This window comes from Arvicanthis niloticus, chromosome 20, assembly GCF_011762505.2.
Source record: "Arvicanthis niloticus isolate mArvNil1 chromosome 20, mArvNil1.pat.X, whole genome shotgun sequence".
NCBI lineage: Eukaryota > Metazoa > Chordata > Mammalia > Rodentia > Muridae > Arvicanthis > Arvicanthis niloticus.
The window spans coordinates 40,734,127-40,804,486 of record NC_047677.1 but is presented as its reverse complement, the minus strand read 5'-3'; the positions used below and the strand labels follow the sequence as shown (position 1 = coordinate 40,804,486).

Genomic DNA, 70,360 nt, shown 5'->3' with positions numbered 1-70,360 from the left:
AACATAGTGAGGTAGTCCTGTGACAGACCTGACCCTGTTTTGGGAAGGATTGTGGAAGGACTTTGGAACTTCGGGCTAGAAGAACCATTGAGTGTTGAGAGCTCAGTTCTTTAGGAGCGTGGAAGAGAAGAATGTCGAGAGCCATGCAGAGGATGGAGGCCTGGCTTGTGACGTTCCAGAGGGACATTCAAGTCAGTCACAGCTGCTTGCTATTTTGAATTAAGATTCTGTCATTCTGGTCAGCTGGGGCTGAAGAGACAGCTCCGGTTATAATTAACGAGAAACTGGCACCACTGAAGTGAAATCTCTGTGTTCCAGGAACAATGGATGTTAGTTAGCCGGAGCTAAGAAATTAGTGGTGACTAAGTGAAGACCAGCTCAACGTGAAATCTTTTGCGAAGTGTTTCCTGAGAGCATGGGGAAGCTGTGTTCCAGAGATAGCCAAGGTTGTACTGGTGGCTGACCTTGTGCTGTGTTAAGAGTCACCCAGGTGGTACTGGTTTTGAAGGCAAGAAGGGGTCATGAAGAGCAGCTGAGGCTTGGCATGCTGGGAGGCCAGGAGAGACCAGGGGTGAAGATGTAGACACAGTGGCTGTTGAAGGCCCAGGACTGAAGGGGTCATGCAAAGAACTAGAGGGTCGGTACCATGAAGACAGCCTATGAGAGGACGTTGATGAAAGTGCTGCCAGGTTGAAGCAATCAAATCCAGTGTATTGGAGATGTCAGGACCATGGGGTGAGCACCAAGAACAGCAGCAGCAGCAGTGGAGTGGAGCCAGCCAGAGCCTAGAAGACAAGCTGTGTGCTGCAGAAGGTAGAGCCAAACCCATTGGAGGAGCCCAGAAACTAGTGAGTGAATCCCAGATATTGGGCATTGAGTTATTTACATTTTTACAGTTTGGTTTTACTTTGTTCAGATTGTGACTGTGCCCTGTTTCTTACCTCTTGAGGAAGGTATTTGATTTAAATTAGATTTTTACAGGCACCCATACTGAACGACCTTGAACTTTTAAAAGAGATTTAAGATTTAAAGAGAGGTTGGACATTTTAAAGAGATTGAAATTTTAGCGTGCATGAATTTTTAAAGGCTGTGGAACTTTTGAGGTTATTTATGTTTTTTAATGTGAGATCTTGGGGATGAATAAAAAAAAGTTTGGCTTAATAGTGTTTGTGTCAGGTTGACAAGGGGTCCCTTGTGCTGGATGGTTTTGTGTCAAATTGACACACAAATTAGAGGCATCTAAAAGGAGAGAGCCTTAATTTAGAAAATGCTTCCATAAAATTCGGCTGTAAGGCATTTTCTTAATTAGTTATTGATGGGAGAGGGCCCAGCCCATTATGGATGGTGCCATCCCTGGGCTGGTGGTCTATAGAAAGCAGGCTGGGGGTTGGAGACGTGGCTCAGCGGTTAAGAGCACTGGCTGCTCTTCCAGAGGTCCTGAGTTCAATTCCCAGTAACCACATGGTAGCTCACAACCATCTGTAATGGGCTCGGATGCCCTCTTCTGGTGTGTCCAAAGACAGCTATAGTGTACTCATAAACAAACAAACAGACAAACAACAAATAAAAAGAGAGAAAGAAAGCAGGCTGAACAAGCCATGGGAAGCAAGGCAGTAAGTAGCACTCCTTCATGGCTTCTGCACTGGTCCCTGACTCCATGACCCTGCTTTGTTTTGAGTTCCTGTCCTGACTTCCTTCAGTGATGAACGGTGATGTGGAAGTGTAAGCTGAATAAAGCCTTTCCTCCCTTTTGGTCCTGGTGTTTCATCACAGCAATAGAAACCCTAACTAAGACAGTCATTGGTTGATATCTCTGGGAGGCCTGCTCTCTTCTGAAGGGAAATGAAGGAGGAGTGGATGTGAAGGAGAGGAAATGGTGTGGGGTGGAGCTGGGAGGAGTGGAGGGAGGGAAACTGTGGTTGGGATGTATTGCATGAGAGAAGAATTTTTAAGAACATGTGTAGTCAGCCAGGCAGTGGTGGCCCATGCCTTTAATCCCAGCACGTGGGAGGCAGAGGGATGCAGATTTCTGAGTTCGAGGCCAGCCTGGTCTACAGAGTGAGTTCCAGGACAGCCAGGACACAGAGAAACCCTGTCTCAAGAACATGTATAGTCAATGACCATAGTGTTCCTTATAAAAGATAGAGCTAGGAAAAACTAAAAATATGATATTTATTAAATAAATTATGATGCATATATTAGGTGACAGTTACTGAAATAGTTAAAGATTCTACTGATGTAGATGGCTATAAAAGATTACTGTTATAAAACATCAATATGCACTCTCATTTTTATAAAATCTTATATGATTGTATGTCGCAGAAATATTTAATCCCAACCTGGGGTTTCTACACAGCCTTTGACCATTTAGTTCACAGATAAAAGACACACATACAACCTTTATATTTACAATAAGCCTTAATCAGCACAAGAGCTGGGAAGGTATCTATTCTCTATGCTATTATGTCTGTTTCCCAACCAATAATCCTATTATATAATTTGTCATCTTTTGTCTGTGCTGCTCTTAACTCCAGTTATCCAACCCACATGACCATTATTTTATAACTCACCTAACCCCATGGGAGCTTCCTCCTCTTCTCACCTTCTCCTCTCCCTCATGGTTCTCTACAACCCCATATCTGCCTGGATGCTGCCATGTTCCTGCCTTGATGATAATGGACTGAACCTGTAAGCCAGCCCCAATTCGATGTTGTCCTTTATAAGAGTTGCCTTGGTCATGGCGTCTGCTCACAGCAGTAAAACCCTAACTAATACAGACAACAAATCCTACTGTGCTGAGATTGCTCACAGTGTTTCCTCTGAGAACCAAAAGTCGTCGTAGAAAGTGCAGCACAGCTGGCCATCAGAGCCACCAATCCCAACGCCGGGCGACACAGGAAGAAAATGAATGGATGGCTTGCGTGCATGTTCTGTGTTTAAACAAAACCACAAAATCTGAAAGAAAAAAAAAAAACCAATGTTCTAATAGAACACCTAGAAGAAAATTACATCCAGTTATGTGCTGGGTCTTTCTGCTTCAGCTGCTCAGAGGACTTCGTCTCCTCTAGGCTGACATAGCCCATGGGGATTTGGAGGCTACATGCTCGCTCATTTCTACAGCTCTGTTCTCTAAAATCCTTTCTGGCTGCCTTACAAATCCTTCCTGCTAGCAGTGTGGAACCATGCCCACATATATTACATATATATTACATAATTGTATAATATCTTTTAAAAATAATTTTAAAACTTTATTGGTTGTTTTATTTGTTGACACTTCAAATATTAACCCCCTTCCCAGTTTCCCCACAAACTCCCTCTCCCCTGGTTCTATGAGGGTACTCTCCCACCCACCCACCCACCCATCCTGCCTCCTTGCCCTGGCATTCCCCTACCCTGGTTCATTGAGCCTCCACAGGACCAAGGGCCTCTGTGCCCATTGAGGCCCAACAAGGCCATCCTCTGCTACATATGCAGCTGGAGCCATGGGTCCCTCCATGTGTACTCTTTGGTTAGTGGTTTAGTCCCTGGGAGCTTTGGGGGTCTAGTGGGTTGATATTGTTGTTCTTCCTATGGGGTTGCAAACCCCTTCAGCTCCTTCAGTCCTTGCCCTAACTCCTCCATGAGGGTCCCTGCTCTCAGTCCGATGTTTAGCTGCAAGCATCCTCATCTGTATTGGTCAGGCTCTGGCAGAGCCTCTCAGGGGACAGCTATACCAGGCTCCTGTCAGCAAGCGCTTCTTGGTAGCAGCAATAGTGTCTGGGTTTGGTGTGTGCAGATGGGATGGATCCCTAGGTGGGGCAGTCTCTGGATGGCCTTTCCTTCCATCTGTGCGCCACTCTTTGTCCCTGCTTTCCTTTCAACAGGAGCAATTCTGGGTTAATATTTTTGAGATGGGTGGGTGGCCCCATTCCTCAACCAGGGGCCATGCATATCCACTGGATATGGTCTCTACAGGTTCTGTCTTCCCTTTGTCGGGTATTTCAGCTAATGTCATCCCCGTTGGGTCCTGGGAACCTCTTGGATCCCTGGCATCTGGGACTTTCTAGTGACTACCCCCAGTTCTCCCTCCCCTACTGCTATTCTCCTCCTTTCAAATTCCTGACCCTCTGTATGTCTCCCCCATCTCTTTCCATATCTGAACCGCCCCCTTTTCCCTCCCACTCCGCTCTCCCTCTCAGATTCCTCTCTCCCAGTATTTTCTTCTTCCTTCTGAATAGGACTGTAGCATCCACACTTTGGTGTGGTCTTTCTTCTTGGGTTTTATATGGTCTGCGAGTCATATCCTGGGTGTTTTGAGCTTCTTTTTGGCTAATATCCACTTATCAGTGAGTGCATACTATGTGTGGTTTTTTTTTTTTTTGTGACTGGGTTAGCTCACTCAGGATGATATTTTCAAGGTCCATCCATTTGCCTGAGAATTTCATAAAGTCATTGTTTTTAATAGCTGAGTAGTACTCAGTTGTGTAACTGTGCCACATTTTCTGTATCCATTCCTCTGCTGAGGGACATCGGGTTTATTTCCAGCTTCTGCCTGTTATAAATAAGGCTGCCATGAACATAGTGGAACATGTGTCCTTGTTATATGTTGGAGCATCTTTTAGGTATATGTCCGGGAGTGGTATAGCTGGGTCCTCAGGTAGAACTATTTACAGTTTTCTGAGGAACCACCAGACTGATTTCCAGAGTGGTTGTACCAGCTTGCAATCCCACCAGCAATGGAGGAGTGTTCTTCTTTCTCCACATCCTAGACAGCATCTACTGTCACCTGAGTTTTTGATCTTAGCCATTCTGACTGGTGTGAGGCGGAATCTCAGGGTCGATTTGATTTGCATTTCCCTGATGACTAAGGATGTTGAACATTTCTTTAAGTGTTTCTTAGCCATTCGAAATTCCTCGGTTGAGAATTCTCTGGTTAGCTCTGTAGCCCATTTTTAAATACGGTTAGTTGGTTTTCTGGATTCTAACTTCTTGAGTTTTTTGTGTATTTTGAATGTTAGCCCTCTATCGGATGGTAAAGATCTTTTCCCAATCTGTGGGTTGATGTTTTGTCTTATTGACAGTGTCCTTCACCCAGCAGAAGCATTGCAATTTTATGAGGTTCCATTTGTTCCAGGTAAATTTAAGAATTGCTCTTTTTACCTCTGTGAATAATTTTTATGGAGATTGTCAAGAAACCAAAGGTGTGTGGGTTCATTTCTGGGTCTTCAATTCTATTCCATTGATCTACCTGACTGTCTCTGTACCAATACCATGGTGTTTTTGTTTTGTTTGTTTGTTTTGTTTTGTTTGTTTGTTTGTTTGTTTGTTTGTCTGTAATACAGCTTAAGATCAGGGATGGTGATTCCCCCAGAAGTTCTTTTATTGTTGAGAATGGTTTTTGGTATCCTGTTTTTTTTTTTGTTGTTTGTTTGTTTGTTTGTTTGTTTTTGTTTTTGTTATTCCAGGTAAATTTAAGAATTGCTCTTTTTACCTCTGTGAATAATTTTGATGGAGATTGCATTGAATCTGTAGATTGCTTTTGGTAAGATGAAAATTTTTACTATTTTAATCCTGCTGACCCATGAGTATGAGAGATCTTTTCATCTTCTGAGGTCTTCTTCAATTTCTTTCTTCAGAGGCTTGAAAGTTCTTGTCACATAGATCTTTCACCTACTTGGTTATCATCACACCAAGATATTTCATATCATTTGTGACTATTGTAAATGGTGTTGTTTCCCCAATTTCTTTCTCAGCCTGTTTATCCTTTGAGTAGAGGAAGGCTACTGATTTGTTTGAGTTAATTTTCTATCCAGCCATTTTGCTGAAGTTGTTTATCAGCTGTAGGAGTTCTCTTGTGGATTTTTTTGTGTGTGTCACTTATGTATACTATCATGTCATCAGCAAATAGTGATATCTTGACTTCCTCCTTTCCAATTTGTATCCCTTTGATCTCCTTTTGTTGCCTAATTGCTCTGGCTAGAACTTCAAGTACTATATTGAATAGATAGGGGGAGAGTGGGCAGCCTTGTCTTGTCCCTGATTTTAGTGGGATTACTTCAAGTTTCTTTCCATTTAGTTTGATGTTGGCTATTGGCTTGCTATATATTGCTTTTATTATGTTTCCGTATAGACCTTGAATTCCTGATCTCTCCAATACTTTTAGCATGAAGAGGTGTTGTATTTTATCAAAGGCTTTTTCAGCATCTAATGAGATGCTCATGTGGTTTTTTTTTTTTTTTTTTGAGTTTGTTTATATAGTGGATTACGTAGATGGATTTTCATATATTGAACCATCCCTGCATCCCTAGGATGAAGCTTACTTGATCATGGTGGATGATCATTTTGATGTGTTCTTGGATTTAGTTTGCAAGAATTAATGTTGAGTAATCTTGCATCAATATTCTGTGGGAAGTTGTTCTGGAGTTCTCTTTTTTTGTTGGGTCTTTGTGTAGTTTAGGTTATCAGCCTAACTGTGGCTTCATTGAATATATTGGGTAGTGTTCCTTCTGTTTCTATTTTATAAAATAGTTTGAGAAGTATTGGCATTAGGTCTTCTTTGAAGGTGTGGCAGAATTCTGCACTAAAACCATTTGGTCCTGGGGATTCTTTTGGTTGGGAGATTTTTAATGACTGCTTTTATTTCCTTAGGGGTTATAGGACTGTTTTGATGGTTTATCTGATCCTGATTTAATTTTGGTACCTGGAATATGTCTAGAAAATCATCCATTTCATCTAGATTTTCCAGTTTGGTTGAGTATAGGCTTTTGTAGTAGGATCTGAGGATTTTTAAAATTTCTTCAGTTTCTGTTTTTATGTCTCCATTTTCACTTCTGATTTTGTTAATTTGTGTACTGTCTCTGTACTTTCTGGTTAGTCTGGCTAAGGGTTTATCTATCTTGTTGATTTTCTCAAAAAAAAAAAAAAAAAAAAAAAGCTCCTGGTTTTGTTGCTTCTTTGTACAGTTCTCTTTGTTTCTACTTGGTTGATTTCAGGACTGAGTTTGATTATTTCCTTCCATCTACTTCTCTTGGGTGTATTTGCTTCTTTTTGTTCTAGAGCTTTCAGATGTGCTGTTAAGCTGCTAGTGTATGCTCTCTCCAGTTTCATTATGGAGGCGCTCAGAGCTAGGAGTTTTCCTCTTAGCACTGCTTTCATTGTGTCCCATAAGTTTGAGTATGTAATGCCTTCATTTTCATTAAATTGTAAAATTTGTTTAATTTTTTTCTTTATTTCTTCCTTGACCAAGTTATCATAGAGTTATTATTGGTTCAGCTTCCATGAGTATGTGGACTTCCTGTTGTTTTTGTTGTTGTTGAAGTCCAGCCTTAGTCCATGGTGATACGATAGGATGCATGGGATTATATCAATCTTCTTGTATTGGTTGAGGCTTGTTTTGTGTCCAATTATATGGTCAGTTTTGGAGAAGGTACCATGAGGTGCTGAGAAGAATATATATTCTTTTGTTTTAGGGTGAAATGTTCTGTAGATATCTGTTAAGTCCATTTGGTTCATAACTTTTGTTAGTTTTACCGTGTCTCTGTTTAGTTTCTGTTTCAATGACCTGTCCATTGGTAAGAGTGGGGCATTAAAGTCTCCCACTATTATTGTGTGAGGTTCAATGTGAGCTTTGAGCTTCAGTAATGTTTCTTTTACAAATGTGGGTACCCTTGCATTTGGGGCATAGATGTTCAGACTTGAGGGTTCCTCTTGGTGGATTTTTCCTTTGATGAGTATACAGTGTCCTTCTTCATCTTTTTTGAAAAATTTTGGTTCAAAGTTTATTTTATTGGATATTAGAATTGCTACTCCAGCTTGTTTCTTGGGACCATTTGCCTGGAAAATTCTTTTCCAGCCTTTTATTTTGAGGTAGTTTCTGTCTTTGCCACTGAGGTGCGTTTCCTGTATGCAGAAAATGCTGGGTCCTGTTTATGTATCCAGTCTGTTAGTCTATGTCCTTCTATTAGGAAATTGAGTCCACTGATGTTAAGAGATATTAAGGAATAGTGATTGTTGCTTTTTGTTATTTTTGTTGTCAGAGGTGGAATTATGCTTGTTTGGTTCTTTTGTTTTGGGTTTGTTGTGAGATTAATTTCTTGATTTTCCTTGGGTATAGTTTCCATCCTTGTGTTGGAGTTTTCCTTCTATTATCCTCTGTAGGGCTGGATTGGTGGAAAGATATTGTTTAAATTTCATTTTTTTTTCATGGAATATCTTGGTTTCTCCCTCTATTGGAAGTAATTGAAAGTTTTGCTGGGTATAGTAGCCTGGGCTGGCATTGTTTTTCCCTTAGGGTCTGTATGACATCTTCCCAAGATCTTCTGGCTTTTAGAGTTTCTGTTGAGGAGTCTGGTGAAATTTTTTTGGTTTTTCGAGACAGGGTTTCTCTGTGTAGTTCTGGCTGTCCTGGAACTCACTCTGTAGACCAGGCTGGACTCGAACTCAGAAATCTGCCTGCCTCTGCCTCCCAAGTGCTGGGATTAAAGGCGTGTACCACCACGGCCCGGCTAAGTCTGGTGTAATTCTGATGGCTCTCTCTTTATATGTTACTTGGCCTTCTTGCCTTACTGCCTTCAATATTCTTTCTTTGTTCTGTGCATTTGGTGTTTTAATTATTATGTGACAGGAGGAATTTCTTTTCTGGTCCCATCTGTTTGGTGTTCTGTAGGCTTCTTGTATGTTTATTGGCATCTCTTTCTTTAGGTTAGGGTTTATCTCTTCTCAGGTTTGGTCTTCTCATTGTATGCTGAATTTCTTCAATGTTTTGAGTTAGGAGCTTTTTGCTTTTCCTATTCTCTTTGACTGTTGGGTCAATGTCTTCTATGGTATCGTCTGCACCTGAGATCCACTTTTCTATCTCTTGTATTCTGTTGGTGATGCTTGCATCTATGACTCCTGATCTCTTTCCTAGGTTTTCTATCTCCAGGGTAAAGAAATCTTTGTGATTTCTTTATTGTTTCCATTTTCATTTTTAGATCCTGGATGGTTTTGTTCAATTCCTTCTTCTGTTTGGTTGTGTGTCCCTGTATTTCTTTAAGGAATTTATGTGTTTCCTCTTTAAGGGCTTCTACCTGTTTACCTGTGTTCTATATTTTTTTAAAGAGAGTTATTTATATCCGTCTTAAGGTCCTCTATCATCATCCTGAGATGTGATTTTAAATCAGAATCTTGATTTTCCAGTGTATTGGGGGTATCCAGGGCTTGCTGTGGTGGGAGAACTGGGTTCTAATGATGCCAAATAGCCTTGGTTTATGTTGCTTATGTTTTTGCACTTGCTTCTCACCATCTGGTTATCTTTTGTGTTAGTTGGTCTTGCTGTCTCTGACTGTAGCTTGTTCCTCCTGTGAGCCTGTGAGCCTGTGGTCTTAGGTGTGTCAGCATTCCTGGGAGACCAGCTCTCTCTGGGAAGGATTTGGGTATGGAGAGCTCAGGGTCAGCTCCGGGGTCCAGATGGAAACTGGAAGGATCCTGTCCCAGGCTGCTCGGAGGTTCCTGTGTCCTGTGGGCTCCAGCCAGGTCCCACTTGGGCCGGGTGTTGGAGCAGTAGTGGTGGTCTCATCTATGATCTTAGGTGTGTCAGCACTCCTGGGAGACCAGCTCTCTCCAGGAGGGATTGGGGTGCTGAGAGCTATGGCATAGGGTTAGCTTTGGGCACTGGTGGAAACCAGAAGAATCCTGTCGTAGGCTGCTCCACCCATAATATCTTTTCTACACATTTTCTTCTGCTCAAGGAACTAGTGAGCCCATGAAAGGCTTTTATACTTTTATCAACTACAAGTATTTGCCCAAAATGATCTGTTTGCATGTTTCATACATGTTCACATGTATACACTCAATATCACCATATATATGTATGTATATATATATATTATTTAGAGGTATATCTTTGTGTGTAAGGGACTGTGTAAAGGTATGTACATAATGTGTCACACCCTCTGAACCTGCAGTTGTAAGCAACCGTAGGCAGTGCTGGGAATGAGACTCAGATCATCTGCAAGACCAGCAAGATTCTAGCTGCTGAGCTGTCTTCCGAACTCGGCAGCTTCGGCCATGTGCCTCTGGCTTTAGAGTCAAGAGGAAAAGGAAACTACTGGGGCAATTGATGCTGGTTAGCTGGAGCTAAGGAATTAGCAGTGATTAAAAAAAGACCAGCATCACTTAGGTGAAATCTTTTGGGAAGTGTTTTCTGAGAGCACAAAGAAGCTGTGTTGCAGAGATAGCCAAGGTTGGACTTGATAATATGTAAGAGTCACCCAGGTGGTGCTGGTTTTGAAGGCATGAAGGGGCCATGAAGAGCAGCTGAGGCTTGGCACTGTGAAAGGCCATGGAAGGCCATTGGTGAAGGTGCAGCCCCAACTGCAATTGATGGCCCAGGACTGAAGGGGTTATGCAAAAAAATTGAGACTTGGCACCATGAAGAGAGCTTATGAGAGGCTATTGGTGAAGCCTAGTTGCACCAGAAGACCTCAGTGTGTGGGGCAGTGGGCTGTGAGAAGCAGCTGGGTGCTTGGTCGAGCATGAGCTTGGAACCCCAGAACCTTACTGGACGGCAGGGGTTCAGCTCTGCTCCCAGGCCCTGGTTTTTTTCATTTTGCTTCAGCCCTCCAACAACCCCTCCCACAGAGAGGTCTATGACCATCAGTCATGAGGAACAGCACCTCAGGCTCTCCCACATGCAGATGAGGTATCTCCAAGCTCTCAGACCAAGCCAATAGGCATTATCTGCTGCCAGACCCTAACCCACCCTGAAACTGTATATAAGGGCTCTATTTAGGGGAAGTAAAGTGCTCAAGAATCATCCTGGTGTCCGAGAGTTTCTGTCACAAGAGCTGTAACACTTGGGGAGAGATCTGCTCTCCTGGAACCTTCCTGGGACACCAAGCTACCTCCTTGCCAACTAGCCGGCTTCTTATTGGCTCAGCGTAAAGAAACAGGTACAGCACCTGGGAGAGATTGGTCAGTGACAGCAGTGAGCGAGACAGTGGCAGCGAGCAAGTGAGCAGAGGCAGGCAATCTCCCCTTCTGCTGGCACCCTGTGTTCTTTGGCCCCACCTCCCACATTAGGCCTGGCTGGTGACCTACAGGCAGTGGAGACTCAGGCTGAGACAGTAGCGAACCCTCCCTGCTCTCACCCTGTCACCAGCTGGGAGATCGTCGAGGGACACCCTCCGGAACAAGGGACCTACATCAGTGTATTGGAGATGCGAGTACCATGAGATAACCATCATTATCATCCTTATTTCATCTAGAAACTTACATATTTACCTACAATTCTCTATTCTCTCCACTACAGATGTCTTGCTGATAGCTTACTGATGGACAATTTTTTTGACCTTCTCAAAAGCCAGTCTTCACTATTCTTTTTATATCAGAACACTGATAGAAAATAATCTGGTGTTGGTTGTTTGCTTTGTAGGAATAAAATCAATTTTGTGTTTATTTTTTGCTTTAAAAAATTTTTTTTATCGAAACAATATAAACAGTGGCATTCACATACCTTAACTGTACAGTTCAGTGTGAATCTTTACAAAGGCATGCTCTCCCATGGCCTGCAGCCCCATCAACATTTACAGCACACTTCCTGCCCCAATATTCACATTGCTTTTTTCAGTTAGTGTCCCCAAGGACAGGCCTCTGATCACTGACATTATAGGTTATTTTTGACCCATCTATAACATCACTGAAACAGATGTATAGTTTCCCCCCTTTACATAAGGCTTGTAATCCATCCATATTACTTTGTTTTATCACCCTGTATGCATATGCCACACCCGGTTTATTCAACCACTTACTGAAAACTATTTATTGTTGAGGCCTGAGCTGCCCCACTTTGGGCAGCCAAAAATGTTGCGGCCCTCTCCACTCCACACTTGGCGGCCACTGTATCCCGGCCCAAGCTGCCACTCCGGTCCGAGGGTCAGGGTTCAGCAAGAGAGTGAGTGAGGATGGACTCAAAGAATGGAGACCAGACAGAGTGTGATTCAATCCCGTTTATTCTTCAGTCTCTCTTCCTAGTCCAAGTACCATGTCTTGAGTTCCTAGTTCCCAGTTGTACTCCTGTTGTTCTCTTCCGAGTATCTAATGTCTACTCCTAGTGTCTGAATCTGTTACTCCAAATTATTCTGAACTCTCCTGTCTGCCTCTTGCCTTTTATCTGTCTCACTTCTAAGCCATGCCTTTAGGTCACGCCTTTAAGTCATGCCCTTAGGTCTTGTCTCTAAATCTGATCTCTAAATCATACCTTTAAGTCACACACCTTTAATCTCACACACCCAAGGTATCTAAACCAAGATTATCAGAGTGTGCTCAGCTGTTGTACGCTGATGTAAAACAAGTCTCATGTCAGGGTATATGGCTCAAGATGGCTGCAAAGCTGATAGCTGCTTTCTGCTAAAAGTCGGCTCCCAACAATTTATTATTTCCATTCTGTTTTCTTCATAGGCTAATTTGAGTGTTGCTGCTGTGCCTCACAGCCTCTAAGAACGACTCCAATAGTCTGTTCTTTTTCCTTTATGTCCAAGTGTAGTCCCTTCTCCCAATGTGGGTTGGACTAAGTAAGTTGATTTCAAAGGGACGGCAATGGCTGGTATCTTAGGACATCACAAACAGTGTAGGTGTCATCATCTTTCTACATAGATCCCCATGGATGGTTGTATTTCTAGAGGATACAGACATAATTGAGTCAAAGTCGCTGAGGCCCTGGAGGCCTAGCCTCTGCCCTAGTGTGCCTGAGAAGCAAGGCATAAAGTCAAAAGCCATTACCTCATGGGCTTAAGACCAACTAGGGACCAGTGACTCCCTTCTTCTTGTCCTGTGTCCCTTTTGAAATGAGAGTATCTATCCCATGCTCACTCTACCATTGTGCTTTGGAAGTAGCGTGTCTGGTTTTCCAGGATGACAGCAGGGGGTTGTTTTTAGAATGGATTATGCTGTGAGTCTCATTCATATCTGATTTAGATAAGCTTTTTTTTTTTTTTTTTTTTTTTTTTTTTTTTTTTTTAAACTTCTGAGTCATTCTGCAAACAAACTGAGACCTTTGGTGTCACCAGAGTGTGAAATCGATACAATTTGAACGTAAAGGGAATGGGGTAGAATTCTGTAGTTGAATAGATCCTCCAATCCTCCAGCATTCATGTGTTAAACACCCAATTCCCAGTGTCAGGGCCAAGAGGAGGGGCCGCTACAAAGTAACCAGCACTTGAGGGCTCTCCCCTCAGGAATGAATTAGCATTGTTGCAAGAGTAGGTTCCTAATAGAGAGACAAATTTGGATTTCTTTCTTCCCCTTCAGCTCTCGACAGCCATGGAATGACGTAGCAAAATTTCCCCTCCAGATTCTGTCTCCTAAATATTGTCGCTTCTGAAGAACAACAAAACCAAAACAAAACAAACAAAAAACCTCCCAAATCCCCACTCTCTAGAATTCCTGACATTTTGTGTTTGTTGCAGCAGCACAGAATACTCTAGAGCAGCGTGCTTTCCAGTGGGACAAAGGAGAGATGTTGGTGACCGGGTGCAGGTGTTTCATTGTAAGATGGATACATTATGGAGATTTAATAATACACAGCTGTTGTGCCTATGGATAATAAGGATGCACTGTGTGTTTTAGACATGCTAAGAAGAGATTGAACAGTTTTTTTTTTTTTTCGTGTGTAGTACATAAGAGTGACTGTGCTAGGTTATGGATGTGCTGGTTGACTTGGTTGTGGTAATGCTTCCACCACACATATAGGAAATCAACACATCATACTTCTTAAATCTCTAAAATCTCAGTTGATAATTATATTTCCTAAAAGTAGAAGCCAAGGATTTTGGGCCCTTTGCCTAAATCACAATACTTACAGGAAGTCACTTTGGTGTCTTATAAATTATAAGCTCTATTTTATTTACATGGAGGGAGGACCCCTCCAAAAAAATCAAGTTTGACGTTACCTTATTAGATAAAATTACCAATCGCTAATGTTCCTTTTGTAAGATGATAAAGTAAAAAATGAAAACTCATAAAACGATCCTTTGCTTAACCAATATTGCCGTGGGTGAGCTCGAGTTCAGGCAAAATAGCCATAGAAAAAAACCGCCACTGCCAAGAGGACAATGGCATTGACATTCACGACTGTCCGCCAGAAGGGCTTCTCGGTTGTGTCTGTCAGCTTCTCCTTCAGTGCTTCTTCCTCCTCTTTAGTCAGCTTGGGTTCAGCTCTTTGCAAACCACAGCATAGGTCACAAGCCTTCTTGAGACATCCACGAGGTTTCTCGGTTTGGTCTGGAACCAAGAAAGATAAGCTAGCATCAAAGATGGGTAGAACGCCTCATCCACGCTATGTGGATGTCTGTAAACGATGATTACAATTTTTATAAGAGCTGGAAGGATCATGTAAAAATATTTATACATTTGACTATATAAGATCTGAAAAAAAAAAATCCCCCCAAAGGTAAATGAAAATAAGAGACGAAGTTGGGGTAATGTGGGGAGGCATTTGCATACAATACTGCCGAGCCTTTACTAGCCTCAGTACACAATGGGTTTCTGAACTTGAAAGAATAAGACCATTTAGAGATCCATTTAAACATACTGTAGAATTGATAGACAACTTAAAAGAAGAAAAATTGATCTTAAATCCACTTTTAAAAAACCTAAAACTTTATTGCAATACCAGTTTTCACAATTGGTGGCAAGGATTCCAATAATCTGCCTCATGAGAATATCCTAAGGAGTCTTTGTGATAATATCCTAGAATCTTGGTGTATGCAAAGAAAGCTGATGCCTCTCTCCTGCTATGGGACTATTAGAAAGAATAGTAAGAAATGAGGCTAGAGAGGAGTTGAGGTTAGATACTTAATCACAAGATAGAGCCGTTAACAAGTAACTGAACATCATCTCAGCACCTAATAACAGAAAGATGCTTGTGTATCTGAGTAGATGGACATAGTAACAGAAAGATGCCTGTGTATCTGAATGGATGGACATCTGAATGGATGGACATAGTAACAGAAAGATGCTTGTGTATCTGAGTAGATGGACATAGTAACAGAAAGACCTGTGTATCTGAATGGATGGACATCTGAATGGATGGACATAGTAACAGAAAGATGCCTGTGTATCTGAATGGATGGATAGACTTTATATCTAGCAAGTTATCTTCATTATTGGACTGGTGGAGAGTTTAATGTTCTTCTTCTTCTTCTTCTTCTTCTTCTTCTTCTTCTTCTTTTTTTTTTTTTTATAAAAATGACAACTTCTTGAGAACTGGATAATTGTTGGAACCAGATTTAATGCAGGTGCCATCCCTTGTCAAAGAAGCTTATCTCTGCAGTACATGATGTCATTACAGGAAACCACAACCTGATACACGGTAGAGGGCAAGCCAAGCTTCTCTGTCTATGGCTCAGGGAACATCTTAGAAGAGGGGTTATAGTGATCATAAGAGCCAGAATACCAGGAAGTCTGCTGTGAAATGTTCTTTCACAGAAATAGCTGCATCTTAGGGTTTCTATTGCTGCAATGAAACCCCATGACCAGATAGCAAGTTGGGGTGAGGTGGGTGGGTAGGATTTATATGCCTTACACTTGAGGGTACCAGTCCATCATTGAAGGAAGTCAGGACAGGAGCTCAAAACAAGGCAGGAACCTGGAGGCAGGAGCTGATGCAGAGGCCACGGAGGGATGCTGCTTCCTGGCTTGCACCTCTTGGCTTGCTTAGCCTGACTTCTTACAGAACCCAGGACCACCAGCCCAGGGGTGGCACCATTTACAACGAACTGGGCTCTCCCCCATTAATCACTAAGAAAATGTGCTACAGGTTTGCCTTCAGCCCTATTTTATGGAGGTGTTTTCTCAAGTGAGGCTCCCTCCTCCCTGATGATTCTAGTTTGTGTCTAGGTTAACATAAAAGTAGCCAGCACAGGCTATATAAACAAGACAAGTGCAACAACAATATCAATAGATTTGTTAACACGGAAGGGAAAAATTCTCATCATGTCACATTGCTAGATAAAAAACTACAGGCAACTAATGACTGGCAAAGGAGAATTAGCCTCTTCTAGGGATGAACTCCCTAAATGGTTATGCAATACAAAGTTGTCAGCCCTGAAACCATACATGCACAACAGAAACAGACTTAGCGGGCTGTATTTTTGTGTATATTTGTGAATACACCTAGATATTTATGTAACAATATTAATTAATGAAAAAGAGGCTAGAATTTATGAGAGGAATTGGAGGGAGAGGGATTGGGAGGAGCTACAGGGAGGAATTACAAGAGGGAAGTGAAGTAATTCTATTTTAATTAATAGTGTATATACAAATCCACACTAAGCCATGAAAACCAATATGGAAGGGAGATGTTTGTTACCTTCTTCAGTTCTATCGTCAGCTCCATTCTCCTCCTTGTCTTCTGCATCTAAATCGATTCTTTCTTCCTTACTGTTCCGAAGAGTCCAGCACAGGCGGTACAGCTGAGCAGAGGCCACAGAGAGCATTAGCAAAAGGCACACACGTTTGCAAACACTGAATAATACTCTCGTTTTTTTATAATTTTTTTTTTTTTAAAAGCAGGCTGCGTGGTATAGTATTACAGATTGTAATGGGAGGTCCACCTGCCATATCACACTCTCCAAAATGCGTGAAACCATTTTTAAAAAACATTTCTGTTTTTAATTCCTTTGGGTAACATTTAAAAACTCAAGATTTCTCAAAACTCTTACTTTCAGAAAAGCATATCAACCTAGTAAATGACACTATGGCTTTACTCATTGTCCCTACTGTGTAACTGTCAATAGTGATATCATTATCTCATTGTCCCTACTGTGTAACTGTCAGTAGTGATGTCATTGTTATCTCATTGTCCCTACTGTGTAACTGTCAGTAGTGATGTCATTGTTATCTCATTGTCCCTGCTGTGTAACTGTCAGTAGTGATGTTATTGTTATCTCATTGTCCCTACTGTGTAACTGTCAGTAGTGATGTCATTGTTATCTCATTGTCCCTACTGTGTAACTGTTAATAGTAACGTCATTGTTATTTCTAATCTGGCTAGAGATTGCCTTTTGCATCTGTCTGTCTATCCTATCTATCTATCTATCTATCTATCTATCTATCTATCTATCTAATCTATCTTTCTATCATATCTATCAATGTATGACATCTATTATCTATCATATTTATCATGTATCTATCTATCATATATCATTTTATCTATCAATCTATCACATCTATTTATCATATTTAGCATTTATCATAGCTACCATCTTTCTATCATCCACCTATATCTATCTATCTATCATGTATCTCTTTACCATTTATCATATGTACTATCTATCATCTATTATATCTATCATCTGTATCTATGTCTCTATCATCATCTATATCTATCATCTATCTCTCTATTATTTATTTATCATATGTATCTATCTCTCTATTATCTATCTATCTATCCATCTGTCCATCTGTCTGTCTGTCTATCTACCTATTTATCTATTGATTTTACATAGGGCCTCATGTAGCCAGGTTGACCTTGTACTCGCTGTGCAGTTTTTGATGCCCTTGATCTTCTGATCTTCTTGCCTCCATCCCCCAGCTGCTGGTGCACCATCATTCCTAGCTTAAAAAGTTTTACCCGACACATAATAATTATACATATTTATATGCCACAGAGCACTAACTTGGCACATACATGCAACATGTAATCAGCAAATCAAGGGAATAAGCATTTCCTTTAGTGAGTGGGTTGGAAGCCTGCAAATCCCTTTTCCTCCATTTCCTTATGAGACACATGACAAACTGTTGTGAAGAATCGCCAGCTCACTGTTCTGCAGAATGCAGGAAGCCATTTCTCTGATCGTCTGTGTTGGAAACTGTTATCCCACCTTCCTCCCTCCCTGTTCCCTTTCCTAATCTGTGGTGACTGGGGATTTCCATTTGTCATTTGACATACCATAAGTTCTATTTCTGGATCTGTTGTGTTTAGGCAGCTATCCGTGTTCAGTCCTTGAATTCCAAATGTAATCACACATTCCTTTCTTATCTTGCCTCACCATTGTTATTTTAAAATTTTAAGTTTTATAGAATTTTGGCAATCATTTATATGATCAAGATTCCCCTGATTTTTTTATTGAGTAACACTTTTGAAAATATAAGGAATATGTGTTGTCATGTATTCTTTTTTTTTTTTTTTTTTTTACCATACATGCAAGAAGTATCCATTGGATACAATGGATAAATAAGACACACCCCAAGGCTATTTGGAGAAAATTGATCCAAATGTCCATAGGTTCATAACCCATCACATTCTCCAAGTTACACTTCACTATCATATTATATTAATATGATATGAGCATTAACTATTATTATATTATTATTAACATATTATTTTATGCAGCACTACTGAAATTTGCTATTGGCTCTTATTCGTAGGCACATGCTTTTACATCAGTGCTGGGACACCTTGCCAGAGTGCCAGAGGCTTCAGCCATGTTTTTTGCATTTCTCTCTTTTTTGAGACAAGCTTTCATTACGTATCTCTGGCTTGTGTGGAAGATGCTATGTAGACCAGGTTGGCCTTGAACTCACAGAGCCCCGTCTGCCTCTGCCTCCTGAGGGCTGGGATTAAGGCAACATCATGCCCTCTCCTTTTTCAGTAAAGCTATCTCCTTGAGACTTCTTGAATCCTGTTCTAATTTGGGCTACCACACACTTGCCTCAAAGCTTCTGTCCCAGGATATATCAGTATTGCTTTAGTAGGTGTGGTCCACAACACTGCACATGACTACCTATGACTTACCTGTCATATTTACACACCTGCTTTCAGAGTTCAACTCTTCATAGACATAAAACAAAATATAAATTAAATAGTCTCACTGGAACTCTAGACAAAAGTTTTATAAAGAAAAATCAATAATAAATCATGGTTATTTATGTTAGCAGAAAGGAATTCAATCTTATTTTTATTGGTTTGGGAACTGTGACATTTCCTCGTGCTCACTCAGTCAATATTCAATACTCAGTGTAAACATTTAGTTATGAGTTCTGATGGCATGTCATTGGTAAAGTAATTTTGCAACCCTAGGCATGGAGTTTCGGCTCTGCACGTCATTTTCTGGCCCCTCCTTAAAAAAGGCAAACAAGATTGAGTGATGGATAGAAAATATGTAAAAGGTTATATAATGCATGGATATGTTACTAATAAACAATGTTAGTATGTAAATGTATTATATGTACATATTACATACTGCAGCTAATAAGTAATATGTAAACATAACCTGTAATGTATAATGTATAAAATATAATATACATTTACATACTAATATTGTTTATTACATATAGATGACAAAATAATAAACATTTGCTTGGCTTTCATATTATCTGCTACTGTGCCAGAAACAATGGTGTTGAAAATTTCAGTTGTGTATCTGTATGTTTTTGTCTGCATGTGGAGATGTGTGTGCATGTACACAAACACACACACACACACACCTATTTGAATTATGTACCACAAGTGATATTATAAAATCCCATATTTTTTCTGTATGCTCTTTTCCCACTGAATTCTCCAAGCAAGTAATAAACTGCCTTCAGGTGCCTGCATACTATTTTTCAGCACTATTATTACAGACTTATTTAATTAGTGATGGCAATTTCGGTTTCACTCCAATATTCCCAGTTTTCCAGTTGATAACGTCTGCACAGAAAATGCTGATACATATATTTTTTCCTAGCTGTACAAGTGTCTTCATACCAGTTCCTAAAATTGAGATCAGCGGCTCATAAATTATGAGAATTAGCGACTATTAAATACCTCAAGACTGCACACCTGCCAGGCACAAATTCCCATGCATTTACCAATAATTTTTGGATGCTGAAATTTTACTAAATCTTTATTGTTTTATATTAGTAATATTAAGCACTTTTTATCAGCCTGAAATACAAAGATGTACCTCATTGTTCTGTTTTTTTCTTTTCTTGATTGCTATTACCCTGTGGTCTTTAAAAAAAAAAAAACATATTTATATTGGCCTTCACAATGGAACTGAATTTCTACTCAACCCCAGAGAGGTCCAGCAGAGATGACAGGTCTATCCATAACAATGGCGCAAATATGCTGTTCAACTGTATCATTTTGAAATAGTATGTGCTTTGTTTTCTTACTATATTTGTGTGGTGTGTATATGTGTTTGCTATATCTGTGTGATGTGTATGTGTTTACTATCTATATCTGTTCGATGTGTTGTTTTTTCTTTTTTTCTTTTTTTTACTATTTCTGTGCAATGTGTGTTTGTGTGTGCATTCATAGGCACACAAGGCAGTTAAGAGGACGATTTTGTGGAGTCAGTGCCCTCCTTCCACTTTTCTGTTGGTCCAAGGGATTGAACTCAAGGTGCCAGGCTTGCTCAGCAAGCCCCTTTACCCATGCAGGCATCTCACTGGCCTTAAAAATATACACTCATTTCTTAGCCTCTTATTAATATACTGTTGTGTCACACACACACACACACACACACACACGATTGAACTGTTTAGTTGGACAACTGATCATCTCTTAGGTTCTTAAGTCTAATAGTTCAACAATGCCATTAGCCTAGCAGTAGCCAACGTTGCCCTTATGTGAGTTTTAAAAGCAAATGATTCCTGGTTAGTGTGTCACTTACATGCACATCGGGAATGGGTTTTGTTAAGTAGGAAACTCCCAGGATAACCAATATAGACACGAAGAAAAGGATGATGGCGTAGTACAGATAGTGCACTCCACAGATGACCTGGGGACAGCTGCTGGGAGCCAGGCAACTCCCCGTCCCGTAAGAAAACTCTGCGATCATACGGATAAGGCCCATCACCAGTCCAACCATCAGACCCCAGAAGGCTCCCTGGTAAAAACAAAAGGAGAACACAAGAGTGTTTAGGAAATATGAGACGCTCATTCAAATAAGTCGCAGTTAACTACTGCTGTTTTCTCAGCTGAGGGCCAACAAACAGGGAAAATGTCAAACCCAAGCTGTCAGTGGGAGGCACCACTATCGCCCTGAAATATCGTTACACTGTTGCATGTCCACAGTGAGAGGCACCACCTGTGGCCCTGAAATATTGTTACATTGTTGCATGTCCTACAGGGCTCTACTGTCATTGGTGGTCCAAGCTGAAAAGTTTCCTGACTTTTATGTGGAGAATAAAAACTTGTGCTTTGTTTTGTAGAACAAGTTGGACTGTGAATCACGTTATGCAATTTGAAGAGCTGGGAATCACTAAACACTAAGGACTATTAACTTGCCAGAGAATGGCATTTATATAATAAATACCTAGAAACACATTTAAGGGATCCAACCTACAAAGTAAAAAGATTAACCATCCGCACCACAATAGCAACGAACATACTTTAATTTTGGACTATTTCAAAAAGTATCTAATCTCCGTAACAACTATTAGAAATAGGTTCTATTATCATCTTCACTGGACAGAGTGGATTTACTTTAGATCACAATATTAGGGTCTTGATGGGATACTGACAGTTTGTCTCCTGAACTGGTGTTCACCAGCACTGTGCTGTGCATGTGGCATTTTATAATACATGTGACGTCTGTCCTCTTAACGGGGACCACAAGGTCAAGTATCTTCCCACTTTATAGTAAGGATCAGACATTATAATGATCACAGTAGAAACTGAGATGGGCCTGGAGCATACACACGGAACAGCAAGAAAGTATCTTGTGATGCCAGTGACTGGCAGGGAAAAACTTCCCTGTTTTTCACATACTTGTTCATTGACTCTTTTACAGAAGATGGCAACCAGGAATACAGCTGCAATGGGGGGCCCGAGGTAGCTCGAAATTGCTTCTGTATAATGGATCAGCTGTCCACCTTGAGATACTTCTACTATGGGGACCCACAAGATGCTGGTGACAATTAGCACAGAGACAAACAGCCTGTAAAAAAAAAAAAAAGAATTTAGACAGTAGACAACAGCACCATCGGCATATCTGTTGAGTTCTTGAAATTATCCTCATGCCGTTCATTCGTTTTCAAAACAAAACTGTTTCTTGACCTGCTATAAACCAGTGCTAAGGGTTCATGCTAATTACCTATTAGTTCAATGCCAACAATACTTATCTACACCCGTCATAAAGGCTTCATCTGAGATTAATGGTTCTTCATAAAGACAGTCAAATGTCAGTTGTTGCTTAATAATTCCTTGGTACAATGCATACATCGCAGAAATGCTGTATTAGTTTTCTTAATCAGTAGTTATTTGTATAGTAAAGTAGAATCCAGTTTTTATCTTTTTTCTGGGCTAGTGAAAACAAAATGAGTTTCTGTTCGTGAGGATTGAAACAGCCTCTCTCTTTTCCCAGAGAGAGAGAGAGAGAGAGAGAGAGAGAGCTCTGGGGAGAGCAAGTGGGAAAATTTAGCAAAGCTGCCACACACCTGATATACAGGATGGTCTCACTGTTCTTGCCCCACAGAGCCATCCCTGCCCCCACTTCCGGATTTCCCTCAAGTGCCATGCCCACAGGAGACTTTGCTTAGGTGCCACACCCACGGGAAGAGATCCTAACACTTTTCACAAGGTCACATCCACCTTTTCGTTCTGGCTAACTTCTATCTCTTTTGGCTTTCTATGTTTCTCTTTACTGGAAGAAGATTTCTTTCATACAATGTGTTCTGATTACCATCTCACCCACTGTTGCTGTTTTTAATCTACCTTCTCAACAAGAGCCACTGCTTGCTTACACGAAGCAAGTATTTTTGTTGTGTGTGTAGCTTTCCACGTTTGCATCTTGGGAGACAGACATTCGATAAGACAGAAGAAACAGGTAGTACTTTGCCATTTGACACTTAAAAGAGAATTGTGTCCAAGATCATGTCTTGACTGGTGGGATCGGTGTATCTTGAATACCAGCCCAGGAAGACAAAACAAACAAAAAGAAAACAAAACAACGATGCTTTTCTATTCTCTTCTCCTATGGCCTTTACCTAGTTAAGATCTGGACCAAGTGAGGCCCATCAAGGTTTCCATCTCTAAGTGTTTGATTTAGTAAAGCTTCTGTAAAGCAAAGAAAAATGTGTAAATAGTGTTGACTTCCTCTTGATATCACCTTCCAAAGAAAACAGGCAGTGCCCTTCAAGAGTGGTCTGTATAAACACTGCCCTCATCAGTAGTCTCTGAGAGTGTGCTCCTATCCAAAACCACAGTGACAAAGCCACAGGGAGAGGAGAAGAAAAGGAGCCTGGTTTCTCTTCTAAGTAGCCAGAAGCGGTGGAATGACCGTGAGGTGATGCTTCACAGGTAAGTGACAGCTTGTTTTCATTATTGAAAATATACTCTATATCGCTTAAAATTTATAACGAGAAAAGGAAAGCAATTGATCTAATGTCTTACCACCATAGCCACACTTAGAATTAATCCTACCAATCTATTTTTTCCTAAGTCATAATCAGTTTTTTTTTTCCTTTAAGACTCACTCTCCCCCACATTCCACACAACCATAAATCTGAGAAGGCCAAGAATGAAAAGTTATTGCATGGTAATATAATTGACATCAGTAGAAGATCACGTGTGCTGAGAGAGTTGAACCATCGCAATATGGCCACAAACAGTAGAGCCGATATGTAATGAGACATCAAAATAGTGGACCGCCATACAGCACAGAGCAAACTGTACTCAAAAACACGGCTGAAGCTCACCAAAATAATGTGATTCAGGGAAGCCGTATATCAAGATACGTATATGGATATATTATACTTCTGATCATCTGAAGCAGGATGACTCAACTAGTAGCATTGAAGGTTACAGTGGTTAACTTTGCAAAGACAGGAACAGTGATAGAAATGGGGTGATCATAGTTGCCACTTGTAATGTGTGCACAAACTACATGTGTGTTCCTTTGGAGATGCATCGCTGGACTGTATAATTACCTTCTCCGTGTCTTCTGTATATGTGTCATACATTAATTTTAACTCACATTACAAAATGCTATGACAATGTTGGGTCTACTTGAAAATAATGAAGAGGAAGGGCTGGAGAGATGGCTCAGCAGTTAAGAGCACCGACTGCTCTTCCAGAGGTCCTGAGTTCAATTCCCAGCAACCACATGGTGGCTCACAACCATCTGTAGTGGAATCTTCTGTCCTCTTCTGGTGTGTCTGAAGATAGCAACAGTGTACTCATTCATAAATAATTCTTTAAAAAAAAAAAAACAAAATGAAAAAGGGGGTGTCTTTCTGTCCTCCTGATTATTTTACCCCCTTCATTTGTCTTTAGGGTTCCCAGACCACTTAGGGAGTCCTTGATTGACATAGCTCTCTAAGCAACTTCTTGAGCTAGTCCCTTACCTGAGTCTGCCCCTTTCTAATATGTAATCCTTAATGGGTGTGAAGTTGGTCATCTCATTTGCGGCAGTAGTGTCATTTATCATCCTTGCCTGTGATATACACGGAGACACCGAGAGATGAAGTCCCAAGTGTAGGTGGTAATCTGTGAAGATGTGATTGGAAGGGGTTGTGGGAAGAGAAGGTCAGAACAACACACACACACACACACACACACACACACACACACCACACACAAACATGAACCACCTGAAACACTTAAAATATGAAAACAAAACAAAACAAAACCAACTATTACATTTAAATGATCTCAATTTTTGGATGTGTAAAAAGATGTCGAGTTAAACTGTTCCCAGTGTCACCTCTTCTGCTGTAGCTTGGTGGTTATTTTCACTGAAGGAAAAAATATGCAAAGCCTAGTTCATCTCTCCATCTTCCCCTCTTCAGAGGGGTTCTAGAGAGAGACCAGGTTCTCTCACCGTCCGGCTATCAGGAGCTCTCTCTCCGTTGCCTTCTTCCTTATCTTGGTGTACAGGTCCATGGTGAAGAGGGTGCTGGCACTGTTGAAGACAGAGGTCAGGGAACTCATGAGAGAAGCCAACATGACCGACAGCATCAGGCCTCGAAGTCCTGGGGTCAGAGGGAGCAAGCTTTGATTAGAGTGGATGTCTATCCTATGAGTGCCAGGCTAAAAATACAGAGTTACTACAAGACAGTGGATTTCTCCGGAACATTGACTGTTTGAGCAGATGTCAGTAATAACACATATAATACAAATGCAGGTGGAGCTTCCTGTGTAACTCCTGGTGATTTCAAAATCACACAGTGGGGAAGTTAGTCCCAAATATAAATGCAGACGATAGCTTCTGGAACCTAGTTTTAGAATAGAATGAACTGTGCCATGCTCTCTTTCCTTGCGGTGGTCTCGTGACCACACAAAAATTCAGTGGAAAAATCTAGTTAGTGGTTCTGCTGTTTTCGGAGAGGAAAAACCAAGAGTTTTCTAATCCTTATAGGAAACTGACGCTCTCGTTCCCTCTAGCGTTACATCTGCTAGAAGAGAGGACGTGGGAATGTGGTGTCCTATCTGTGGTCTACCTTCCCTTCATTCTGAGAATGTTCCTGTGTGTCAGGATGAAGTGTTAACGGACATTTTCAACTGTTCACACCCGAGCTCTCTACAGTTCTCTCGGCCTCCATTCCCCATAGTCACTCCCCAGCATCTTAATAATTGACTCACTTCCCGCCTGCAATGTGTCTTATATCTCAGGGAACGAAATGTGAATTCTAAATGGTAGGGGGATGTATATTTGCTACTCTGTCAGTGTTCCCAGGCACCCAAGCTAGTATCTGGGACATAATGTACTCAGTGAGTGCATGCATATTTAATAGCTTGATATCAAACATCTGAGTGTCCCTTGGCCCACAATTAACCTCTACTCCTCTGGATATGTACGTTTGTGGTTAAACGGTTAAACGGTGCTTTTTATTAGAAAGAGACAATGTAAACATTCCTGATTTTCTTCAAAAAAGTCTTGAGCCTACAGAGTCAAGATGCTTCTGACAGAAAACACTTGGTCCATCTCTGGAATGTCTAGGCTCATGGCAATAGGTGAAAGGTGCCCAAGAAATGTCTGTCAAGAGCTGAATTAATGGATGTAAAGTAATAATTGCTGAGGGTTATATCACAACCGTTCGTTTCTATGCTTATCAACAGACCAAGCGTCTGAGGCTGTGTGAGCCTCGGCCTTTACTTACCCATGGGCATCAGCTTCAGTACCAGCATCGGGTAGGCATAGTTTGTGCAGCCAACATCAACGCCGCACTGCTTCACACACTCAGAAGGCACAACGCAGGCCACCATATCTGGGGAAATATTCCAGAGGTGAGGTCAGTGAGCAAGACTCAAGCAGGCACAGTTTGCCACCGCTGGCGAAAGAGGTAAGCTCACGGGTGGGAGGAAAGACACTTGTCTGGAAATAGAGATACCTTTTTGAACTTTATGTCAAAGGTCTGGTACCTCTTCATCCAGCATATGACATTGTCATTGTCTTATTTTCATAGATCCCGATGGACTGACTCATCAAGGCAGGACTGTCCCTTCGATATGATGCAGATGGGGCCATTTACAGATGATCACCCTCTGGCATTACGTGGACATGCACTGCCGGGTGAGCATCTGAGGATCTTCACTCTCTCTTTTCCAGTACCCTTGTCTCACCCCCAGCTCTGTAGTGTACCACATGCCACGGTCTCTCTTCCCCTTTGCTGCCCTCATCTCTAGTGACTCTTGGAGTCTTCCTCAATATTCCATTCCCCTGACTCAGCCACCAAATCTGAAGGCCAGTGAATCAGATAGACAACCTCCACTCTCCCTCTTCTGCTCCAAATCTAACCCCCCTCCCATCCCCATCTCTGTAGTAGACCAACTGTTCCAGCCTCACCTCCCACTCGCTCCACCCTCATTCTCAGGGGACTAGATAGACACTGGTGACATGCTCTGATTCCCTCCCTCTGGTAGACCTTCTCTGCCCCCCCCCCCCCGCCCCGTCCCCAGTAGTACTTTCCCATTCTCTGTCATTTCCCGAAAACATAGAAATCCATTTTATCCAGAACCCCAGTGGCCACACCTGTCAGGATCTTAGAGGCACTCCCTATTGTTTGGTTTTGTTTCACACTGGGACAAGGGGCTAAAGTGCATATTTTACATACCAAAGCAGATCTGGTTTCTAGGTTCTCCCAGCATCTTTCAGTCCCTACCTGGAATACCCTACCCCCAGCCTAGGGACTGGGCTGCTCTTCCATAAGAGGCTTTTCCCTATATAATCCAGACACCCTCTTTTTCTTCTTCTTCTTCTTCTTCTTCTTCTTCTTCTTCTTCTTCTTCTTCTTCTTCTTCTTCTTCTTCTTCTTCTTCTTCTTCCCCTTTCCCTTCCCCTTCTCTTCCTCTTCCTCCTCCTCCTTTTCCTTCTTCCTCCCCTCCTCCTTCTCTTCCCCCTTCTCTTCCTCTTTCTTCTTCTCCCCCTCCTCCCCTTCCTCTTCCTCCTTTTCTCTCCTCTGTGCCTCTGTGCATGCACCCCTTCTCTCTTTCTCTCTCCCTCCTCTATACCCCTTTCCAATGGTGACTTCCCTGGCCTTAGTCCTTGGGGCCAGGGAACTCTCCCAAGTGTGCAACTTCCCAATAAATAAATAAATAAATAAATAAATAAATAAATAAATAAATCTGGGTTAAATTAGCTCATTGGGGAAATAACCTATTACCTATCAGGTAAACCACAGCCATCCCATTTTTTTCTAAGAAGCTGAGAGGGAAACAGAAACCAGGGAACAAAACACCCACTAAACAAATACAAGAACAGATACTAACAGATGTTAATATCTGTTAATTCAATCAATAATTACAATCATCTCAAACTCAGATGTCTAGATAGCAGTGTAAAATCACGGTAAAAGCCAGGGCAATATGTCTCCACTAGAGACCAGAAACTCTTCTACAGTAGGCGCTGAAAAGTGATAAACCTGAAGCACAAGAGAGGGGCTTCAAAATAGCCTTTATGAATATGTTAACAGCCCTTTAAAAGGATATGAATAAGTCTCTTAATGAAATCAGCACACACACACACACACACACACACACACACACACACACACACTGGAAGGAAACAGTTCAAGGCATCATAGTGGAAATAAGATTAATATCCCCACAGGAAAGCCTCACCAACAGAATACAAGTGATGGAAGAGAGAGGTTGAGCCACTGAAGACAAGATAGAAGAAATGGATGGGTTGGAAAGGGAAAATATTAAATCTTTAAAAAGAAACTCAGGCACGAAACATCCTGGAAATCTGCAAAACTATGTGCGCTGGCTGGTTTTATGTCAACTTGACATAAGCTAGAGTCATCAGAGAGGAAGGAGCCTCAGTTGAGGAAATGCCTCCATGAGATCCAGCTGTAAGGCATTTTCTCAATTAGTGATCAATGGGGGAGGGCCCAGCCCATGGTGGGTGGCTCCATTCCTGGGCTGATGGTCCTGGGTTCTATAAGAAAGCAAGCTGAACAAGCCATGAAGAGCAAGCCAGTAAGCAGCACTCCTCCATGACCTCTGAATCAGCTCCCGCCTCCAGGTTCCTGCCCTGTTTGAGTTCCTGTCCTGACTTCCTATGATGATGAACTGTGATGTAGAAACATAAGCTTAATAAACTCTTTCCTCCCAAGTTGCTTTGGTCATGGCGTTTCACATAACAATAGTAACTCTAACTAACACTATGAAAAGACCAAATCTATTAATAATAGAAATAGAGAAAGGGAAAATCACCCAGGACAAAAGCATAGAAAATAATTTTCAACAAAATCATAGAAGAAAATTTCCCAACCTAAAGAAGGAGATGCTATCAAGATACAAGAAGAATGCAGAGCACCAAATAGACTGGACCAGAAAAGTAATTCTCTGGGACACACAATAATCAAAACACTAAATATACAGAATAAGGAAACAATATTAAAAGCTGCAAGGGAAAAAGACCAAATAACATATAAAGGCAGAACTAAACACCTGACTTTTCAATGGAGACTCTAAAAGCCAGAAGGGTCTAGACAAATCATCTACAAACTCTAAGAGATCACAGATGCCAGCCCGGACTATTATACCTAGCAAAACTTTCAATGACAATAGATGGAGAAAGAAAGAACATTTCACAATGAAACCAAATTTAGATAGGTCGAATCTATCTAAAAATCTAGATCCACAAGAAGGTACTAGAAGGAAAACTTCAACCTGAAGGGGCTAAGTGCACCTAAGAAAACACAAGGAATAAACAATATTAGACCAGCCAATCAAGAGTGGGACACACCCACACCATCACATCCAAATAATGGGAACCAGTTATCATTGATAACTCTCAACATCAATAGTCTCAATTCCCCAAATGAAACAACACAGACTAACAGAATGGATTTAAAAACAGCATCCATTTTTCAGCTACATCCAAGAAACACACCACGACATCAAGGATAGACACACCCTCAGGGTAAAAGGACGTAAAAGTATACTCCAAGCAAATGGACACAAGAAGCAGTCTGGTGTAGCCATTTTAATATCTGATGAAACAGATTTCAAGCAAAATTAATCAGAGGAGATTGGTGGTGGTTGGGGGGGGGTAGGTACTACATACTCACGAAAGGAAAACTCTAAGAGAAAATCACAATTCTTACCATATATGGACTGAGTACTTGGGCACCCAAGTATGTATGTGTGTATGCACACACTACAAAATATAATAATTATATAATATATATAATATATGCTACATATAGTATCTGTAATATATAATGATACAATGTGTGTGTGTGTGTGTGTGTGTGTGTGTGTGTGTGTACTACAACTTAAATTACATATTGGTCCTCACACATTGATAGTGGGTGACTTCAATACCCCACTCTCACCAATAGACAGTCATTCAAACAAAAAGCTAAACAGAGAATGCTGGAGCTAAACAATATTGTTGGGGTCCACACTAGCCCCACGTTGGGGCGGCCAAAAACGTCGCAGCCCAGGCAAAATGTTGAGGCCCGGGCCAACCCACGTTTGGGCAGCCACTGTATCCCGGCCCAAGCTGCTGCTCCGGTCTGCGGGTCGGGGTTCAGCAAGAGCGAGGGTGAGGGCAGACTCTACCTAATGTCTGATGTGTCTGATTCTCTGATCTCAGTCTGATTCTGATCTGTTCTGCCTCTGCCCTTTATATGTCTTACTTCTAAGCCATGCCTCTAAGTTACACCTTTAATCATGCCCTTAGGTCTTGTCTCTAACTCTGATCTCTATACTTCTAAATCATACTCTTAAGTCACACAGCTTTAATCTCACGCACCTTTAATCTCAAGGTATCTAAACCAAGATTATCGGAGTGTGCTCAGCTGTTGTAGGCTATTGTAATCCAAGTCTCATGTCAGGGTATATGGCTCAAGATGGCTGCAAAGCTGATAGCCGCTTTCTGCTAAAAGTCGGCCTCCAACACAATATCATAAATCAATTGGACTCAACAGATATTTACAGAACATTTCACTAAACACAAAGGAACACACCTTCTTCCTTCTTCAGCAGCTCATGGAACTTTCTGCAAAATTGGCCTCATATTCAGACACAAAGCAAGCCTCAACAAACACAAGAAAACTGAAATAACCCTTTGCATCCTATCTGAGCATCAGAGATTAAAGCTGGGTACCAATAACACCAGAGACAACAGAAAGCTTCTGAACCTGCAGAAACTGAACAACCACTCACTGCTAAATGAAAAATGGGGAAGACAAATTAAGAAATAAGTTCAAACCTTTGAGGAATAGAATAACATGAAAACACAACATAACCACACCCATGGGACACAGTGAAGAGGATTCTTAGGAGCAAGTTTACTAAATGCCTACATTAAAAATTTGGAGAGATCTTAGTAAATAAACTACACACTTGAAAGCTCTAGGATGGAAAGAAGAAATAACACCCTAAAAGAGTGGACTGCTGTTGGATACCTTGAGATTAAAGGTGTGTGAGATTAAAGGTGTGTGACTTAAGAGTATGACTTAGAAGTATAGAGATCAGAGTTAGAGACAAGACCTAAGGGCATGATTAAAGGTGTAACTTAGAGGCATGGCTTAGAAGTGAGACATATAAAAGGCAGAGACAGAACAGATCAGAATCAGACTGAGATCAGACGAATCAGACACATCAGACATTAGGTAGAGTCTGCCCTCACCCTCGCTCTTGCTGAACCCCGACCCGCAGACCGGAGCAGCAGCTTGGGCCGGGATACAGTGGCCGCCCAAATGTGGGTTGGCCCGGGCCTCAACATTTTGCCTGGGCTGCGATGTTTTTGGCCACCCCAACGTGGGGCTAGTGTGGACCCCAACAGACTGCAAGAAATAATCAAACACAGGGCTAAAATCTATAAAATAGAAATGAAGATCACAAAGAGTTTTTAGCCAACTCAGTGAAACAAAGAGTTGGTTGTTTGAGAAAATCAGTAAGATTGACAACTCCTTAGCCAAATTAAAAGGACACAGAGAGAGTAAATTAAAGATGTAAATTAACAAGTTTAGAAATGGAAAGAGGACATAACAATAAACAGTGAGGAAATCCAGACAATCATAAGGACATACTTTTAAAAAACCCTGTATTTCATTGAATTGGAAGATATAAAAGAAATGGATAATTTGTTTAATATATAGCAACCACCAAAGTTAGATTATGCTCTGATAAGCAGTTTAAGTGGATGTCAGACTCTTAGTGCAGTAGAAAGAGTAATTAAGTTTCTCAAGTTTAAATAAAAGTCCAGGACCAGATGGTTTTAGCATAGAGTTCTACCAGAGCTTCAAAGAATACAAATACTCCTCAAACTGTTCCATAAAATAGAAACAGAAGGACTATCACCCAATTCTTTTATGAGGCTACATTCACCCTGATTCCCAAACTACATTAAGACCCAAAAAGAAAGGTAAGTCCAGACCAATTTCCCTTATGAACACAAATGTAAAAATTCTCAATGGAATATTTGCAAGCCAGATACAAGAACACACAAAATTATCATCCACCAGAATAAAGCAGGCGTCATCCCTGAGTTGCAGAGATGGTTTAACATGTATAAATTAACAAATAAATATTAATCCATCAGACAAAACCACATACTATCTCATTAGATGCAGAAAAGATTTTTTTTGGGCAAAATCCAGCATCCCTGTATGATAAAAACAAAATCATTAAAGAGAGCAGAGAGACAAATGACAAATGTCAACTTAACAACAGCAGTTTACAGCAGGCCCATAACCTGTATAAATTTAAATGGAGATAAAGCATTTCCATTAAAATCAGGAGCAAGACAAGATTATGATATTCTATCCATACCTAGTCAACATAATACTTGAAGTTTTAGTTAGAGAAATAAGGCAAAGAAAGGTGCTTAACAGGCTTTAAATCAGAAAGGAAGAAGTCAAAGTATCATTATTTGCAGGTGGTATGATAAGCATATACTTAAGTGACCCTAAAAATTCCACCAGGAGACTCCATTAACAGCTAAACACTTTCAGCAGAGTAGCCGAGTACAAAATTAACTCACAAAAAAATCAGCAGCCTTCCCACTTACAAGGGATAAATGAACCGAGAAAGAAGTCAAGGGGAAAAAAAAACCTTCCACAGTAGACTCAAAATATAGAAAATATCTTGGGATAACTCTAACCAAGCCAATGAAAGATGTGCATGATAAAAAAAAAAACCTTTAAGATGCTGAAGAAATTAATTTAAGAAGCTATCAGAAGATGCAAAGATCTTCCATGTGCATCTTCTCGGAAGTATTTTTTCTGAGAGCACAAAGAAGCTGTATTCCAGAAATAGACAGGGTTGTACCTTGTTCTGCATGCAGGACTTGGTATTGAATAAGAGGTACCTAGGTAGACTGGTCTTAAAAAGCATGAAGGGATCAGGGACAGCAGAGGAGGCTTGACACTGTGAGAGGCCAGGAAAGGCCATTGATGAAGGTGCAGCCCTCAGTGGCTCTTGAAGTTGAGGCTTGACGCCAGTAAGAGAGAGCCTATTAGAGGCTATTTGTGAAAGTGCAGCCCCAGAAGACCCCAGCATGTTAGAGATGTCAGTTCCATGGAATGACCACCAAAAACAGTAGCAGCAGTAGACTCAACCAGAACTCAGAGTGCTACCACAGGGCAGAGCTGGAGATAGGACCCAAACTCTTTGGAGGAACCCAGAAGATCATGTGTAGCTCCCAGACACTGGAACAAGAAGCTGTAAAGTTGAAGTTGCCTTGGAGACTCCAATCTGTTAAGAGAGGCCATAGCTGTGGGTTACCCACAGAGAAGAGCTGCTACCAGGGAAGGGAAACAGCCCAAGAGAAAGAAGTGTGTTGCAGGCAAACAGTGCTGAAAGGAGATGGACCTAAGACATGGAGATGCAGAGTTTGGAGTTTACCCTGCTGGTTTTTGGTTTTGTTTCGTTCCTGTATTGCCTCACTATGGTATTTTGGAATGGTAATGTATATCCTTTGATATTGGAGGTATTTGATTTGCATTTTTTTAAAAAAAGATTTATTTAGTTTATGTATGAGTACACTGTCACTCTCTTCAGACACACCAGAAGAGGGCATCAGATCCCATTACAGATGGTTGTGAGCCACCATGTGGTTGCTGGGAATTGAACTCAGGACCTCTGGAAGAGCAGTCAATGCTCTTAACCACTGAGCCATCTCTCCAGCCCTGATTTGCATTTTTTTAAATAGGGAATTATAGATAAGAGATCGCATGAGTCTCAGGAGAGACTCTGAACTTCCGACTTTTAAACATTGTTGAGACTGTGATAGACTATGGAGACTTTCGAAGTTGGACTAAATGCATTTTGTATTGTGTTATGGCTACAAGCCTACAGTGTCCAGGGAGTGGAATGTGGTGGTTTGAATAGATTTGGCCCCCATAGACTCACGTGCTTGAAAGCTTGACCTACAGGGAGTGGCACTATTGGGAGGTGTGGCCTTGTTCGAGTAGGTGTGGCCTTACGGGAGGAAGTGCGTCACTGTTGTGGTGGGCTTTGATGAGTCTGATGCTCTTGCGTCTTCCAGAGTGGATTGAGAGTCTCCTGGCTGCCTTCGGATAGAACTCTTGGCTCCTCCAGCACCATGCCTGCCTGCACACTGCCATGATTCTCACCATGCTGATAATGGACTAAACCTCTGAAACCACAAGTCAGCCCTAAATTAAATGCTTGCCTTTAAAAGAGTTGCTATGGTCATGGTGTCTCTTTGTAGCAAGGAAACCCTAACTAAAACATATATCTTCCCATACACAACATTAGCAACGCACCAATTTATCTCTGACAAATTCTACCACTTCCCACAGTGCCCTTCTGCTGCACGCCCATAGAAGCTGTTTTCTCAACCTGAATTTCTCCTTCTATTTCTATCTAGAACAAGTTTCCTATTTTAGTAAGGCTTTGCTATATTTTTAAAAATACTTGGAATTGGAGACTGGCTGTTCTTGCAGAGGACTTGGGTTTGGGTCCCAGTATCCTCATGGCAGCTCATCACCATGTATAACTCAAGTTCTGGAGGACCCGATGCCACCTTCTGGCCTCCTTGGGTACTGCATGCATGTGATATCGTGACATACATGTAGGCAAAACACCCACACACGGAAAATAAATCTAAATTTGAAAGAAATTCCTTAGTAGACTTATACGAATTCAAGGATAAAATGGAGATTAGGTGTGCTCCTTGCCTGGGTACAGAATTCGGCTGATCATCCCCGGCATCACCATGAAGAATATGGGCAGAAACTTCAGGTAGCCGCACACGATGCAGGCAGCCTTCACGTGGGACATATTCTTGCCACATAAGCAGCGCTGTACGATGACCTGCCAGGGAAACGCAATAGAGTAGTGAGGCAACCAGGAAACGATGCCCAATCTGTCTTCTGAGGTTTAAAACAGCAGTAAGATGGCGTCGGCGGAAGCTAATGGGCTCCGGAGGCTAGCGACGATTTGAAGAACTATTTAAACCGTATACTTTTTTGTTTGTTTTGTTTTTTGAGACAGGGTTTCTCTGTGTAGTCCTGGCTGTCCTGGAATTTACTCTCTAGACCAGGCTGGCCTTGAACTCAGAAATCCGCCTGCCTCTGCCTCCCAAGTGCTGGGATTAAAGGCGTGCGCCACCGCTGCCCGGCTAAATTTATAGTGTACTATGATGAGGCTACATTCCCCAAGCAGGGCTATCCCTCTTATGATATTCTAAATATGACTAATGTTTTAAGAGTCTTAGTATATGCCAGTCAACACATATTAGCCATAGTTAAGATATTTTTAGAAGCTGCTGCAGAGATAGAAACATGGACAGGGTGGCATGTGTCGACAATCCCAGTGTTCTTCTAGCTAAAGATGGACAGAGATGGGAAAACCCTTGGAAACTTGCTGGCCAGCTAGCCTGGCATATGATGCAGGGAGCAAGCACCTTTGTTTTCAGAATGTTCTGAGACTACCTCGCCCTGAGTTATATTTAGTAATGGTGTTCCTCAAAGACGAATTCACGTGATTTAAAATTCCTAGCTAAACTATGCAAATCTATTGAGAATTATGTAGAGAAGCAGAATCTGTAAGATAACTCCAGAGTGTTTTATATACTTCTCTTCCCTCCCCCAGTTTTTCAGTGTCGGGGGTTCAAATCCAAGGTGTTATATACACTAGGCAGGTGTTCTATTGATCTGTATCCCAAGCGTTTCATAAAATCCAGACTTCTTGATAATTTTCTTCTATATAATTGCCAAAAATAAGGATGCTTTTCTTCAGATTAGTTGCCCTTAGTTACAGATTCTCTCGCTATGATAAAGCAATACAATCAAAAGCAAATTGGAAAGGAGATTATTTATTTCACTTTACAGTTTATAAGTTCATCACTGAGGGAAGCCAGGGAAGGAATTCAGAAACCTGGAGCCAAGAACTGGAGCAGAGGCCATGAAGAAATGCCGGTTACTGGCTCGATCCTCATGGCTTGCCCCACCTGCTTTGTTAGCTCACCCAAGACCATCAGCCCAGAGGCGGCACCGCCCACAATGAACTGGAATTTTCCCGCATCAATCCCCAACCAAGAAAATGTACCACAGGCTGTAGAAGGAATCTCTTGTGTACTGTATGGATACATCACCTGTCAATAAAATCCTATGGCCTATAAGAAAGGGCAGACGAGAAGGTGGGACATCCTGGAGGGAGAAGGGATTCTGGGATAGAGCCGGGTGTGGGAGGCTTTGCCTGGAGACATGAAGGAAGATGGACACATGAAAGCTGAGGAGAGGTAACCAGCCACATGCTAGGATTTAAACTAGAATAAATGAGATATTAAGTTATAAGTTAGTTGGAGAACATGTGACGCTTATGGCCAAAATATTTGTAAATATCTTTGACTCTCAGAGTCATTAATCTAGGAATTCAGGGCTGGGAGGAAAACTTCATTTTACAACAGGTTTTTCCACAAGCCAGCTTGGTGGGGGTGTTTTCTAACTGAGATTCTCTCTTCTAATATAATTCTAGCTTGTGTCAAATTGACGTAAGACTATCGAGCAAAACTGACCCCTTCGCAACTTGACACACAAACACATCACTGTTAAACTATATAACCCTTCTCTTCTTGTTTATCCCCAAGATCTCATATTAATATTAATATCACAATAGAAAACATTCCAATTTATAAAAGTTCCCATAGCTTTTAAATTTTTAAAATATTTTCAAAGTGTGGTTTCTTTAAAAAAAAAAAAAACAAAACAATCCTAAAGTCTCCTTTTCCCCCCTTTTATTTATTTTACTGAAAATATGTAAGTAGTTCTTATCAGACCTGGGAATAATCACAGTCACAATCAGACCAAAGCAAAACTAAGCGTCTAAAGTGATAAGTTCAGTGCTTGATGCCTGAGACCCATTTGTCACCCTCTGAGTGACAAATGGCTTTGGTAGCAGCTCTTCACTGGACCTGCTTTCGGAAGCACACAAGCTTGTCTCCCAGACAGGTCCCACCCTCTTCCTGCATCTGTCCTTGGTGGTCATCTCATGATCCCGGCATCTCCAAAGTGCTGGAGTCTCCAATGAAACTGAGCTGCACTCACACCAGTATCATGTTCTGGTCTCTCTTGGGGCTCAGACTTCATATCCGTTCTCTCTGTCTTCCTGTGACTCTCTCAAGCCTGAGGCTTCTACTGTAACTAAGCCTGCGCTTTTACCAATAGCTTCACCTAGACTCTCATATAGCCAAGCCTCAGCTGTTCTCCATGGATTTTTTTTTTTTTTTATGACTCCAAAACCAGGACTATCTGGAAAACTGTTACAAATTTTACTAAGTATGGCTGCCAGCACTAAGTACATCCTTGATTGCCTCTGGACCACAGCTTCTGTATGTTGACCCTAGGGAAAGACTTCCTGGAAGATTTCACCTCGTTGATGCTGGTCACTTCTTAATCACAGATAATTTCTCAGCTCCTGTTGGCCAGCGGCCATTGCTCGAATAAAGCAAAGGTTTTATTTCAATGATTCTAAGTTTAAAATATTTAACCGAAGTCCTTAAGGGACTCTCAAACTTCCCTTTGAAATGTCATAAGGCAAGCCTCCGGTGTGTGTCTTTCCCCCCCACATTCTTACGTTCTATGCTCCCACAGACTAGCCCACTAAGCTCTGAGCACTCAATGTGTTTTCTAACCCAAAGTTCAAATACCACCATACTTCTCCCCCAAACACATGGTTAGGTCTGTCATAGCAATACCCCGTGACCCTGTACCAATGTCTGTCTCAGTTAGGGTTTCTATGGCCGTGATAAAATATCCATGATCAAAAGCAACTCGGGGAGGAAAGGGTTTATTTTATCTTATAGCTTTTAAGTCTGTCACTGAAGGAATCCAGGGCAGAAACTCAGAGCAGACACCTGGAAGCAGGAACTGAAGCAGAAGCCATGGAGGAATTCTGCTGACTGGCTTGCTCAGCCTGGTTTTGTTTGTTTGTTTGGTTTTTGGTTTTTAAACTAGACAGAACAAAGCGTGGATTCTCAGAGCATTCACTTCTAGTGATGTCTAAGGTCATTCCTATGCTTATGGTTCATGGGCCAAGAAAGGTTATAAATAGAAAATAATTGGTTGAAGGAACCTGCTGTGTCTGCTTCTGAGGGATATGATGCAGGGTAGGGTGTGGCACAAGGCAGCTGGTCTTCATAAGTCTCGCAAAGACGTTTGGATTTGAAAATGATGTTTGTGTGCAGAAACTAGATGCTAGTGTTTTTCTGTGAGATGAAAGGATCAACAGAAGCTCTCTCTCTCTCTCTCTCTCTCTCTCTCTCTCTCTCTCTCTCTCTCTCTCTGTCTCCCCTCTCTCTTGTGCATACACACTTGCACACACGTATTCACTTACCTGGTTTATGCACCAGTACCACAAAGCTGTAATGGGCATCCCAAATGCAGTTCCTGGCCATGGAATGTCTCCAGTGACAGGGTCTCGGAAGATGTGGAAGGAGTCTGGCTGAGGAGTGTAGCACCTGGGGCTGATCGTCAGGTTGTCCCCCTCGACTATAGAGGGGATGGCATTCATGTACTTCTCTGTAAAGTTCTCATAGCCTCCGACTTCAACAAATGCTGCAAAAGCATCAGAGAAATAAAATATCTCCTGCATGTCACAGGCAGCTGCTGTCTATGATCATCCTCTGAAATTAATTTAATTTGATATGGTTAATGATATCTAGATTGTGTTGAGGTCACCATTACCAGTGTGGGCTTGTTGTTGTTTGTTTTTGGTTGCTTTTTATTTTTCTGGTTTTTGCTTCATATGCTTTAAGCAATGTGAGTAGATACATGCATGTTCAGGATTGTTTTAGTGCAGCTTACTGGATGGAGCCTAGAGACTTCAGAACTGGGGAGAGACATTTATTCTTACCTTGCCTTTTTTGTTACATTTATGAATTACCTAGGCAGAGTATCACTTTAAGATAGTCTATGCATGAAGGTTACAAATCACCATGCTTACTAAGCCAGTTAAGAGAATAGCATACCCTTTACTTAGCTTGCTGACAAAGAGTGGAATAGTATCTCAGAAAAGCTCTTGGGAGCTAAAGCAGGGCAGGGTAGGGCTTTTAAAGTCAAAAGGCTGTAATCACATCACACCACATGCCAGCTAAGGCTTTTTTTTTTTGGTTTAGTTTTGTGTTTGTTTGTTTGTTTGTTTACAAAGTACCTTTTCATGGCAAGAAAGGAACCCCCCCCCCCCCCTTAATCTGTTAAAACATCATACAACATACAATATCCTGTCTTGGGAGGAACCTTTAGTGTACAAGTGTACATCAAGAATCTCTCCCAACATGGAAGAAGGAATCCCCCTACCATTATTATTATTATTATTGACAGGAGATACCATTTATTTACATGCCAGATGAGTCTCCAGTGGGGAGAAGGTGGGGTCAAAATAACCTGACCTTGCCTAAGCCATCTCAGTGTAGAGGAGTGTTGAAGAAAATTAAGATTTGCACACTGTGAATTCATTAGAGCTGCCTGCCAACAAGATATGAGAATGGGACAGTGGGACTCACAAAGAAAACATCAGGCCATGTTTGTGCATGCTACAAGTGTACTGAATAAAGTGTTTTTTTTTTCTCTCTCATAATATACATTCCAACACAGCCTCCCTACCCCCAGATCTACTGGTCTTCTGTTTCCCTGTAGAAAAAAGCAGGCCTCCCAGGATATCAATTAAACAGGGCATAACAAGATGCAAAAAGACTAGGTATACACCCTCTTATCAACTCAGAAGGAAGAAAAGGGTCTCAAGAGCAGGCAAAAAAGTCAGAGATTTCCCCCTTTGAATCAAGTGTCTAAAAAATAGATACAACTACTTAGTAGCTATCTGAAATTTTCTAATACTTAGTTCTCCAGTGAAAGTTCTAGATACATCAAAACAGTTTCTTTTATTTTTGTAATATTTGGTTTTTTTGAAATTGAAACATTGTTTCCCCTCTTTTTTTTCCATCTCCAATCCTTCCCCAGTACCCCCTCAGTTTCTCTCTTCTCTCAAATCCATAGCTTGTAGGTCACAGAGTTGGCCCCCAGAATAGCCCACTGTGCTGACAATGGCCTAAGACCAGGGCCTGGGCTCAACCCAGTCTGCTTCCAACTGGATAAACATAAGGATTCCATACCATATAAACAGAAGCCTAAACTCAGCCTTCTGCAGAAAATTTGATAATTCGGGTTTTTGTTGCTGAGAAAAGTCACCATTTCCTCTTGATCCTAACAGTCAACTGACAGAGGCCCTGGGGGGGGGGGGGCAGTGCACATGGTTCCCTATTAACCATAACAGCACCTATCAGCTCAAAGATTCTTATCCTGCCATATAAAATCCACTTGCTTTCCTGCTGAACTGCTGTTCTCCACTCTTGTGAGATAGCCTGGCAGTTGATTCTCCAAAAAACCTGTTTTTCTACCCACAGAGTGGTCTAGTTCAGGGATCCTTCCGAATTCACTTACAATGGCCTCTTTTACCCTACCAATACAATTACAACATAAATCAAAGGCCTTTATGCTTTCAATCCAGTGCACCAATACTCTTAAGTTATCAACCAAGGCCTTTCATGCATACTGGGCACAAAGGCATGGAGGTGAAATAAAGTAACCCTCCCTCCTTTCCTGTTTTTGATATAATAAAGCAAGAAAGAAGCTAGGCAACTAAATTCCATGATGGGGATTATATAAAATGACAGGGAAAAATGTGACCCAGGAGACGCTGAAGGAAGCAATGATGAGCAGACACAGAGACAAGAATCTGGGAATCTGTGCACGCAGTCCTGACTTACCGAATACCATGAGGATGAAGGATCCGACCAACATGATGATAGCTTGGAGGGTATCTGTGTAAATCACAGATGCCAAGCCCCCTGGGGAGAGAAAGAAAGAAGCAGCGATTTCTCCACATGCACTTATGGATTTGCTCTCAAAGCTGACATCTCCTCTAACCTGAATGCATAAAGAAACATTGTTAAAAATGCAGGAAGAAACATCCAAGTTCCTGGCTGCTCCGTGCGAGCCCATTACTCCAGCTATCTGGGAGGTTGAGGCAACAAAACAAAACAAAAACAACAACAACAACAACAAAAACAAAGGAAAAAAACCACCCCCCAAAAAACCCCAAAAAAACAAAACAAAACACCACAATTGTAAGCCTCAAGTCATCATAGCCCAGAGTCAGTTCAGGGACAAACAGGGTAACTTAGGTTTTATAGTCAAAAAACAGAGTAAAATGAGAAAGCTCCTGGCTGGATCACAAGCTTGACTTTCAGGTTTGTTTTGATTGAGATAGTCTCGTTCTTTAGCCAAGGCCAGCCTGGAATCTCTCTGTTGTCCATGTTGGTCCGGAAAGCCTTCTGCCTCAGTTTCCAATTCCCGGGATTACAAGTGTGAACCACCATACCTGACTAAATAAGCCTGTTCCCACATCATTATCTTCCTAGCACTTCTGTCTTTTATCAGTTTACCCTCTCTCTTTTATTCTGTTTTCTCTTCCCTTTTCTCTTTCCCTCCTTCCCCCTCCCCTCCCCTGGCCTCTAACTGCCCTTTGCCTCTTTGCAGGGCCTTGTTCAGTAGCCCAGGTTGGCCTTGAACTCTGGATCCTCCTGCCTCAGCTCTCTTACCTCTGGAATTATGGGACATGACACTACACATGGCTTTACCTTGCATCTGTCTGATTCAAATTTTCTCTTACAGTGTAGTTTTACTGCTACGCTCACTTCTAAGTATCAAGTAGGGAGAAAGGGCAAACATCTAATCTCACAAACGTTCTCTTTAATAGTCCTGGCTTCCGCCACGTCCCAGGTCCTTGTGCTAAGCCGGCTAGCAAAATCATTTTTGCTCTAGCGTGGGAATGAATCATCATTCCCTTCAGTGAACATCTTATCTAGGGACCATGTTTTTCTGCGATAAGATATGGGCGCAAACACATATGCACACACGTGTGGGAATCAGCAGAGCTGGCATAACCCAAGGAAGGACAAGCACATAGACGACTCACCGGTGATCGTGAAGACGGCTGTGATGGCTAAGAGGATGAAGATTGCCAGGTAGAGGTCCAGTCCCAAAGCCAGCTTTATGAAGATGGCTCCAGAAAATATGTCTGACTAGAAAAGTAACAGTGCGGATGGGGGAAAGCAGGCTTTTCAGGCCCCTAATTTCTTTCCCCCATCACCGCCCCCGCTCTCCTCCCGGTGAACTCCTATTCATCCCTGAGGACACTACATAGATATCCCACAGGAAGATATTCACACAGCAGTGCCACTTACTAGTTATCTTCAAAGCCATTTGTTCATTGTTCCATTGAGGTATTTATTAAAGAAGGTGCCGTGGCCTAAGAATTGTCTGTACTGTGAGATTTGGGAGTGCTTGTTAGTTGCCAATGAGAATCTCTGATTGTGTGTGTGTGTGCCTGGTGTATACAAGTGATATGTGTGCATTTGTATGTGTGCATATATACATTTCTGTGTGTGCACAAACGTGTGCATTTCTGTGTGTGCAGGCACCTGCATGTGTGTAGAGGGCAGACGATGGAAGACAGATATTCCGCTCTGTCATTCTCTGTCTTATTTTCTTGAGACAGGATCTTTCAGAGAACTACAGGTAGGCAGGTGGCGTGTACACTGCAATGGGTTTGACCTAATGCTCTTTGCATTCTAATGTTAATTTGGGTTCCCCAAGACTCTGCACATAAGACACTGAGGACCCCTGTCCCCAATTAATTCTGATTAGTAAATAAAGATGCCAGCAGCCAATAGCTGGGGAGAAGAGAGATAGGCGGGGTTTAGGTTGCCCACGCTTTGGACCACGGGGAATGAGGAAGGAGAGAGAGACAAGAGAGCCGCCATGACTTAGAAGAGAGTGCCGGAGAGAGACAAGAGCTGTCATGAGACAGAGAATCAAGGAGAGCACCCGGGCTCTGGGCCAAGAGACCATGGCCCAGAGGGCTGATTGGCGTTAGGAGCAGCCAAGATGGGACATAGACATTAGTAAGTAGTAACTCAGAGTTAGCGGTAAGAGGTAGATTCTAACAGCACAGAGGGTCGGCAATTGCCCAGCTAATGTGCTGCTTAAGGCTTATTAAAATATAAAGGCTGAGCCGGGCGTTGGTGGCACAAGCCTTTAATCCTAGCACTTGGGAGGCAGAGGCAGGCGGATTTCTGAGTTCGAGGCCAGCCTGGTCTACAGAGTGAGTTCCAGGACAGCCAGGGCTACACAGAGAAACCCTGTCTCGGAAAACCAAAAAATAAAATAAAATAAAATAAAATAAAGGCTGTGTGTGTGTCTTTCATCTGAGAACATAAATGGTCTAAGGTGGGAAGGAACCCCGCACTGGGATTTACAAAATATTCACACTATAGCACACAAGCACACTGATCCTCCGGTTCTCCCTCTGCCTTGTCCTGCAGTTATAAGTGAGCACGTGACCATGAGTGGATTGTTGGGTGGGTGTTAGGTATTGAGACTCAGGTCCTCATGCTGGCATAGGAAGCATTGTCACCCAGGGAGCTATTTCCTCAGCTCTCAACATATATTCTTAGATTAGAATTCCTTCTTTTTTTTTCAGTGGGGGAGGGGCATATACTTGAAGGACTCTGCAGCCTGCTACAGGGACATTTGCTCAACCATGTTTGTTGCGACCTTATCCGTAGGATAAGGCTGGAAATTGGAAACCAACAAGATGACCATCAGCACATGAATGGATAAAGGGAAGGTGGTTTGGTCACACAATGGAATATACCTCAGCCATTTAAAAACAATAAATCATGAAATTTGCAGGTAAATGGATAGAGTTAGAAAAAAAATCATCTTGGATGGGGACCCCAAAAGACAAATAGAGGATGTATTCACTTAGACATGGATATTAGCTGTTAAGTCTTCAATAAGCAGGCTAACAAGCCATATAATCACTGAGGTTAGGTACAGAGTAAGGGATTAGGAAGGAAGGGCACGCCGGGCGGTGGTGGCGCAGGCCTTTAATCCCAGCACTTGGGAGGCAGAGGCAGGCGGATTTCTGAGTTCGAGGCCAGCCTGGTCTACAGAGTGAGTTCCAGGACAGCCAGGGCTACACAGAGAAACCCTGTCTCGAAAAACAACAACAACAACAACAACAAAAAAAAAAACCCCAAAAAAACAACAACAAAAAAAAAAAAAAAAAAAAAAAAAAAGGAAGGAAGGGCAAGCATCCCTAGAAAAGATAAAGTAGATTTCTAGAGAAGACTGGAAAGGGATATATACATATATAAAAGAAATCTAAATTGAATTCACTAAATAATGGGGAAGAAAAGTCCCCAATTAGATATTTCTTGCTACCCAATGAAACCTCTAGTTCCAGGAATGGGTTGTATCTCATTGAGTTGTTGCCAAACGGACCTCACGGAAACCCCTAAACAACCCAGGCTATTGACAAGGGTATCGGCTGTTCTCCACAAACTGATGGTAAGACCCTATTGCTGAAGACAACATCCACACAACTCACTGAACAGGGAGAAGTTGAGCTGGTGTCTACCTACAGCCTTGGCTCCCACTGACCAGTGTGTGTAGTACTGGAAAATGCACTGTGCACTACCAGAGAAGAAATGTAAACTCCTACCCAGCTACATACTCAGTGATGTACAATGGTGACCTGCTTGTAAGATATGCCGGTGCAACGGTGGCACAACCACCATCTGACTGGAATTAAGAGGCACTCCCTAAGATGGAATCCATGGCTGACACTGCTTGGGTGTTAAAGAACCTGAGATATTCCATGGTCACAGGGGAAAACCAAATACTAATATTCTCCTAAAGGGACACGCCAATAAAACGATTCCCAGTAACATTATACTCATAATCAGTGTCTCTCTCAGCCATCCTCAGAGAAGCTTCCTACTCCAGCAGATGGAAACAAATACAGAGACCCACAACTGGACAATGGTAAGAGAATGTGAGACCTTGGAACACTCCCTCCTAAATGGGATGTCGCCATCAAATCCTTCCCTTCAGGCTTCAGGGAACTCTGAAAAAGGAACTCTGAGGAAAAGGGGGGGAGGAGGAAGGAGGGGAGAAAGAGGAAGAAAAAGAGGAGGAGGAAGGGGAGGAGGAGGAAGATGAGGAAGAGGAGGAGGGAAAGGAAGAAGAGGAGGAGGAGGTAAAAGAGGAGGAAGAAGAGCAGAAAGAGGAGGAAGAGGAAGAAGATGAGGAGGAAGGAGATGAGGAAGAGGAGAGATTGTGAGAGCCAGAGGGGGTGGAGGACACCAAGGAAGCAAGACCTTCTAGACACAACAGGACTGACACATGGACTCCTAGAGACTGTAGCTGTATGCATAAGACCTGCACAGTCCTTGACCAGATAGGGTCCCAGTGCTCTCAGGGGAAGTGGACAAATGACCCACTCTTAATCCATAAGCTATCTCCAATCGGTAACCACTCACAAAGGAAAGTTAGTTTTCACCGATGCCCAGCAGTAGATGGTCAAAAGAACACAAACTCAGTGGTAATTTTTTTTGGAGGTTTTTTTTTTTTTTTTTTTTTTTTTTTTTGTCTTATATAATATAGTTCCTGATTTTGCTTTTATGGATTTTTCCATGTGTGCAAATGTCTGTGTCAGCATCTATATATGTTTCTTGTGTGTTTTCTTTTGCTCTTTTCTGGTTTGTGCTATTATGATTTGTTTTTATTATTATTATATTATTATTATTTGGGATGCTTGTTTTATTCTAAGGAGAGAGAAAATAAATGGTGTGGATTTGGATAGGTGGGAAAGTGGGAGCATCTAGGAAGAACTGGGGGACGGAAAACATAATAAAAACATACTGTGTAGAAAAAAAATGTATTCTTGATAGAAATAATAAATTTGCAGGTGGGAAAATTAACTAAAAATAAAGTAATGAAATATTTTCAGAAAACAGAAAAAACAAAGAAAAGGAAACATTTCTAATAAAGAGGAATTTTAACAACTTGGGATTTTCTTTTGCTAAAAGAGACCATTTTGGAACAATCGCTAATATCTTACTACACTCGTAGTTTTTAGCTACGTCAATTTCCCAGTTTTGTTGTTTCCCAGGAGATTGGCAGCTGTCCTAGGAAGTATGAACTGAAATACTTGGGGAATTACAGGACATCTTGTCCACTAATGAGTCTCTACGTATAGATTACTGGAGGTTGAGAACCTGTGTGAGAACCATTTTTTTTTCCCTCAATCCTAATAGGCAAGATTCTGAAAACTCCTCCATCTTAAGTTCTTGTAATGATTTGTTTAATAAGTAGCCAAGATAGAATTGGCTATCAGGGGTATATATGTATATAAACAAATGTGCCTAAGGTTAATCATCATTAATGTCACTTGGGACATAACCTTGTAAGCATAAAAGTCCTGCTGCCAAGCCACCAGCGAATTACAGGCACACATGGAAAACACGTGCACGAACTCTTTGCACGCCACCCGGCTTATCTACATTGCATTCCTCAGTTACAACCCAGATCCATGCGCTCCAAAAGGCCCCATCCCTCAAGGGATCCTTTAACTGCTGCCTTCTGTTCTGGCACACACACTCACGATCTTTGGAACCATAAAGCTGTAGACGCTAGAGAGGACCTCGGAGATTAACAAGTCCTAGGCACTCGGAGAACAGAGAGAACAAAGTCTCCCTCCGGCACCCAGTGGTGGTGGTGCGGCTCTACTGCTTCTAACCTTTGCCGCCTCAGGGATTGTTTAATGGAAAGGTCATTTCCAATTCCACCCGGCAGGCACTAACACTGCTCCCGGTGGTCCAGAGCACATTTTCTTCCCTTGGCTTCTTAAGTAGCCAAAGTATTAATGTGTAGCAACTCCTGTTGCTTGGGAATGGCAGCTCAATAAAGGATAAAAGTGCTCACAAGGCATTAGGAAAGCCTGTAGCATCCAGGCCCAGCAGCTGGCTTACTTGTAACAGTAACAGCCCAACAGAACAGGGAAGGCAAATTCTCTCTAACCCTGACACAGGTTCTCAGGCTATAAGCCCAGATTTTTTTGTTTTTGTTTTTAGGCATTGCTACCTAAGGATAAATAAGTTATTCTTTCTTTCCTCGTGTGGGGCTCAGAGTTCCAATACCTGTCATCTTTCATCAGAGATGATTTCCAGGAAATAGTTGTCTTAGCGGGCTCATTTATGACACAGGTTTTACAAGGGGTAGTATTTGATAAGACAAACTTAAGTTGGTTTAATGATACAAAGTACATCCCTCCTGGATCAGGTATTTGATAATTAAACTGAAAAGAAAAAAAAAAAAAACAATGTAAATCAGAGCTGGTTCAGAGAAAATATAAGGAAGTTGCTGTCCAGTGGGCAAGGCAGAAGCAAGAGGCACCTGTGGCAAGCAGCAGTTATTACTAGTGTGACCAACTTCTTTGGCCATACCTGCTTTTTCATATGTAGAATGCTCTCCGGGGATGGGTCTAGACTCTTGTGGTCCTCACAATGTGAAAGTCCCTAGGCATGTGGATACCCTGCGTATTTTTCCCACCCAGGAAGTTTAAGACATCAGGAAGTTTTGAACCTGCTAGTGCTATCAGCTGCACTCTGTCTAGGCCAGTTCCTGATTTTAGCAGCTGGCCCCAACAAGCAAACTGTCGACTCTCCAATGCTAGGAGGCAGGGAACTCACTGAGATTGTCAGTATCACGCAGATGAAGAGGGAGAGGATAGAGAGATAGATCTGAAGTCTCTTCCCACCAAAGCGCTTCCTGAGATATTCGGGCATGGTCATCACCTGCAGAGATAGACAGCCACGGAATTCACTTCAGTCTAGTGCTTTCAGATGATTTGACATCTGCTAAATGACTACAGGCAGTTAAGCACTATGCATGACATCTTGGGGATGCAGAGGTGAGAGAGACACAATTCCTCGGCAGAGTGATGATTTTGGATTGAACTCAGGCACTGGAGACAAAATGAAAATGCCTTCAGGCTCTGATGTTTACTATGTAGTACGACTTTTAGCAAATGATAGTCTCTGGATTCCCCTCTTCTTAAAGTAGGGGTTTTAGTTCAAAAGTATAAACAAAATACCCGCAGCATCACCAAACACTCAGCTGACACTTGACAAATATTTTTTTAATTGCTTTTACAAGTAATGATGCAGTGCAGCAAAAATAATATTTATAAACAATAAATTATAATTATGTAAAAAGTTGATTGTTGTGAATATTGCAAGTATATTAAGAATATTGTAGTCATATGTATTTATAGGACTCCATTTATTGAAAATAAGAGTTACATTAAATCAGCTTAGAGAACGAGCTATAACTTTCTTTACTAAGGTAAGAGATTGCTCACGAGACATTTAGAATAAGAAATACAGCTTTCTGTGTTTGTCAGAGTGACGGTCCTCATTATTTAATCTCTTCCATTACAATATATGTGAATAAGCACACACATCTATTTTTATCAAAAACAAGAAGAGGAATTCTTAGCATGCCACCACCTGAGAGCAGCCCTGGAGAGACAGCAAGCTATAACCCAAACCATACTCGTGTTTTGGGGAATGAGTTCTTGAACCAAGGATGGCACCTTTCAACAGGGATATTAGGAACCAACAAATTTGTCACCTTCTGCAGAAGTGCAAAGGAGGGACTCCTCATCCGTGTAGGTTTTCAGATAACCATCTTGGAGAAAAACCATCTGAACACCTGGTGTGTGTTCACTGTGGCATCCTCAAGGTGACATGAGGTACTGGAGCAATGTTTCCAAGAGCAGGAGGCCCATATTGGTTCTCACACAGAGATCTCCCTCCTGACCACCGTGACATGTGCATTGTTGCATGTATGTACTACAAGTACCAACACACACACACACACACACACAGAATTATACTGTTAATCCATTACTGCCCTATTTTCCATCTCTGGCTCCCCTGTGAAGTTCTTATTCCACTTATGAAAGCCTCATGCGTCTTGGTCCCCAAACTTCAAGCCTTAAAATTGTTCACGCTGCCTTTACTTCTCAAACCTGTTAACAAACACGTCACAAGCAACCAAGAAGTGGCTTCCCTTCTTCCCTGTTTCCTTTCTTGAGCCTCAAAAGAGATTGCATGAACTTTCAATCATTAATTTTTTTGAGACTCTGTCTCATGTAGCCCAGGCTAGCCTCACACTTAATGGGTAGCTAAGCATGATGTTGAACTCCTGACCTTTCTGCCCATGCCTCCTGAATTCTGGTATTACAGGAATGTGCTACCATTCCTAGCCAAGATTTCATGAACATTTGTGTGTGTGTGTGTGTGTGTGTGTGTGTGTGTATACATGTGAAGGTCAGAGGACACCCATGGGTGTTGTCTCTAAGGTACCATCCACCTTGCCTTTTTGAGACAGAGTCTTGTACTAGCCTGGAACTTGATGATTGCGCTAGGCTCTCTGTCTAGGAAGTCCTAGGGCATCTGCCTGTGTCTGCTAGCTCGGTGCTGGATTACAAACCCACACTCTCAGGGCCAGCATTTTTACACAGGTGCTGTGGATCCAACTCACACGCTCGTGTTTGCAGGGCAAGCACTTTGCTGGCTATCGTCTCAGCCCCAGAGAGCGTGGACTTTTGTTCAAGTCCATTGTCCATCTGGATGCCCAAGTGCAACTTCATAAAATGGGAATCTGATCATGACCCTTGAATCCTTGAAAGCCCTGTACCTCCCACTTCCAAGACGATATAGAATGCTTCAAATTTTTAAAATCAAATTTATTATTTATTTTTATGTATGTATGTATGTATATATATATATATCTGTATGTAGTCTATATAGAGAGTATATACATAGACATATGTAGAGACTATATATAGACATATATCACACATGCACTATATATACATATATATATATATATATATATATAGAGAGAGAGAGAGAGAGAGAGAGAGAGAGAGTATAAAGGTATATATGTGGAAGTCAGAGGAACATTTGCAGGGGTTGATTCTCTCCTTTGCCCCATGGCTCCTTGGGACTGAACTCAGACGCTCAGGCTTGGCAGCAAGTGCCTCTAGCAACTGAGACATCTTTCTTCTCCTAGAACACCTTTTAAAAATGGCATCATTGTTTAAAGCTTTTCAGCCATCATGCTAAGTACATATTAACGTCATCTCGTTGTATTCTTTTTCTTTTAAGTGTGTGAGTGTTTGCCTACATTCGTGTCTGTGTGCTCTATGTGTGCAGTGCCTGAGGAGGTTAGGAAAGGGTGCTGGAGTCACTGGGACAGGCGCTAGGGATAGTCCTAAGCCACCTTGTGGGTGCTGAGAATCTGGGGTCTCTGCAAGAGCAGCTGGTGCTCTGAAGGATCGAGCCATCTCTCCAGCCCCGAGATCACTGTATCTTTATTAGCACATCTTAATTGTGCAAAACAATAGTTTTCATTGTGGTACTTGCACACGTGTGCACACACACACACACCATGCTGTGACTATCTCCTCTCTATTACTCTCTCTGCCCCCCTCCCCATTCCCACCGTCCTCAATCCTCTTCCCAGGTAAGGACACACAGGAAGCTCTCACCACTGAACTGCACCTCCACTGTGTCTGCAGGTGCCTCTAGTTCTCCTTGCTCTCCCCCACAGAACTCTACTTTAGCCTCGGTTTTAACTGACCTCCAAATACCCCAAGAAAGAAAGATTTTCAGCTTCCATGTATTGATTCCATCATACAATTTTCTTTTCTTCTCATTCATTCATTCACTTTACATCCTGATCACAGCTCCGCCCCCTCCTCTCAATCCTCCCCTCACATGGCTCCTCCCCCTTTCCTTCTACCTGAAGACATCAACCTTATCTCCCAGGACTTAAGCCAGATCATCACTGAAGCACATCTCTTAAGACATGCCCCTGACTCCAGCTCTGCTCTCGACTCAGGAGGGAGATCTGTGTGAGAACTGACGTGGGCATCCTGCTCTCTGGAAACTTTGCTTAAGAGCCTCCTCCTCCAGCTTTGAGGATGGTCTCGACTCAGGTCTACCACAGTGATCACTAGGCAGGGCCACCACTGAATTCATCTGTCAGCAGGCACATTCTATTCTATCCTGGGGGGCGGGGTGTGTGGGAACTCTATGGGCAAGGAATTTGATATATTTTTTTCTTCTTTATATTATTAGCAATAGGACCAATGAGGGCCAAGTACCCAGGTTCCAAGATTTAACATGAAGAATAAGTAGATAAATAAACATGTGACAGATATGTCAGATACTTACCTCAGCCTTGATGTAGATGGGGACAAAAAACCACCCCAGTATCAGCAGCAAGGCAAATGACTGTAACAAACCAAGAGCAACATTAAAGGGGGTTTGGCTTGTGGGCTTATGACCTCTCACCTCTGAGTCTCAAGACAAACTAACAAACAGAAAAAGAAAACAAACCCAACCACTTTTCTGAGCTAGTGAAGTAGGTAGAACCAGCAGGGTCATTACTGTCATAACATGAAGGATGTGATCTTCAAGGTTAAAGAAATTGAAGGTCAAAAGGTATAAAAAAAATACCTAGATGTGCTCAACCTGCGAGCGCGCACACTGGGTTATAGGCCATTTTCTCCATGCCGATGGAAGTGGTCTTCATTCTAAGGTTTATGGTCCCGGGGCCATAAGACATATCTGACCAAGTCTGGGTATGTCCTGATATTTTTGAGGTAAAATAGGCAAAAGCAACAGAACAACCTTCAGCCTTGGGAAGGGACCCAAGTGACGTCACTTCCTGAGTCATGTCTAGGGTGGTTTGTTTAAAGCCATACCATAGTCCAACTTTGTCTATCCTATCAACACACACACACACACACACACACACACACACACACACACGCAAGTTAAAAAGGATACAACAGGGACCTGTGTGGTAGCTGAGTTGCTAAAAGCACCATCTACACTCTCGCTGCATACCAGCTGTACGCTAGTGTACTGTGGGCAGACAGAAACATGCTCTCCGCTTTTAAGAATTTAGGGTCTAGTTAAGGGACACAGATTTCTGTAAAATGGTAATAGGACACCTAGGAGGTCAGTCATAAAGCCCCGTAGGTTTTACCTTGGCCATCTTTCAAAACAGTTTTTCCTTACCACACTGCTATTGCGCTGCCAGGCCTCACCTGAGTTTCTACTCCTCCCGAAACAAGCATCTGCAAACCCTCATGGTATGTGCCAATAACCCCTACCGTTATCTATGGCAGATATGCTTCCCGGGCGATCTCTCTTTTAAAAACGATTTTTTGAGAATTGCTTCATGCATTCAGTTAATTTCCAACTCCTCCTGTGCCTCTCACTCTTTCATGATCTATTTTATTCAGTTATTACTATTGGGGTGTGGGTATGGGGGCACGCGTGTGCAAACATTCGCGTGCACTCGTGCACAACCTGCTCAGTCCACTTAATGTTGCTCAAATGTCTATGTGTTTAAGGCTGGCCACTTGGTATTGTTTAACCTACCAATAAAGAAAAGCCACAGGGAAACATGTTTACACAGAACGATCTTTCAATATGGCAAATGCTTCTGTCTGTCCTCTCCACACCACAGTCAGCACACGTTTGTCTGTCCCACTTGAAAATAGGAGATAACGTGGTTCCTGTCATTTATTTATTCATTTTGAGGCAGGGTCTCTATAAAGCCTGGCTGGCCTGAAACTTACTAAATAAACCAGATTATCTTGAACTCACAGAAATCTTTCTGCCTCTGCCCTTCTGCCCCTCTGCCCCTCTGCCCCTCTGCCCCTCTGCCCCTCTGCCCCTCTGCCCCTCTGCCCCTCTGCCCCTCTGCCCCTCTGCCCCTCTGCCCCTCTGCCCCTCTGCCCCTCTGCCCCTCTGCCCCTCTGCCCCTCTGCCCCTCTGCCCCTCTGCCCCTCTGCCCCTCTGCCCCTCTGCCCCTCTGCCCCTCTGCCCCTCTGCCCCTCTCTCTCTGCCTTTGCTTCTGTCTCTGTCCCCATACCTGTCCCTGCCTCTGCCTCTAACTTTGCCCCTGCCCCTGCCCCTGCCCCTGCCCCTGCCCCTGCCCCTGCCCCTGCCCCTGCCCCTGCCCCTGCCCCTGCCCCTGCCCCTGCCCCTGCCCCTGCCCCTGCCCCTGCCCCTGCCCCTGCCCCTGCCCCTGCCCCTGCCCCTGCCCCTGCCCCTGCCCCTGCCCCTGCCCCTGCTGTTCCAGTTCTGGGGTTAAAGTGCCCCTGCCCCTGCTGTTCCAGTTCTGGGGTTAAAGTGACAAATGCCTGGCCTACATATTTATCTCCCCTTGAGTCTATGGTGTCCACGAACACGTGTGGAGGCCCAAGGCTGATGTTAAGAATCTTCCTCAGTTACTCACACCTTATTCTCTGAAACAGGGGCTCTCAGTTGACCTGAAAGCTCGCAGACAGGCTAGTCTCACTGGCCAGTTTGCCAAATCCCTTGTCTCTGGCACTGAGGGCTGCCATGTCTCCGTAGTGTTCACATGGCTTCTGGGGATCTGAACTCCAGTCCCCTTGCTGGTGTGTTGCGTATCCACCTTGGAACCTCTCCCCGGCATGCTTCTGTTTGCTTCTAAGCTTTGCGTCTGGTTTAAGAACGGACACACAGCGCGACAGCTCAGAAAGCTCAAGAGTCACAGGGACCAAGTGAAAGTGGGGCTTGAGCTGTACATAAGTGACATCCTGGTGGGAATGACTACCCAGGAAAAGAATGAGGCCACAGAAGCGCTCGAGGACAAACGAAGAGCGGACTGGGTGAGGGGAAAATACAAACCAGAACAAAACGAGTAAATCCAATATTGACTCCCAGAAAAACCTGAACACATTTTGTTGAAAATACCCGGATGTGGATTTGACTCAAAGGAACAAAGATATTTTCTGTCACTCACATGTGATTCAAACGCCGTGACGGCGATCCCTGAAGCCGCGCCTGTCCCAGCCAGGCCCACGAAGTGGCCACTGCCGATGTTGCTGGCAAAGAGAGATGCACCCATCTGCAAGGCAAGCGATCAGACTAAGGCAGCGGTTCTCAACCTTCCTAAGGCTGCGACCCTGTAATACACTTCCTCGTGCTGTGGTGACCCCCCCAACCATAAAATTATTTCCTTGCTGCTTCCGTAACTGTAATTTTGCTACTGTTAGGAATTGTGATGGGAATATCTGAGATGCAAGATATCCGATGCGTGACACCCCCCCCCCCCCATGGGGGTTGCGACCCACAGGTTTAGAGCCACTAAAGTTAGATTCAAAAGACTGAAATAAGACTCCTTGGAAACACGTAGGTGTTAGAATGTATAGGTCCTATTTCCTGCAGCCAAAGCAATAAACATCCATGCATTTGGAAAAACTAGTCTGTTACCGGTTATTCTGTGGCTCATGAGCCAAGAACACGGTTCACACTGAGAAGGGTTAAAAATGTTTTGTTTGTTTGTTTTATCTGAAGAGTGAGATGCACAAATTTGCAGCTAGGTGGAAATTAAAATTCAGGTGTGAACTCTTGCACTGGTACACAGTGTCCAGTTTCCTATGCCACAGCACACTGACTATAGGTATCTCGTGTAGCAGTGATATTGTTGCATATTGATGATAGACTCTGACCTCTAAGGCACAAGGTGCTTATATTCAGGCCTTTTTACAGGAAAACCTGTAGAGCGGACCTTAGGGGGACATCAGTGTATCCTCCGTGGGTTCTGAGACTTCCAGATCTCCTACCAGCATTTGATCTAGAGTCGGTGACAGACTCCAAAGTTTCATCAGAGGGATCTCTCTCCCTTCTCACAACCATTGCCCCTGCTTTCTGATGTTGAACTTCAGGGGAGAAGAGAGCGCTCCTCAGTGGGCGGAGACTAGCTCTAGTCCTGACATTAGAACAGGATCTTGAGATCCTGTGGTGCTCTTAGCTTCCGGTTTTACAAGCATTCTTTGTAAGAAGGTGTTTGGGGTCAGGGAGGGATAGAGCTGGTTTGTGACTCTAGGATTAGTTGAGGATTCCTTGTTTACAAAAAAAAGAAGGAAGGAAGGAAGGAAAGAAAGAAAGAGAAAAAAAAAAGAGTGGCAAGAAGCCAATGCTTGGTTGACTGTGTGCACAAAGTAAAACCGTTTCTATCACCCTCGCCAGATTGCTAATTCCATTTCCATTTATGGTATCTAGACAAGGTAGAGCTTCTGTTGAAGGGAGCATTTTCTGAGCACCCTGTATACTGAATCTAACCCTGATACTTTCTAGGTTCATGTAGGCGTTTGCTGACTTTACCACAATGAAACGTCTGGCTGAGGAAGCCATGCGCCAAAAACTCAGAAGAACAAATCTGGCAGGCAACCGTCCAATAGAATCACTGTAAACATCACCGCCGTGAGCCGAGCCTGCAATCAGTAAGTGTGCAGAACGGAACGGGATGATCAGGGAGTAAGCTGGAGGAGATAAAGTCCCAGAAAAACCTGAACACATTTTGTTGAAAATACCCGGATGTGGATTTGACTCAAAGGAACAAAGAAAAGGAATTCAGGGATTTAATCGATGTTAAGGAGGGTTTTCATGAGAACAAAGGAGAGTCGCATGAAATTGAACTGAATTAATAGGTCTGCAGAGGCCAGGCTAAAGCTGTTTATAATTGATCATATTGTATGATCTTTCTGGAATCCCAGGTTGCAGTCTTAAAGTGGAAGATGTAAGAGAAAGAGAGAGAGAGAGAGAGAGAGAGAGAGAGAGAGAGAGAGAGAGAGAGAGGAGGGAAATATGGAGGGGGAGGGGAGGGGAGGGGAGGAGAGGAGTGGGAAAAGGGGGAGGGAGAGGAAGAAAGGAAGAAAAAAAAAACAAACAAACAAACAAAGAGATGTCAGGTATCCCTGCTACCATCATGACTTGTCAATCAATGTGTATCCCCAGAAACCTCTGACCTACTTACTGGCCACCAAGTCACAGATCGACCTGCCAGAAAGAAGCCTCCAACAGTGCTTCGGTTGGTCTTCAGCATCGCCTGGGCAGAAAAGAAACCATTGGAAGGTTAGAAGCCACAGGTGCACCCAAGATCTAGGAAGCCTCTGCAGCTGCTCCACACAGCAGGCTAAACACTGATATTTCAGCACACCCCCCCCCCCAGGGACATGCCTTTCTAGATTGAATAGCACAGCATCAGTTTTTAATGGACAGACAAGTCATGGTTTTATAATGACTCAGAAGAAGCACTTGAAGAAAGTATTCTCAAAAACCCAAGATTTAATTCAGCTTATGAAAGCAGAATTCCAGATCTTGAAAGCTATCTTCGGAAGAAAAGTTTGAGCCTCAAACTTGATACTAAAGAGGAAAGAATAAACAGAATACAAAATGGTCTAAACTTCCTACTCAGTAAGCAGGAACATGAATAGATAGCAAAGAGAAACAATTAAATTGAGATAAGACATTTGCGGTTTTGATATCGGGTGCTGGGCATGGCAAACACAGAGAGCACCCAGCCCTGGCTGTGTTCAAATGATGGTCTTACTTAGAGAATGGATTCATTCAGTACAATTATCATTCATGCCACACACTGGCAACTTTTCCAGGCAGAAAGACAATGATACTTGGAAAAACAATATCTCAGCTCATCATTCCACTGGTCTACCATGACATGTTTTCCCCCTTGTAATCTTAGCGCCTACCCAGAAATCCCACTGGGCTCCTACATACCCACACTCCAACAGCCATGACCACCACAAAATAGATGACGATGACAGAAATGTCAGCAGCATTATTGATGTTGTCTGACAGTGAAGACAGCTCTGAGTTTCCAGGACTGGTACTGACACTTGCTGTGCTGGCCATGGCTATAGGCAGCGCTGTCCCCATGGTAGGCATTGACACTTCTTTATATATATAAGTCCTAAGTTAATGATCAGCCTCGGGTAGGTGGGGAAAGAGAGCAGAGGTGGCTTCTGTGTACCGGAGACCTTTAAACCGTTTGTTCCTGTATGTTAAGGCTCTCTCTTCAAGGTGACTGGTGCCAGCTTCCGTGGAATTGGAAAGTCAAGGAGAAAAGCCAGAGTTGAGGATAAGCACTGGAGGTAGACAAAAGAGAATTGGCCACCAGTACAAAGATGTGCAAAGGGGAGATTAAGGAAAATGCAGGAAGTGAGGAGAGAGAACAGGACAGAGTCAGGCGGTCCTGACTCTGATGATAGAGGTTCCTTATCAGACAGATGAAATTCCTGGGTAAACTTGTCCACTGAAACTGAAGTTACCCAGAAGAGGTTGTCTAAGTCATAGGCTACATCAAGACCCCCACAACCTGTGCAGAAAGGGCATGCGGACCCCCACAACCTAAGCAGAAAGGGCATGTGGCTCTGCTGTACAGTATCCCGAAAGATGTAGGCGGGGCTGTGGGCGGGCGGGGCTGTGGGGGCGGGGCTGCGAGGTGGGCGGGGCTGCGAGGTGGGCGGGGCTGCGAGGTGGGTGGGTCAGAGGCTTTGAAGAGTGAATGAAGCATCAAGCTGGTGATCCTCATGGCTCAGGATCCAGGCTTCTTGGAAGACACCTGGAATGTGGCTGGTTTACTCAGTGACACTCCGTTGGAGAGCAAGTGACGCTCTCTTTTTCAGCAGCTATTGTGGTTAGGTGATCTTTAATTTTTTTTTTTTTATATCCTACCTCTTCTTTTCAGTGCTGAGATTTTTGTCTAGTTCAAAGCGTGCAGGTCTTGTGTGTGTGGTTAGTCTCTGAAGACCTACCTGGTTTACGATATTGATTTGGGATTCTTCTCCCTCATCTATTTATATCTAGAATTGAAAGATTTTGCTGTTGTTTCATGGTTTCCCACTTTGTATGTTCTTTTCCTGTGGTTTTTTTTTTTATTTAATTTTTTATATTTCCTGCCTATTTGGTCTAGACCTTGCCTACTTTGTCTTCGAGTACTGGCAGTCTATCTTCTGCTTAATTGATTCTCCTTCTAGAGCTTTCCTTTGAGATTTACAGTTGAGCGGTAGGGTTTTTTTTTTTTCAGTTTCATCTTTATTTTGGCTCGAGTCCCCTTCAGTGTTTTAATCTCCTTACTGAATGCTGTTCTCTAGCCCTGCATGGTCATTTGTCATTTTCATCATCAGCCTTACGTTTGTGTTTTCCTGGGCGTCACTCCAGGATTTTGTCTCCTCAAGTTCTTTCCTCTTCATTTCATTTAGCTGTCTCTCTGCATCTTTGTTAGACCCATTGATTTCTTTGGTGAAGCTTTTGATTGTTCTTTTAAATGTTTTTGTCCTGGGACTTATCTGGGTAATTCTCACTGGCAAACATTTCTGCAGGACTGGTAGGTTTTTGAGAGAAAGGATGGGCTTGATCTTTAACAATTTTGGTATTTTGGAGATGGGAGCTGAGCATGGGAACTTGTTTTGTTAGTTCCAAGTCTGATATTGGAACAGCAGGTTGGGGTAGAAGAAAGGATGTGCAAGCTGGTCTTGCCTGGAGATTGGGGATGACATGGGTGGAATAAAAGTCAGGTGGACAGAGGGGACTGGTCTGGTGCACAGGCTGTATCATCTGTGGAAGCCTGGGCATCCGGCTGGATATAAAGGTTGGATGTTAAGTGGGAAGGGTCTTGTGGTTGTGGTTGTGGATGGCTGGAGATACTAGAGATAGGTTTTGGTGCAGGTAAAGGAGGCCAAAGTAGGTGGAGGCACCGGATGTGGTTTCTAGGCTGAATCTAGAGGTTAGAGAGAAGGCATGGATGGGTAGGTCAGAGAAATTCACCAGGCTAGACCCTGGAGAAGAAATTGAGCTTTCTGACTGGGTAAAGAGGTTAGATGTAGTACAGAAGGGACATGTAGCAGGTAGGGTGGAGAAGCCTAGAGCACGGTTGTGGGGGCTGTCTGGAGTATGGCACATCACTGGGTGTGGGATCTGGAGTAGATGTGGAAGGTTAGGAAGAAGTGGTGAATGGGGAGGTTAGAGAGAGTCACTAGGCTAGACTCTGGAGAAGGGCATGTGAGATCTGATTGGATGGTGAGGTTGGATGCAGTTCAATAGGGACCTGTGGGTGACTCACTCATGGTTTGTGTTGTTGTTTGTATTGTTGTTTTTCCCTTCCCTTCTCTCTCTTGCTGCTCCAGCCCTGCTCACTCCAGCCCAAAGGTTTATTTTTACTTATTATATGTAAGTACCCTGTCACTGTCTTCAGACACACCAGAAGAGGGCATCAGATCCCATTACAGATGGTTGTGAGCTACTATGTGGTTTCTGGGAATTGAACTCATGACCTCCAGAAGAGCAGTCAGTGCTCTTAACCGCTGAGCCATCTCTCCAGCCCTCTCACTCATGTTTTTAAAGAAAATTCTCATTGATTTACTTGAATGACCTGAATGACCCAGTTCCTCTTCCTTATTGTTCAGCTGTGATAATCTGACCCCTACAGGCCTACTAGTGAGTCCATTGAGGGTTTGTTTGTTTTTGTTTGTTTTGTTTGTTTGTTTTTGGCTAAATTTTTCATTTCAGGTTTTGTTGCTACTTTCCCCCCCCCAGCCCCCAGCATTTCTGTTTCTTTGCTGAATTCTGTTTTCATCTCCTTCGCTGACTGCCAGATTATTCTCAGCTGCCTATTTATGTTTTCTTGGCTTTCTGTTATTGTGATTTTTTTTGTTCTTTTAAAATTATTTGCACATCTCAATGATCATTCTTTTGAAGTACTGGTTTGAAATTTTTTTCGAAGTCATTTTGGCTGTTGCCCATTACTATGGGGTTGGTAACTTTTAAATTACATACAGAAATATAAATATAATTTTTAAATTATACAAAATATATAAATATAATTTAAAAATTATATATAAATATATGCTATATATATATATATATATATATATATATATATATATATATATATACTATTTATGTGTAAATATGAATGACAGCATGTATGTATGTGCACCAGTATGCATGTCTGGTGCCCTTGGAGGTCAGAAGTGGGGCATCAGATCCTGTACAATTAGAGTTACAGGAAGTTGTGAACCTCTGTGTGGGTGCTTGAAACTGAGCTGTCAAGCCCCTAATTTTGGTAATTTTGGGAGGAGATAATTTATATTTGTATTGTTTTTTCATGTCACTTGCATTTTGATATCGGGGTAGGCTCATGAGGCATGTGTGTTGGCTAAGCCTTTCTGGCATGCTTATGTGGAGTGGTTTCCCTTTGATGCTTGATACTTTATCTGATTGGTGAGCCTCGGCTTGCCTCAGTGGTGTTTGTTCAGGCATGGAGACATTGTATACTTATTGTGGATAGGGTAGGTGATTTTGCTATACCTTGCTACATAGTTGTGAGAGAGCTTAGTTATTTTGTATGCCCCTGACCTCATGACCTCATGAATTAGAGTCAGTGAAGTATGACTGGAGATGGGGGGCAGTGGTTTCATGTGTTTTCAAACCTCATGTGCTTGGTATTTGGGCTGAGTTGTTGGCATGTGTGTTGGTGGGATACCACAACATACATATATGTTTGTGTGTGTATACATACGTATATATACACACAACACATACACACACACACATATATATACATATATATACACACACATATATACATATATACATACACACACATATATATACATACACACACATATAGATATAGATATAGATATAGATATATAGATATAGATATAGTCAGGGGAGTCCAAGGGACCACCAGAAGAATATAGACTATTTCTATTGCTTTGGTGCTTTCCAGGAAAAGCATAAAAGACTCAGTTGCTGGAGATACCACAGACATCAGACACAGAATTTGGAGTAATCCATTTAGATCTGACTTAGAATCCTCCTCACTGATGACTTGTGCTCATAGCTTTGGAAGGAGCCATGCAAACAACCAAGAGAGAAAAGCATGCATAGTCCTATCCAGCTGTATTGCTAACAAACCACGACAAAGACCAGCCTGCCAAGATATTCTTGAGAGAACAACAGTGGCACTTATATCCCAGAGGTAACGAACACCTAATTGAATTTGAGTCCCATTCTGGAGGACCTATTACTGCCAGCTTTTTCAACCGCTATAGTCTCTAACTACATCCTAGATGCTTCTCCTTATATCTACAGAAAAGTGTAGCTTTCGCTCCTCCTCAGATAAGTTTCTTTTTGCAGCACTACAAAGTTCATTACAGAAAATCAGAACTGGTCAAACTGTAGCAATCAACTGAGCATGGGGGGCCTGTTCCTAATCAATATATTTACACCAAGACCCCTGCGTTTAAGACTAGCAACATTGTAAAAAACCAGAAGACCAAGACATTTGCTGGAAGAGAGTCTCTTCTTTAAAAGACAAACGGACATGAAATTATAAGGGAAACATTCTGAGTGATCTTGAACCAGGGACACAGATCTAGGTTACCCCAAATTCCATGTTCGAATGTGTAACTAGTTTCACGTGTTTTTTATAGTCTTATAGAACAAAGAAAATCATACATTAAGACTGTTAGCATTCCTTCTAGGCTCGGCCCAAGAGTTACCTGACAAAAGCCAGGGAGGCCTGACTTGCTATAAAAGGGATTGTTTAGCCTCTCTCCCCTCCCCCCATCTCTCTCTCTCTGACTCTTTCTCCTCTTTCCCATCCACCCACTCTCTCCACATGCTCTGGCCTTCTCCTCTTCCACCTCCTTCCCCTTCCCCTTCCCCTTCCCCTTCCCCTTCCCCTTCTCCTCCTCTTCCACCTCCTTCCCCTTCCCCTTCCCTTCTTCCTCCTCTTCCTCCTCCTCTTCCTCCTCCTCCTCCCCCTCCTCCTCCTTATTCTCTCTCTCTCTCTCTCTCTCTCTCTCTCTCTCTCTCTCTCTCATCTGAAACAGGAAAAGGCATCAATAAATTATCACCAAAGACAGGAAATAGAAATCACTGTTGGTGCAGTATTAACGTCTGTGAGCAATGTCACCACCACTTGCAAGTGTCAGGGGAATCCATGGGGAAATATGTTTAAATTTGATTATGTGAAACAAAAAATCTGCATGTTAAGAATTCAATAAACAAAATTAAAAAGGAGCAAAAAACTGGAGTAGGGGAACATTGGCATATCACCGTAAGGTTTTAAAAATAGAAGAAAAGATCACCAACCACCCAATGTAAGCATGCAAGAAGAAGGAAATCCTTAAAACAACAGTAACAGGTGGTTCACAAAAACACTCAGAAGAGCTGGAGAGATGGCTCAGTGGTTAAGAGCACTGATGGCTCTTTCAGAGGTCCTGAGTTCAATTCCCAGCAACCACATGGTGATTCACAACCATCTCTGATGCCCTCTTCTGGTGTGTTTGAAGACAGTGACAGTGTACTCAAATAAATAAAATAGATAAATCTTAAAAAACAGAAACACTCAGAAAAAAAAGATTTGAACTAAATTATTTTGAAATAGCAGTTTACATCCATCATGAGTAAACACTGAAAACCTTTTAATACTCGTGTTAGGAAGTTGGCATGCAAACAGAACCGCTAAATGTTGTTGCAAGGACATTTAATTCCCAAGTAGGGGACCATGGAGAATGCTCATGCCCTTCAGTCAGACTTTTAGAACTATGTCCCAATGGTACAGTAGATCACATACCAAAGAATTTGGTGCAAAGCTCTTCATTGTGGCACTGGAAAATTTAAGACATGTTTCTAAACAGTAGTCTATGAAAAATAATTAAAGATAAAGCAGAAATCTGTGAAGCATAACAAAAAGTATTTTGGGGGTGTAGAAAGTATATGACCTTTGTGTCTAAAAGAAGCTGAAAATTAATGAAATACCCAAGTATCATCTAACCTAATGTAGGCAACATATTTAATAGAGTAACCTCAAATACTGTAAATGGGAGGGTGTACTAAGGGGAAAAGATCACCAAGGAAGATAGAAGGACAAAAACAAAGGGAAACAAACCAGAAAGTTAGTTCATTAATAACAAATTGACTAGCTTGGTCTGGAGGAAAAGGTGTGTTCAGGAGGAATAAGGGTGGAGAGGAGATTGTGTCAGACACTCAGGCATGACCAATCGAGACTGATCTGTTGAGCATTGTATATAGAGATGGGTCAGTCTGTAATTGTTGCTTTGGCAGCTGGCACTCAGTTTCCTGGATAGATGATGGATGGATGGATGGGCAGATGGACTGGAGATGCATAAGTGTTGAACATGTATAAATTTAAATGTTTAGTTTTATACACATATATATTTGAAGCCCAGAAGCTGGATTTAGTGGTACTAAAACCAAATATAACCCATAAAAGGCTACATCGACAGACATACACAGTGTTCATACATTAAAACAAAGGTGAGCCAGATTTTACCTTCTTCAAGAGCACCATCAACTTCTTGAGTTTCCTGTTCTACATCTAAGTCAATCCATGTGTTTTTCCTCTGTGTTGTTCCAAAGAGTCCAGCACAGGTGGTCTAGCTAAACAGAGACAATGCATAAGTTCATTAATGGTGGGGAGATATTTACAACGATCCAATGATACCTTGTTTAGTGTACGGTTTTATGTATAACTGTGGCAGAATAGTGTAGGTTAAAACAAAAGATCACCTACAAATTCACACATCAGCCATTTTAAATTATTTCTATTTTTAACTTCTCTAAGTGTTTGTTCACAATTCCAAGTAGCATCTTTAGACTCCTACTTCTGTCCTACACAGAAGCTCGGCTGTATTTGCTGTTTTAGCATGCATTTGTGAGTGCTACATCGTGATTGTTTTCAATTGGTTTAAATAGTTACTTTTATTTTTTAAAAAATATTTTATTGGTTGGGCATAAAGGTTAATGTCTTTAATCCCAGAAACTGAAAGGCAGAGAAAGGTGGATTTCTGTGAGTTTGAGGTCAGCAGGTCTTCAGGACTGCAAAGGCTATGTAGAGAGAGATAATGTCTCAGAAAAAAAAAAAAAAAAAAACCCAACCAAGCAACAGACAAACAAACAGAAGAAAGCAGAGATTTTATTGTATTCTATTTCTGGATTCATCATATTTAGTCTCTCAGAGTTTTACTGCTGTGGACAGACATCATGACCAAGGCAACTCTTATAAGGACAACATTTAACTGGGGCTGGCTTACAGGTTCAGAGGTTCAGTCCATTATCATCAAGGTAGGAGCATGGCAGCATCCAGGCAGGCATGGTGCAGGAGGACCTGAGAGTTCTACATCTTTATCTGAAGGCTGCTAGCAGAATACTGGTTTCCAGGCAACTAGGATGAGGGTCTTAAAGCCCACGCCCACAGTGACACACCTATTCCAAGAAGGCCACATCTTCAAATAGTGCTACTCCCTGGGCGGAGCATATACAAACCATCACAGTATCTCTGAGCTGTTCTTGACTTCCACCCTTCCACGTGCCTTTCCTACCCCACCTGCAAACGTCTCCTGACTTAACAGTTTTAAATTTTAAACTGAATTTGTTTATTACCATCATTTTAGATTCCCATGCTTGATTGGTTTATTGATTAATACCAGCACTAGGGAGAGAAAGGCAGGAAGATTCTGTGAATTCAAGGTTAACCTAATCTTCATAGCATGTTCTAAGGTAGCCAGGGACAAATAGTGAAATACCATTGTCTAATTATATTTAAACTTAAAGTAGATACCATATATAGTGTTATTTACAGATGAAAGTCACAGGATTAGACACAATGAATAAAGACTAACTTTGGGTTGTTCTGATGAAATTGCTTTGAGTACCAAAGGGTTTTTAATTTAAAATGATAATGTAAAATTTACACAAATTGATTCATAATTTTTCCTACCAGTTTGTGAAAATTTAGCTTTCTTGTTTGTTCTTGGCATAAAAACTAGGTGTTTTAATGTTATCTCTAAGATTTTTTTATCATACAATATAAACACTTAAAAATAACATTTCTTGGACTAGAGAGATGGCTCAATGGTTAAGAGCACTGACTGCTTTTCCAAAGAAGAGCAGTCACTGAAGAGAGACAGTGTACTCACATATATAAAATAAATAAATCTTTTTTTTAAAGTCCAAAATAAACATTTCTGGGGCTGGAGAGATGGCTTAGAGGTTAAGAGCACTGACTGCTCTTCCAGAGGTCCTGAGTTCAATTCCCAGCAACCACATGGTGGCTCAGGACCATCTGTAATGGGATCTGATGCCCTCTTCTGGTGTGTCTGAAGACAACTTCCTTAGGCAGGTCACAAGATCATCCTTGCTTTTCCTCTAGTAATCTGAGAGTGACCCAGTATGTAAGTTTAATGTTTACTCAAAGGTCATGTGCTGGAAACTACTTTGAAAGAGAGAAAATAACCAAGTGTGATCTTTGTTTGGGGATGATACCCTTGGCTTCCTGAAGACTTTGAGAATCGAAGAGCTAGAATCCTGACAGGTGATGTTGCTGAAAAACCTATATGGGCAAAGCTGATGGTCTTGAATCTTTGTGAGAGGTTCACACCTGAGTTCTACCCATCAATAATGGCTCCAGGCCTCCCAGGACAGGGTAGGATGACGTTCACACTACTTTGAGTTTGTGGATTGTAACTCTTTCTACCCTGAATACCTTTGTGTGTATCGGTGGAGAGAAATCAGTACAAAACTGTTAGTCGAGATTCCAGACTACCCAGTCACTTCTGAGCTCTGTGTCTTGCTCCACTTATGTTCTCTGGAGCAATAATCACTTCCTGAATTCTAAAATTCTGACCCTCACAGATGTAGCTTATGATCTATTAAGAAAAAGTACAGTGAGTTCCAAAGTACTGGATAATTTTGCTTGCTTTATTGATAAATGATACGATCCACAGAAATGCCTGAGAAATGGGATGTGCTGAGATATAAAGCGTGTGGACCGAGATATTAGTCTAAAGAAGCCAGAGTAAAAGTTAACTTCTAGTCTTCTGGGTTTACGCATTTATAGAATCACAACTTGTTCTTTGGCTAACAAATCATTTCAATGTTAACCAAGTGTCTTAGTCAGGGTTTCTCTTCCTGCACAAAACATCATGACCAAGGAGCAAGTTGAGGAGGAAAGGGTTTGTTCAGCTTACACTTCCACATTGCTGTTCATCACCAAAGGAAGTCAGGACTGGAACTCAAGCAGGTCAGGAAGCAGGAGCTGATGCAGAGGCCATGGAGGGATGTTACTTACTGGCTTGCTTCCCCTGGCTTGCTCAGCCTGCTTTCTTATAGAACCCAGGACTACCAGCCCAGAGATGGCACCACCCACAATGGGTCCTCCCACCCTTGGCCCTTAATCACTAATTGAGAAAATGCCTTACAGCTGGATCTCATGGAGGCATTTCTTCAAGGGAGGCTCCTTTCTCTGTGATAACTGCAGCTTGTGTCAAATTGACACACAAAACCAGCCAGTACACTGAGCCAGATGACAGTGTTCACCCTAAGCAGTGTTCTTCTAACAGAAATTAGCTCCTCTCTGCAATCTCCAGACCCGGCCATCACATGACTGCTCTACTGTGACTGACTCTCAAGAACTATGTGATGAGTAGGACTGAATTAATGGAAGGATTGCCAGAGTCCTCCCCAAGGGACCCCCCATGGCCCTCACATCCCTCTAGGCATTCTAGGTCCCTTTTGGATGTGGTCTAACAACAGAGCAGACATGGGAAATGATCCCACCTCAGATAAGTGGCAGGAGACTCAGTTTCTTCAGAAACAGTGAATCCCAACTCTAAATAACAGCTCTCCTCTCCTGAGAAAGCTAAGTCCTAAATCCAGTCACGCTTACCTGTTTCTAAGCATCTAAAAGTGTCATTTGTAAGAATTAAATGGGTGACAATTCAATAAGTGATGGCATTTGCCACTTGAAGAGTTGCAGTTATCATGATGAAAATTTAACTTATAAAGCTGACTCGGATGTGGATGGCAGGAAGTGCATGCTGACAGGGGCCTGATATACCTGTCTCCTTAGAGGTCTGCCAGAGCCTGACATATACAGAGGAGGATGCTCACAGCCAACCATTGAACTGATCATGGGATTCCCAATGGAGGAGTGAGAGAGAAGACTGAAGGAGCTGAAAGGGTTTGTGGCCCCATGGGGAGAGCAACAATTCCAACCAACCAGAGCTCTCAGGGTCTAAACCACCAGCCTGGGAGCACATAGGGAGGGACACATGGCTCCAGCTGTATATGTAGGGGAGGATGGCTTTGTCGGGCATAGGTGGGTGAGGAGATCCTTGGTCCCATGAAGGCTGACCACCAAGTGGGGAGTAATTCGAGGGTGGAGAGGTGGGAGTGGGGGGTGGTAGGTGGGGGCACATCCTCATAGAAGCAGGAGGAGGGGGGATGGGATGGGGGTTCCTGGGTGTGGGGAATGGGGTAGGGGATAAAATCTGAAATGTAAATATAATATCCAATAATAATAATAATAAAAAGAATCACCTAAACCGGGCTAGGAAGATGGCTTGGGGATTAAGAGCACTGACTGCTCTTCCAGAGGTCCTGAGTTCAATTCCCACCAACCACATGGTTGGTTATATGGCATCTAACCATCTATAATGTGATCTGGTGTCATCTTCTGGCCTGTAGGCATATATGTAGGCAGAAGGTTGTATACATAATAAATCTTTAAAAAAATCACCTAGACCAATAATAGTTTAACAGGTTAACTTCTCAAATTTATTATTGTTCATTTATAATTCTCACTCACCAAGAAACAGGATTGTACTGGCTGGTTTTGTGTGTCAACTTGACATAGCTAGAGTTATCACAGAAAGGAGCCTCCCTTGAGGAAATGCCTCCATGAGATCCAGCTGTAAGACATTTTCTGAATTAGTGATCAAGTGTGGGAGGACCCAGCCCATGGTGGGTGGTGCCATCCCTGGGCTGGTATTTCTGAGTTCTATAAGAAAGCAAGCTGAGCAAGCCAGGAGAAGCAAGCCAGTAAGTAACATCCCTCCATGGCCTCTGCATCAGCTCCTGCTTCCTGACCTGCTTGAGCTCCTGTTCTGTGTGAGTTCCTGACCTGACTTCCTTTGGTGATGAACAGTAATGTGGAAGTGTAAGCTGAATAAACTCTTTCCTCCCCAACTTGCTTCTTGGTCATGATGTTTTGTGCAGGAATAGAAACCCTGACTAAGACAAGTATGTATATATACAATATATCCATATTGTGCTAGATGAACATAGGTGTATCTATATGTATATAACCCATATATACATAGGTCAGGAGTCAATATTAAGTATCTGTCTCTATAACTCTCCGCCTTATCTTTTATTCAGGGTTCCTCAGGGAGGCAGGCACTCACTATTTCAACCGAATTAGGTGGATAGCAAGACACAGGATTCTCTTGCCTCTGCCTCGTGGGGCTCAGCCTACACACACTGCCGTGCCTAGCTTTTTCCTGGGTGCTGAACACCCATAATCAGACACTCATGATTGTACAGCATGTTCCTTTGAGGCAGGGTCCCTCCCTGAGTTTGGAGCCTACCGTTTTGGCTAGGCTGATGGTCAGTGAGCTCTGGAGATCTGCCTATCTCTGCTTCTCCAGCACTAGGGTTACAGACATGGAACCTGGCTTTTATGGGATTGTTGGGTTTCTGAACTCAGGTTTTTTTTATAAATTTGTGGCAGACATTTTACAGACTGACTCACCCTGAAGAAATATCTCATTTGGTCATAGCTGAGATAATATTTTGGAGCTTCATGTCCTCACCCTGAAGAAATATCTCATTTGGTCACAGCTGAGATAATATTTTGGAGCTTCATGTCCTCACCCTGAAGAAATATCTCATTTGGTCACAGCTGAGATAATATTTTGGAGCTTCATGTCTACATTTAACATAATAATCTCAGTATTTCCGAAGGCTTCGGCATATCTTCAGGCTCTTTTGTCTTTCATAAAGAGGGGCGTGACTCGGTTATTATTTAGCTATTCTTCACCTCTTAGCTATGCTTACATTCTTCACAGTTATGAAGAACATTACCGTGACGCAAAGGATCATGGTCACTGATGGCCATCTTGGAATTTAAATGAACTACACTGTGCTTTTTTTGGGAAAACACAGTGACCTAAAGATTCCACACCAATAAATAATGTGTCTTCCATTCATCAGAAAAGATTGCTTGTATTTCCCTTGTTTTACTTTTATTTATTTATTTATTTATTTATTTAATGTAAAGAGGACATTGGATCCAATTACAGATGGTTGTGAGCCACCATGTGGTTACTGGGAATTGAACTCATGACCTCTGGAAGAGCAGTCAGTGCTCTTAACCCCTGAGCCATCTCTTCAGTCCTCCTTTGCTTTTCATAGTAAAGAAAATAAAAGGTAAAATTTCAAGGAGAAACCTCCTGGGGTGCCAGAAAGATATTTTTTTAAAAAAAATATGATCGTGAATCTCAATGAGCTTTGCAGGAGCCTCCAGACTTGAATTACAATTTAGTCTGCAGTGTTTAACCTCTGTTTCTCATCCCTAAAGTAGAAATATCTCTTGTAGGATATTCTTAACATTTCATATAGAATACACACTGACCCTTGTACATAAAGTATATACATTATCTATTTTAAAGCATGGTTATAGTGAAAGGGTTAAGAATTTTCAAAAACTCCCAACAGACAAGCAGAACCAAGAGTGCAGGTCAGCTTGTTCGTGAGCTCTGTGTTTCAGGAACTTGGCTGACCACAAGATAGATGGCTGATTATGTACAGGCTCTTAGAGAATAGCCTATACAAAATGTTCCCCATGATGACTCTTCCTTGGACCCTGTCACAAACTGAATAATGGGCTGGGACTTTCCACAGGTGCTCTCCAATAACCCTCCTTCACTCCCCCTGGGTTGTGATTTCCCCCCTGAGTTGTGGTTTTTGGCTTTAAATTCTCTCTGTCTCCAAAGCCCTGGGTCAGACCCCACTGCCCCTGCCTGGGTCATGGGTCTTGACCTCAGTATACTGATTAAAATATGCCTCTTGCTGATTGCATCAAGTTTGGTGTCTTGTGAGTTACTGGGGTGGCCGAGAATCCCCGAGGCTTGGGTGAGGTCCTCCATTCGTGGGGGCCTTACAATAGCGCCCAGATTGCAGCACAGTAGGGCAGCATGTTCCTCAAGCCACTTTTGGTGCTGCCACAAGCTGTGTGCTCTTGTCTTGAACATTGTGCATAAATATCATCAATATCTTCCTTGTTATTATCAGGTAACCTCCTTCTATCGGTGCAAGCCAGTTACCATGGAAACACCATAGTCAGGCAACCAAGAGAAAAGCACGTTGAAATACATATTCCTTGATTTTTTTTTTTGGTCTATTCTGAAAGCTCATCAAGTTAGGAATTAGAATTGGGGGAAGGTGCTTATCCTAGACAGAAAAGCAGGGTTTCCAATGATAATACCATAAATTTATGACATTTTTCTTTTCGAGGACTCTCAGAAGCTAGAGCTGCCTTCCTCCACTCCCACCCCTGCTTTTTTTGCTTCATGCTCTGTTATGAATACAGACAAACATTCCATATTGAAATGTATATTGTTTTTAGAGGACTGTTAGCACATGCATGGAGCATAAACACAAGTCAAAGGTAAGGAAAGGAACCCACTCTACAGGTTACCAGAGTCTTGTGTCAGATCACAGAAATGCAGGGCCATTTAAAGGCAGGGATTTAGACATTCAATACATTAAGTATATGTATAATGTAGATGATTCCATAAAAATGTGGTGAAATGGCACATTACTTGCAAGATCTGTTGATAACAGAA

The 70,360-nt window shown here is 42.3% G+C and overlaps 1 protein-coding gene across 1 annotated transcript; it reads right to left on the bottom strand.

Moving 5' to 3' along the window:
- Positions 1–11,446: 11,446 nt before the first annotated feature.
- Positions 11,447–56,585, bottom strand: LOC117724633 (solute carrier family 5 member 4). The gene is made up of 15 exons (XM_034524557.2): positions 56,418–56,585; positions 55,657–55,728; positions 53,641–53,745; positions 51,030–51,089; positions 47,472–47,576; positions 41,849–41,954; positions 40,638–40,718; positions 38,210–38,430; positions 34,552–34,687; positions 26,050–26,157; positions 24,771–24,921; positions 21,719–21,887; positions 20,619–20,834; positions 16,328–16,430; positions 11,447–14,238 (listed from the first exon to the last, which is right to left on the bottom strand). Exons 1-15 carry the CDS (start codon positions 56,583–56,585, stop codon positions 14,024–14,026), a joined length of 2,016 nt encoding a protein of 671 aa, XP_034380448.1. The 3' UTR covers positions 11,447–14,023.
- Between the last annotated feature and the right edge of the window lie 13,775 nt (positions 56,586–70,360).

Excerpts from the sequence above, each read along its gene's own strand:
- LOC117724633 (XM_034524557.2), bottom strand. The coding sequence starts at position 56,585 with ATGCCTACCATGGGGACAGCGCTGCCTATAGCCATGGCCAGCACAGCA. Across the intron at positions 34,688-38,209 it reads GGTACTGGTGCATAAACCAG|GTCATCGTACAGCGCTGCTT; the intron begins GTAAGTGAATAC and ends TTTCCCTGGCAG. Across the intron at positions 26,158-34,551 it reads CAGCCGAATTCTGTACCCAG|ATATGGTGGCCTGCGTTGTG; the intron begins GCAAGGAGCACA and ends ATATTTCCCCAG.